Below are 72,089 nucleotides of genomic sequence, written 5' to 3'. Positions count from 1 at the left end.
CTCCCTTGTTCAGGAGCCTATGTATTGGTACCGACTCTTCCGATGCATATGTATATGACTATTCATGGGTATGGCGGGGCCCTGTCCCGTCATATGATTTTGTTATTACTCTTAGAGGGCTGTAGACATATGTGTGGGTTGTGGGTAGTCACTGTTCAGTTATGTCTGTGTGGTTTGTGTTCTAGACATCCCCCCTGTATTATGATAGCCTTACCGGCTTATGTGTGATATTATCTGTTGTGACAGCGATATGTATATATATTTGTGATAGATTTGGGGCGACGTTTCACTTTTCTGTATGCATAAGATACGGTTATGCCGGCTATGACCGATGTCGTCCGACTTTTGTATATGTATAACCATTTGGTATCGCCGATTATGGTTAACGGGTGCGCATGGGTGCCTGGGCCCGGGCACCAGTCACGGCCTACGGGGTTGGGTCGTGACAGAATTTGGGGCGTCTATCCCGTCGGCGCATCGAAGAGGAACGAGCCATCGATCCGTGGGTCGAACCCACCTCTACCATATCTCGAGGACAAGCCACACATCAGGGTGTGGGTCTCGTCCACAACATAACAAGCATCCGTGCTTACCGGCGACATGGCCCCCGAGTGCAATTTTTGATTTGGCCGCATCGGGGAACCGGTGGTCTCCCCCGACCGTAATCTCCCAAACCGAGAACTCCGGGCCCTCGAACTCTGGCCCTATCCTGAACGGAAAGAGCGGTCAAATATCCTGCCTGTAAATCGGGGAGGTGCACTCATCACCGACTGGCCTGAGTGCCTAGAATGTGTCTGCCTTGATCCCCCCTCTACATAATCCTTGCCGTGCCCGCAGATCTGGCCCTTTTGCTTTGCCCTCTATCAACATCACAATCACCCCTTTGCGGAGGTTGTTGTCCTTCTAGATTTTGGGCATGGGCTTGAATGCGGGAAATCTCCATCCCATCTTGCAATGAAGCCGTCAAGTAATCTTTAAACAAGTGTGGCCCTAAGCCACTCACAAATCTGTGCACCCGATCTCCCATATCGGCCACCATAGTCGGAGCATACCTAGCCAAAGAATTAAATTGAAGGCTATACTCCCGGGCGCTCATGTTCCCTTGCTTCAAATTTAAAAATCTAACCACCCTAGCTCGGCGAACCTCAGGTGGCAAGTGATGGTAGATGAAAACGTCTACAAATTCTTGCCAATCGGGCGGAGGCGCATTCTCTTTTCTTGATGCTATCCAATTATTGTACCATAGAACCGCCACATCTCGGAGTCTATATGATGCCAACTCCACGGACTCAGTCTCGGAGGCATGAATAATCTTCAATGTCCTCAACATCTCATCAATAAAACCTTGCGGATCTTCATCCGGCTTTGACCCAAAGAACTCCGGAGGATTTAAACTCATGAAGTCACGGGCTCTAGTACTAGCTGACCGATCACTTGGGCCCGTGATGTGGCGTGATTTTACGCCACAATTAATGCGTTTCGGTTGTAAGTTTTACTTGTTTTTAAGCAAGTCTATGTGATTTTACGTGGTTTTTATTATGTTTTCGAAATACGAGGTCCCTAGAGCCTAAGTGTGGAAAGCAACCGAAAAAGAGGAAAAAAAGTTGATCACTGGAAACAACTAGAGATTCTGGAAATTTTGTTTGAAAATTACTCTGCGCGTTCGCACAGGTAAGTCACGCGTTCGCTGCCACGCGCGTTAGTGACTCTGCGCGTTCGCGCTAGTGTTATATCCCGTATTTCGTACATCGGGACAATCCGAGTTAACCATGATAAGTTAAGGACAAGACTATTCCGGGAGGCGAAGTAGAGACTTTTAACTACGACTTTGTTTTAAGACATAAGTTGCTTATGATTTTAATGGCATGGAATATTAAGGAAAAATTTGGGGTTAAAAGTGAATATTGGAAAGTTAAAATCCATGAAATAAAAATGGCCAAGTGGCCGGCCACATGGGTGTGGGCCATGGGCCACATGGATGTTTTATATATGTGATTAGAAGATGAATAATTAAATCATCTTCATCATTCTCACCCTTAGAAAATTCAAGAAACTTGGAGAGAGAAGAAAGAAGGCCATTCGGCCATGGTGGTCAAAAAATTGAAGCCCAGAAATAGTGATAAAAAAAATATATTTTCTTCTAGTATTCCAGCCAATTGGAAGGTCCTTATTAACGTGCTTAAAAATTGACAATCATGTTGCTGCTTCATAATTTAAACTCACGTTGACAATATTATATTTCGTATTTTTGTACGTCGGATTATTCGCAAGCTGAGGTGGGGCCCACACATTGAGATTTTTTTGGGACATGCGAAAATTTATATGAATCACATATGTGAAGTTAAACATAACTCAAGAAGGACCCTTGAGCCAAATCAAAGTGGAAGTCCTCCAAACAAATATTTTTAAGTAACGTTTTCGGGTGATCTGACTTCGAGGGGCATAAACGGTATTATAAGTTTGGAATTTGGAAAAACACCAAAGATAGAAGTTGTATATAATTTAATTATCTTTCCAACCATAGGTCGTGAGGCCACAGGTGACATCGGAATAAGGAGATATGGACGTTTTAAGACGGAAAGGTCAGTGGGCTAGGCCCAAACCGGGCCCAATCGGGTTAGGCCCATGACCCATGCCTATTTAAGTGAAATTTCAGCCCTTTCATCTCATTTTTCAGACCAAGAACACTAGAAAATTCTGTAAAGAGAGAGAGAAGAGCCTTGGAGAGAAGAAAAACCAATTTTGACCGAATTCTGAGCCCCGAATTTCGAAGCCCATGAAGAGAAAAGTGTTGTACGCTGCGTTGTCTTCAATTTGAGCTAAAAATCAACTAAGGAGAAGAGTGATAATGTGGGGGCTGCATGCTTAAGGTATGAATACGGTTCCTTTTCATTGTTAACGAGTTTATTTAGAATTTTAACGGATTAGCACGGAGGGAATAACCTGATAAATTTGTTTGTTGGTGTTGTGAATTATGGAAGGAGATTTGAAGAGAATTTTGGATGAAAATAAATGTATTTAACTTGTAAAATGTGAAGGCTGTTATTATTGATGTTGTTCATATGAATTCCGACTCCTTTACGGAAATAAAATTATTAAATAGTTATATTGCAAATTTGGTTGGTTGAGAAATTTAGAAAACGATTAATGCGGCTGTTTTATGGCATACGTCGGTATTGGAAATGATTTTAATACTATTGGTATTGTTATTGATATTGTTGGTTACTTGAATTGAGAATTCGGGCTAGGCATATAAACGGGGAAATTGCCCAAATTTCTATAGAATTAATTGCCCGACTCGGGATTGAATTCCTAAGTGCACCGTAGCTAATGTTAGTATTTAATGATGTTGTTGTAGATTTTGGGAAGCCGAGACTTAGTTTGGATTAGCTTAGGGAGCGGACAAGGTATGTAAAGCTTACTCTTTCCTTCTTTTGGCATGTCTTAGACGGGATTAAGGTATGACATGGTTTGTGCCTTTGGGATTAACTTCATTCTTAAGTTCCGAGCATGTTTACGATTGTTATTTGCTTCTTAATGTTGGCATTCTTAATGTAGTAGAATTATGAACCTTACGTCTTTTATATGATTGGATTTCAAATGTTGTAAAAGAGTTTTGCTCCAAAAGGATTTTTATGTTGAAAAATGTCCGTAACTTTCTTAGAGGGAACCGGATTGCTTTGATATGTCCGCAAATGATCCTATAACGTATAATGACCCTAACTTTCATGGGCGGGCTCGGATTGGTTGATGCATATCCGTGGTCCCCGAGATTTTCTTTTGTATAGTCCTAATGACTTTTTTTTGAAAGAACTTAACATGATTACCGTTTTAACTCTCGAGCGTCGACTACTTACGTATCCATTGAGTCTGTGATGATGATTTATGTGCATATGGTTTCTCACTACTCTGCTCGTGCAAAGCTCAATATGTCTTTCACCGAGTCCCGGGCCGGGTACGTATTCGTGCACACTCCACTGCATTGTTCACCGAGTCCCTCACTAGAGGGCCGGGTACGGTATATATATATGATGATATGATGATGTGATGACATGATGATGTGATGATGTGGGGATGGCGGCCAGGATGGCATATGATGATTCTATTCACCGAGTCCCTCACTAGAGGGTCGGGTACGGTATATATATATATATATGATGACATGATGCATATAATGACATGATGCTATGATGATTACTTCACCGAGTTCCTCACTAGAGGGCCGGGTACGGTATATATATATATGTACATGTATATGATGATTTTACTTATCGCGTCCCTCACTAGAGGAGGGCGGGGACGTTATATCTATACATATGTACAAGATGATTTTCTAATTATGTTTCTCAGTTTCATAATGAATTTGATATGATATTGACACGCATGATTTATGTTTCAAGGCAAACCTCATGATTTTCCTATACTTCTTATCTCAGTATGATTCTGTTTATTGTGTTTCATGCTTTACATGCTCAGTACATATTCCGTGCTGACCCCCTTTCTTCGGGGGCTGCGTTTCATACCACGCAGTGTGTATGCGGATGAGTAGGAGATGTTCCAAATTTGATTGGCGAGCCCCATTTCTTCCCGGAGTGCTGCGAGTCGGAGTATCTTTGTTGTGGTATCTTGGGTTATGTTAGAGACTTTGCGACGAGTCGAGTGTATGATATGTCGGTTTGTAAACGGCTATATAAGCGGATGTGTCATTATGCATTTTGTTGCGTATTTCATATGTTTATCGATTTTACCCGATTTGAGAAAGATGAATAGTATGTTGTTCTTGAAAAACTTTCTTTATGCATTCCTTTCATGATATAAGGGCCCAGTAAGATTATGTGTATCACGAGAATCAGCGGGTTCGCTCGGCTCTAAGTAAAGGGCGGGTGCCCATCATGCCCTATCGAAAATTAGGGTGTGATAGCTAGTATGTCACACGTTCGCGCTGAAGTAAGAAGGGTGATGCTGACGTCAGCCACTTGATCGCGCAGAAACATGACGCGTTCGCGTTGAAGGTTTTTCGGCCCTGTCACGACCCAATCCCGTAGGCCGCGACTAGTGCCCGAGCTGGGCACTCGTATACACACCTGTTAGCTATAATCAGCCCATAACTAGTATGACAAGGGACTTATATAAAAAGGCAAGACGTCGTCTCAAAACTGTCACATATATATACATATCACGAACTCCGTTTCCGAGGAGTTACAACTCTCAACGATAACATCGTACATAAGTGGCGAGGCTTTCATAACATGTGGGAACGTCCCAACTATATACATCCAAGCCGACAAGGCCCACTACATACGCCCAAAACATATATATATATATATATATATATATATATATATATATATATATATATATATATATATATATATATATACGCAAGCCGACAAGGCTGCCACTACGAATGGGAACGTCCCAAAACATAAGTCATATATACACAACTAACAACAACTATATACAAACCCACACATATGTCTACAGACCTCTAAGAGTATCAACAACAACATAGGACGGGACAGGGCCCCGCCGTACCCCTGAATGAACACATATATACAACGAAAGGATCTATACCCAAAAGGCTAGAGCTCGGGACAATGGAGCACTCCAAATCACCGAAACAGAATCCCTAAGGCAAGGGATCACCAAAACAAGAATCTGTACTGCGGGCATGAAACGCGGCCCCCCGAAGAAAGGGGGTCGGTACGAAATATGTACGAGTATATAAAGCATGAAATACAGTAAACAGGATTATAACCGAAATAAGAAGTATAGAAAACGAGTACAATAACCAGAATACCAAAATGCTTGCTTTTGAAACACAAATCATGCATGTCAATATCATATATAATATCCGGCCCATTATAGGACTCGGTGAACATGGTCGCCACCCGTCTTTGGCGCCATAACACAAGATACTCCCCGTGAACACGGCATAACTCCATATCACGGCATAACTCCGTATCACGGATAGCTCCGTATCACAAGATAGCACTATAACACAAGATAACACCATAACACGGATAACCCCATAACACGGATAACACCATAATATATATATACGTACCCGGCCCTCTAGTGAGGGACTCGGTGAAAGATGTAATAACAGTATGCACGAGCAGAGTAGTGAGTAACCATATGCATATAAATCATCTTTTGAGACTCAATAGATAAGTAGACTAACCAACGCTCGAGTATCAGGAAGATAGCCATATTAAGTTCTCTCTAAATGTCATTACGAACTATATTAAGGAAAGTCTCAGGGGTCATAGTCATGTATCAAACCAATACGAGACGGCTTAAGAAAGTTAAGGACGTTATTCATTATAGAATCCCTTAAGAATAGGAACTCTTTATGCATCATTTACTATCCAATCATATAAAAGACTCAAGGGCAATAGCTCGACTACATTAAGAATTTTAATATCAAGAAGTGAATAACAATCATAAATCATACTCGGAACTTATGAATAGAGTTACCCCAAAGCTCATATCTTATCTTACTTACATCTAGGACATGCCAAAAGAAAGAAGGGATAGGCTTTACATACCTTTAGCGTTTACTCGCAACACAACACGTATACGCTGCCCAATAGTACCTCAACCTATATTAAGACGTCAAGAACTACGGTTAAGTTATGGGGAGATTCAAAACGTATTCTAACGTTAGTAACTCCTTTCTAGATAATTAGACGACGTTTCCCTTATATTCAAACCAACCACATATAACCAAGTCGCATCACTAATCATACATTCAAGTATCAACCCGCGACTATTCAAACACGACTCGAGAACACTTCGGACAACCCGCACAATATTCCAAACAGCCCAACCAACATACAATACAACATGCAATCTTCCAAGTTCAACAAGAATAACAACACATTCTTTTCTTTCAAATTCATAAACTATACCAACAACCACACGTTAACAACATCATTCACATAAATGCAAGAAACTATATTAACATCATTTTAGCTTCTACAACAGCCCAAAAATAATTACAACTCCAACTTGAACCATTAAACCCTTCATTGTCATCATAAAATCCATAACAACAACAACCAAAATATCAAGTGAAATCAATTCACTATCTTCCCTTAAAACAGCCCCTACACGGCTTGGACAGCTTTCCAACATCAACATACATAATTTTATACATTCAATTCACATATATATATATATATATATATATATATATATATATATATATATATATATATATATATATATATATATATATTCACAACGCATCCAAACTCATCCTAAACCATATAAGAAGTGATCAACTCTTACCTTCGCACTTAACCCTTCAATCGGCTAGAATTTACAAATTAAAAGGACAAGGATCCTTGCTGCCCTTCCATGATTAATCCTTGGTTCCATGACCTTCATTTGATTAGAAACACCAAGATAATTAATTGGATCAAAGCTTGAAAACTCCCTCAAAGCTCAGCCATGGCCGAGAGCCATTTTTTTTCTATCTCTATGTTTTTCTAAGGTGCAAGATGAACAAATGAGTAGATGGTTGATGAATGAGTCATCAACTTACTATATATAGGATGTCCATGGGCTGGACATGTGTCCCACTCATGGCTTGAGCCAATCAAATTTGGCCATGCCATGGGTGGGGCCCACACGACCACTTATGGCTTAATTAGTGACTAATTAAACTTTTAATCCCACTTAATAATCTAATCATGGTTAAATAAATCCCTAATCTCCAATAACATTTCTATACCAAATAAAATTTATAAGCAACTTGTGCATTAAAACAAAATCGGAGGTTAAAAGTCTCTACCTCGTATCCTAAAATAGTCTTGTCTTAAACTTATCGTGATTAGCTTAAAATATTCCGATGTACAAAAATACGGGATATAACATCTTTCCCCCCTTTAGAACATTCGTCCTCGAATGTTAAACTAGTCTCACCAGGTCTTACAGGGACTTCGGGGGAGTCTCTTTTATTGTTATAACATATAGCTTTATTTACCAATCAATATAATCAACGAGGAGTTTAGATTACCTGTAGGCATAGGAAACAAGTGAGGATATTTCTTCTTCATCTCCTCTTCAGCTTCCCAAGTCATCTCCTCCCTGCTATTGTTTCGCCACAATACTTTAACGGAAGCCACGTCTTTAGTACGCAATCTTCTCACTTGACCATCCAGTATAGCTATAGGGTTCTCCTCGTACAATAACTCCTCTATCACTTGGATATCATCCACGGGGAATACCCTGGAAGGGTCACCAATGCATTTGCGAAGCATAGACACATGAAACATTGGGTGTACTGCTTCCAGATCAGACGGTAGGTCTAATTCATAGGCAACCTTGCCTACCTTACGGACAATCTGATAAGGCCCAATATATCTCGGGGCCGAGCTTCCCTTCTTGCCGAATCTCATTACACCCTTCATAGGTGACACCTTCAAGAATACCCGGTCGCGTCCATCGGAACTCTAAGTGTTGACGTCGATTATCTGCACACGACTTTTGTCGACTCGACGGAAATGCTAATAACCTTTCCCGAATAAGTTTTACCTTATCAATGGCTTGTCGAATCATATATCTCGGGCCGATTAGCTTAGTCTCCCCAACATCAAACCAGCCAATAGGTGACACACTTCCCGCCATACGAGCCTCATACGGTGCCATCTGGATGCTAGAATGGTAGCTATTATTATAGGCAAACTCAATAAGTGGCGATGATCATCCCACCGCCTCTCGAAGTCAATGACACATGCCCGCAACATATCTCCTAGCGTACGAATAGTACGCTCGGCTTGTCCGTCGACCGAGGGTGAAATATTGTACTAAGACTCACCCGTGTCCCCAATCCTTCTTGGAATGATCTCCGGGTTAATAGATGTAAACTGAGCACCTCTGTCAGATATAATAGATGTGAGAACTCCGTGAAGTCTTACTATCTCCTTAATATATAACTTTGCATAGTCCTCAGCTGAATAAGTAGTCCTGACTGAGAGAAAATGGGCGGATTTTGTCAGTCTATCTGCAATAATCCGTATAGAGTCATATTTCCGGGGAGTGCGAGGTAAGCTTGTAATGAAGTCCATATTCTGGAATCTTTAGCCTCATACATTACTTCTTGACTTCTTTAAAAGACTCTAACTGTCACTCTGCTTTTTAGCTCTTAACTTTCCTGTCACACATTATGTTGCAATCTTTACAAGAATATGCGAAGTTGCTCAAATTAGCCCAAGAAATACCTTAGCGTCGTTTCACTAATTTTTATGCTTTACCTTGCCTTCTCCTTTCTTGTCTTACGATCAATATTAGGATAAATCTTTGGCTCAACCATGGCCATGTCCTATTTTCCCTCAGTAGCAATTCTATCCCGGTAATTTGGCTTAAACCATCCTTACATCTTTCTGTAATGTACCCAAAATATCACAACTGCATTGCTATTACCGAATCCTTATTCTTCTTATCAAGTACCCACTTGGTCTCATCCTTAGTATACAGTTATTCATAAGTTGCATAACTATTCTTGTACCACTTGTATAAAGTATATTCAATCTTAGTCATCGTTTTTCCATCTCCTGGTTTATTCTATATATATTTTCTTTTTCTTTTTTTTTTCTTTTTTTTTTTTCATATCTCCTTCGTTCTGAATTTCGCTCATAACTTATCTTGTCATAGTCCTTTCTTTTCCTTTACTCACCCTTTGACTTTCTCACTTCCTACTATAGGAGATTCTCTATCCCTTCTCCTTTGCTACTTATAAGTCACAATATCATCAGCGAGCAACTCTATTGCCGATATCTTAGCCTCTAATCCAACATAGCCCTGATGTCATATTATTCAAGATCTTTAAAAAAATTTCTCAACACTGTCTCAAATACCCTCTTGACTTCTGTCCATTTATTGCTGGCTCTCAGATCTTACTAACTTGTCTCAGCAAGGGATCTCACTTGGAGCTCAAGTATCCATATCAAATATATTGCAGTGTCAATTGTCTCCATCTTACACTTGCATTTCTTTCACCCGCTTCCCCCCTTAAGGGTGTACTTATACCATTATCCGTTTATACTTTGCTCTATGTCCTTATTTCCAATCTCAAATTCATCCAATCTCTTTTTCCAATCCACTTGGTACTGTACCATATCCATATCTTTCTTTATAATATATATAACTTTATTGTCCACGTACATAGCCTTGACTAAATCACGAAGCGACGAGAACCTTTCCATATATAGTGCAAAATTTCATCTGATAATCTGTACTTGAGTAATGCGACCAATGTAACAACTCGTCCAAGGCCACATTCCATTCATTCCAATCAATAATTAATTAATACTTGTAGTCGTCCCAATCTCAATTAGGTAGCACTTATATTCCGACGATAACTGTCCAAGGTCCTCTTGAAATATTATCTTTATCCCAACCTATGTCATCTGTTTCCTTTGATGAATTTATAATACACCATTTATTCCTCAAGCCCACCATCTTTTGTCCCTTGAGGATTCTACTATTTCCGAGGTTAAGTCATACATACGCAGCACTCCTTTATGCCTTAAGCCCTTTTTGTGTGCCCGTGTGCCCAGATCCGACTTCTAACTTACTCAAAATCATATCAAATTCATTTTAATGACCGAATCTTATCACCTTGTCGTCGTACTACACTTTTAAGTTCATAACTATATATTCCCCTTTTCGTTCCATACTCGTTCTCAATTAGTTACGTCTATCTTGGGTGTTTCCTTTAGAATTCCCTTACCATTTCTCCCGTCCATGTCTATTTTTTTTTTGTGCACAAGAAATCTTATGCTACCTCAGTATCCTTCGGAAAACATTACTTCCGCATAATCCCTTTCTCACTTTCAGAACGTATTCTGTTCATCCATGTTTATCCTTATCGTACCAGTCATTTCCTAGCACTCATTTTACCTCGTTACTCATCTTTCTATAACTTGGTCTTTCACAGTTCCGTCACTTATAGTACTCGTATCCTCGGCTACACATGTCATGACCTATTGTTACACTGTTATTTCACTTTCTTCTTACTTCCTTCTTGCAATTACCCTTCCTTTTCTTGTGCTCGCTATCATTTCCGTTATCATATAACCTTTATTCTAAACTTTCCCTACAGAAGAACTTTATAAGTCTTTCTTATTTGTTCTATAGCTCGCTTTTCCGTTTCACACTTACCTTTATATTCTAGTCACACGGACCACGTCATATCTTTAGCCACTTTCTCACTAGGCTTTACTTATTTCCATAACAATCCTCATTATATTCACATTATATCCTGTTCGTATTCAATCCCATAGTGTAATACTTCTTTAACCTTATTCACGATTCTTACTATGGGTTAATTACACTCGGTGGAGTAAGCGTCCTTAACCTTTTACCCTTCCTAGTCAATCTTGTCACGACCCAACCCCGTAGGCCGTGACTAGTGCCCGAGCTGGACACTCGTACACACCCATTAACCAGAATCGACATACAAACAACTTATACATATACAAAGGTCAGACGTCATCTCAAACTGTCGCATATACCATATATACCGCACAGAAGCCAGCAAGGCTGTCATAAAACACAACATCTCAAAATATATATATACGCGAGCCGATAAGGCTGCCACGGCGAATGGGACCGCCCAAAACATAAATCACACAGACATAACCGAACAGTAACTATTCACAACCCACACATATGTCTACAGACCTCTAAGAGTAATCACAGAATCATATGACGGGACAGGGCCCCGCCGTACCCCTGAATAGACATATACATACATAACGGAAAAGTCTGTACCAAAATATGGGCTCCGAAACAAGGGAGCGCTCCAAAGTAGCAGAATAGATATCCTAGGCTGGCGGATCACCAAATCGAGCGTACGTTCGTACCTGCGGGCATGAAACGCAGCCCTCGAAGAAAGGGGGTTAGTACGGAATATGTACTGAGTATACAAAGCATGAAATACAGTAGACGGGGTATACCCAAAGTAAGAGGTACAGAAAATGTGTACAATATCCAGAATATCAAAATGCTTACTTTCGAAACACAAATCATGCATGTCAATATCATATGTCATATCCGGCCCATTATGGGACTCGGTGAACAGAACATGGTCGCCACCCCGTCTTTGGCGCCATAACACATCATACTCCAGAATATAGCATAACTCCATAACGCAAAGATAACCCCATAACACATCATAACGCCATAACACATCATAATGCCATAACACATCATAACGTCGTAACACATCATAACGCCAGAATATATATACGGTACCCGGCCCTCTAGCGAGGGACTCGGTGAATCATAACACATCATACTCCAGAAAATAGCATAGTGCGCACGATGACATAACCGGCCCGGGACTCAACAAAAGATGTAACAACAATATGAATGAGCAGAGTAGTGAGTAACCATATGCATATAAATCATCATTTCGGACTCAACCGATAAGTAGACTAACCAACGCTCGAGGGTCGGGATGATAGCTATATTAAGTTCGTTCTAAATGTCACTAGAACTATGTTAAGAAGAATCTTAGGGATCGTAGGCATGTATCAACCCAATCCGAGCCCGCCCCTGAAAGTTACGGACATTATTCGCTTTAGGATCCTCTGCGAACGTATCGAAGCGATCCGAGCCCGTGTATGAAAGTTAGAGACTTTATTCAACATAGAATCCTTTAGGAACAAAAAATTATCTATGCAACATTTATTATCCAATCATACAAAAGACACAAGGACCATAGCTCGACTATATTAGGAATGCTAACATCAAGAAGTGAATAAGAATCGTAGATATGCTCGGATCTTATGAATAGAGTTACCCCGAGGCTCGTATCATATCTCACTTACATCTAAGGCATGCCAAAAGAAAGAAAGGGTAAGCTTTACATACCTCGTCCGCTTCCTAAGCTAATCCGAACTTAAGTCTCGGGCTTCCCAAGATCTACAACAACATCATTTGATACCAAACATTAGCTATAGGTACTTAGGAATTCAATCCCAAGCTATCACTTTATTTACAGAAATTCGGGCAGCATTTCCCCTATAAATTCAACAAATCCCGAGAATTCAACTCGGCCAAATCATCAACAACAATACCAACAACCATATTAACAACATCAACAATTAATTCAAAACGTATGCTTACGTTAGTAACTCCCTTTTACATAATTCGATGGCATTTCATTTACATTCAAGTCAACCACATACAATCAAGACAACACCAATGCTCACACATTCAAGTACTAACCCGAGATCATTCAAACAAGACTCAAGAACACTTCAAACAATCCGCACAATATTCAAAACAACCCAACCAACATACCACTCCACCCGAAACCTCCCCAAACTCAATAAGAACAACAACAACACATTCCTCTCTTCCAAATTCATGAACTATACCAACAATCCACATGTTAACAACATTATTCTCATAAATACAAGAAACTATATTAGAATCACATTAGCTTCTAAAACAGCCCACAATGATTACAACTTCAACTTGAATCATTAAACCTTCATTTTCATCATAGGATCCACAACAACAACAACCAAAAATACTAAGTAAATTTAGTTCATTCCTTGCCATACAAAACAGCCCATATACGGCCACCACCCCAACACACAAAATTTCATGAATTTCATCCATTTCTACACACTACAACATACACAAACCATCCATAACATATGAAAAAGAAGATTAAACCTTACCTTTTCCACTTAACTTCTCAACTTGGCTAGGGTTGTAAATGGCAAAAACGAATGGTTTGTTGACTCCAACAACTACTCCACGTTAATAAGGACCTTCCAATTGGTTGAAATGCTAGAAGAAAATATTTTTTTGATCAATATTCAAGGGCATCAAATTCGGCTACCCATGGCCGAATATGGTTCTCTCTTTTCTCCATGTTTCTCCAAGTTTCTAAGTGTGAAAAAGATGAATAATAGTCTTGCTTGTCTTCATATATCTCTACATATATAATTCATCCAAGTGGACCATGCCTCACACATGGCTTGGATCAATCAAATTTGGCCAAGCCATGGGTGGGAGCCCACTCACTCCACACGGCCACATATGGCTTGGTTTCATGAAATATTAACTTTCCTTAATTAACTTTTAACCCCTAATCTTCCTTAATATTCCATACCAATAAACTTATAAGCAACTTGTGCCTTAAAACAAAATCGGAGGTCAAAAGTCTCTACCTCGTATCCCGAAATAGTCTTGTCCTTAACTTATCACGGTTAGCTCGGAATATCCCAATGTACAAAAATACGGGACATAACATCCTCCTCCTCTTTAGAACATTCGTCCTCGAATGTTAAGCTAGTCTTACAGGGTCTTATAAGCACTTCGGGGGAGAGTTTCTTTTATAGCTATTACATACAGTTCATTCATCAATCAACATAACCAATTAAGGAGTTTAGATTACTTGTAGGCATAGGAAATAAATGAGGATACTTCTTCTTCATCTCCTCTTCAGCTTCCCAGGTCATCTCTTCCCTGTTATTGTTCCGCCACAATACCTTAACGGAAGCCACATCTTTAGTATGCAACCTTGTCACCTGACGATCCATTATGGCTATAGGCTGCTCCTCGTAGGATAGCTCCTCTGTCACCTGGATATCATCTATGGAAAATACTCTGGAAGGGTCACCAATGCATTTGCGAAGCATAGACACGTGGAAGACTGGATGCACTGCTCCCAAATCAGATGGTAGGTCTAATTCATAGGCAACCTTGCCCACCTTACGGACGATCTGATAAGGTCCGATATACCTCGGACTGAGCTTTCCGTTCTTGCCAAATCTCATAACGCCCTTCATGGGTGACACTTTCAGAAATACCCAATCGCCGATCTGGAACTCTAAGTGTCGACGTCGATTATCTGCATATGACTTCTGTCGACTCTGAGCTGCTAATAACCGTTCCCGAATGAGTTTCACTTTATCAACTGCTTGCTGAATCATATCTGGGCCAATTAACTTAGTTTCGCCAACATCGAACCAGCCAATCGGTGACCTGCACTTCTTGCCATACAGAGCCTCATACGGTGCCATCTGGATGCTGGAATGGTAGCTATTATTATAAGCAAACTCAACAAGTGGCAAGTGATCATCCCAGCTACCTCTGAAATCAATAACACAGGCCCGCAACATATCTTCTAGCGTCTGAATAGTACACTCGGCCTGTCCGTCAGTCTGAGGGTGAAATGCTGTGTTAAGACTCACCTGGGTCCCCAATCCTTCCTGAAATGATCTTCAGAAATTAGCTGTAAACGGGGCACCTCTGTCGGTTATAATAGATGTGGGAACTCAGTGAAGTCTTACTATTTCCTTAATATATAACCCTGCATAGTCCTCAGCTGAATAAGTAGTCCTGACTGGAAGAAAATGGGCTGATTTTGTCAGTTTATCTACAATAACCCATATGGAATCATACTTCCGTGGAGTGCGAGGTAAAACTGTAATGAAGTCCATATTAATCACTTCCCACTTCCAAGTCGGAATCTCCATTTCCTGTAACAATCCACCGGGCTTGTCACCCTGTTCGATCTTAACCTCAATCCTTAGAGTTTGGGCACCGAGCAACGAACTTTGCTATGTCTCTCTCATACCATCCCACCAGTACAAGCATCTTCGAGGTCATGATACATCTTTGTTGATCCGGATGAATTTTGGATTAACGGGCATAATGTGCCTCTCCCATAACTAGCTTGTTCCGTCTCGCAAACCATTTCACAATTTCCTTAATCCCCTCGTAGTAGTACTCCATCGGTGTAATCTAACGTGTCTTCTCCTTTTTTAATTCGGTATCCCTATTGCCGGGACTTTCCTCATATTGGCATCGCTTTATCTTTTCCATAATAGAGAATTCAGCAATTCCTCGGAAGTAAACCCAAGGTGCTCAAATTAGCCCGGACTCCAAGACTTAGCGTCGTGGATCTCTCGAACCATTTCTTTCTTTACTGGTTGCACGTCCGTCAAGCTACCCATAGACTTACATAGAGTGCATCCGCTACAACATTGGCTTTCCCGTATGATGTAAAATGTCAACATCATAGTCTTTCTTCTATTCCACCTCTTTGATCTTCTCACTTCCTTCAATAGGGATATATTGGAGGCTTTCCTTTTGTGATCCGTATAAATATCAACATGAACGCCTCTATAGATAGTGTCTCCATATCTTCAAGGCATAATATCTCTTAAGCTACTCCGGATCATGAGTAGGATAATTTCTTTCTTGCTTTAAACACCCGCTTTTTTAAGGCATATCATTGAGCTATAACTGATTTTCAACAACGCATTAATACACAACCTAACTCTACACCGGAAGCATCACAATAAATGACATAACCATCTGTCCCTCGGAAGAGTCTCAATTGGAATTTAGTCAACTTTTCTTATCAAATAATCGGAAGCTTCGTTATTTCCATCTTATCCCTTGGAACTTAGCTGCCTTCTGAGTTATCCTTGTTAAAGGCGCTGAAATCGAAGCAAACTTCTCCACAAATCTCCTGTAATATCCTGCTAATCCCAGAAAACTGCGTACCTTAGTAGGTTTCGTAGGTCTAGGCTAATTCTTTACGGCCTCAATCTTTCTTTCGTGTATCCTTTGATGCCATCAGCTCCAATAATATGCCCCAAGAATGCTACTGAAGTCACCCAAAATTCACATTTAGAGAACTTAGCATACAATTTCTGGTGCTGGAGCACCCCAAGTACCGCCCTCAGATGGTCTGCATGTTCCTCTTCTGATCGTGAATAGACCAGGATATCATCAATAAATTGTCACGACCCAACCCCGTAGGCCGCGACTGGTGCCCGAGCTGGGCACCCATACACACCCATTAACCATAATCGGCGTACAAACCGCCTATACATATACAAAGATCAAACATCATATAGCTAGCATAATCCGTCTTTGTCTTATACATACAGAGAAGTGAAACGTCGCTCCAAATCTGTCACAAATACATATATACATATTGTCACGACCCAGCCCCGTGGTGGACTGGCGCCCTATTTGGACACCCAAACGGATATTCATATCAAATCATCATAATTCATCATAGCTCCGATATTATATTCATTAATTTAAACGGATATAAGATATCATATCAAGATCGGAAGGGCGGAGGAATATACATCGCCGAACGCATATATACACATGAGCAGACATATGGGCCGCTATGGCCCCCAGACCAAATGGGACCGCATAAAGGTACAAATCACAACAAACAAACATACGTAGGACCCTCGACCCACATAGATGACTACGAAAGCCTCTACAGACTCGAACAAAACATATGACGGGACGGCCCCGTCGTACCCAAATAGTCCAAATGTACGTAAGCATATATACATAACGAAGCATATATACCAACAAACGAGGCTCCGGATCAAAAGGAGCAATCCAAGACAGCGAGAATGTGTAGCCTACACAACGGCGGGTCTCCCGACGTATATCAGTACCTGCGGGCATGAAACGCAGCCCCCAAAGAAAGGGGGTCAGTACGAAAGAGGTAATGAGTATGTAAAGCATAGAGTACAGAAATCCAAACTGAAGGTGAAATATGAGTACAAAGAAGAAATATCAAATCACGTATCAAACCTGTGCTGAAACATATACAAATAATGCAAATCAAAATCGTGCATAACGCTCAGGAACGTGGCTACCACCCGACACTGGTGCCACAACACAACATACTCCAGAAGGTTTCAAATCTCCGTACAAACCCCAAATATATCATATCACACACATATCATATCGCGACGTCTCGCGTCAGCAAAACAAATCATATCATTAGCCATATCACAACATAACTCCATATACGGTAACCGGCCCTATGGCGAGGTCTCGGAAACCGAAACACAACATACTGCCGAATTTATCATAAGGCGCACGATTACAAAGCCGGCCCGGGTACCGGCGAACGAAATCATAATCATTAGCACGAGCGGAGTAGTGCAGAAACCATATGCATATCAAAAATAAATTTCAGGACTCGACACTTAATTTCATATTCATATACATATACATTAGTATCGAGTTAATCGGAATTAGTATACGAAAATTTCAAACTTTTAAGTTATCCCTTTTTCGAAAAATACATCGTAGGTCGTTCTCGGAAGATTTAGTATCATACTTAGTAAAAAATGTTCAAATAACATCATAGGATGTTTCAAACGGACCTTAGAGTCATAGTAGTGTTTCCTCTTCATATCATACGAAAATAAGACAAATAAACCAAATAAGGGGATTTCTCGGGACCTGCGGCCCCGCCTCGGGTCAAGCTGAGGCGGCGGACATAAATTACAAACATTAGGCTCACTAAGGTCATTCATAAGAGTTTCGGAGAGAATCATATACGTTTGCGTAGGTTACAAGGGTTTGCGCATTCTTTTAACCAAATATAAGGATTATAGTTCAATTGCGCTGAATGAATAGTACTCAAAATCAAACTTGGATTTCCAAGAGCAGAATTATTCCCGAGGCCCCGATCTTAACCTAGTATGACTAGGACATGCCAAAAGAAGGAAAGGTAAGCTTTACATACCTTACGTGCGTCTTACGCTCGTTTATACTCGATTCCCGTTTCGCGCAGAATCTACAAATGGTCAAGTTTACCAAAGGTAAGTTATAGATTCTAAGTTATTCAACTTAAGGTCATGTTGGTCTACCGAAATTTCGGCAGCACTTCCCCTATACATATAACATCCCCGAGGATCATCTCGGCTCAAAATATCAACAACAACAGCCCAACAACATCAACAACCATCATAAACTACATTATGGCACAAAAAGTCTCCTTTCTACATAGTTCAACAATTTCCATCCAAACTTCACATTATCAAACTAATATCAACATCTTCCATATTCATTAACTAATTCAATATTATTCAAACATATTCCAATAACATTCCAAACAATATTCATAATTTCAAGCATTTTCGCCAACTTCCATATTCTAACCAAAGCTTCTACAAATGTAACAACGCTTCCAAATCACATTGTTTTCCTTCCAAACTCATCAACAACAATCATAATTAACATTTAGAACTTTCACTCCATACTTATATAAAAATCACATAAGTTCACATAATTTTCTCATAACTACATACAAGCAATTCCAATGCCAATTCAAGTCATTAAACCTTTTGTTTGCATTACTAAGATCACAACAACACAACCAGCAAACTAAATGAACTTGAATTCATCTTGCTTCCACATCAACATGGCTCACGGCCAACTATACTTTTCACACACACACACGCCATGCACACACACACCACACTTCCATAATTCTTATCTACTTCTAATCATTATAACATATAAACCTATTCCATAACTTAAAACATGAAATTCATACCTTTTTCTTCAAATTCCAACTTTCCACAAACGTCACTCCTTTGCTAAACTAATTATACCACGTTGAAGAGCGTCTTGAGCTTGTTAAGAATTCAAGAAGAACAAGATTTTTGGATTGAAGTAGAAGGCTTGGAAATTTCTTTTCTCTCTTTCTTTCTATTCGGCCGAATGGCCTTGTTGTTGCTCTCAAGTTTTTTTTTTTTTTTTTGTTTTATGATTTTTCTTGAATGTTCTAAGGATGAGCATGTATATATACATGCTCTCCTAATTCATTAAATGGTCACATGATTTTCATGTGCCATGGGCTTGGGCCAAGCAAGGTTGGCCGGCCACCCCTACATTTGGGCCTCAATTTTTCTCTTTTTTTTTGAGCCCAATTGATTAAAATCTCGTTTTGTAATTTCCGAAACTAATTTCTGAAATTCCAGTTTTGCCCTTGGCCTTCTCCGATGTCTTGCGCCATTAGTTTTTCCATAAAACAACGTGAACATGTTAACTAAAATCAAAATATTGACTTATAACATACAAGTCACAATTATTTCAAAATTTCCGAATAGGCGAAAACACGGGATATAACACATATCGCTGTCACAACTTCCCGCAAATGATATCACATATAAGCCAGCAAGGCTATCAGAATATGGGAGGGGGGGGGGGGGACGTCCAAAAACAAATCACACAAATCACACAGACATGACTGAACAGTGACTACCCATACCCATACCCATACCCATACCCACACACATATGTCTACAGACCTCTAAGAGTAATAACAGAATCATATGACGGGACAGGGCCCCGCCGTACCCATGAATAGACATATACATATGCATCGGAAGAGTCGGTACCAAACATAGGCTCCGGAACAAGGGAGCGCTCCAAGACAGCTGAACAGGAACCCTAAGCTGGTGGATCATCCAAACTAGTATCTGTACCTGCGCGGCATGAAATGCAGCCCCCGAAGAAAGAGGGTCAATACGGAATATGTACTGAGTGTGCAAAGCAGGAAAAACAGTAAATAGGATCATAATCAGAATAAGAGATACAGAAAGTAAATGCAATATCCAAAATACCAAAATTCTTACTCATTAAACACAAATCATGCATGGGGCTCTTAGAATATTGTTATATCCCGTATTTCATACGTCGAGATAATCCGAGCTAACTATGAAAAGTGTAGAACAAGAATATTCCGGGAGGCGGAATGGAGATTTTAACGACGATTTTGTTTTAAGAAATAAATGTGCATGATATGGTGGTATGAATTATTAAGGGAACATTTGGGGTCAAAAGCTACTTTTGGAAAGTATTTTAGTTCATGAAAAACAAAAAAAAAAAAAAAAAAAAAAAAAAAAAGCAAGGACCATGTGGTAGGCCACATGCATGTGGGCCAAGGCCACATGGATGGCTAATATTTGTAATAAAAGGATGACTTAAGGGGAGCATTTTCATCACTTTCATCACTTGGAATTTTCATGAAACTTGGAGAAAAATCACCAAGCTCCATTCGGCCATAGGAGCAAAATTTGAGGTCCAAGAAATTGCTATCAAAAAAATAATTTCTCTTAGCAATTCCAACCATTGAAGGGTCCTCTTTAACGTGGAACAATTGTTGGAGCAAGTAAATCCCTTATTCTTGCAAGAACAAGCCATAGCCAAGTGAAGGAGAGAGTGAAGAAGGTAAGGTTTAATCTTCTCTTTTACGTGTTAAGCATGGTCTATACGTGTTGTTGTATGTTAAAACGAATGAGAATCATGAAAAAAGGGGATGTGGAAGTGTAGCCGTGTGTGTGTGGGTTGGGCCGTGTGGTGTGTGTGTGTGTGCTATGTAGGGGTGGAGAGCTAATTGTATTCATCATGCTTGTGTGTTGTTGTAGTGTAAAGAAATGGATGAAAATCATATATATGTGTGAATGTGTGGAGATGGCCGAACATAGGCCATATGTATGCCAAGGATGAGCAAATATTACTTAAGGCTTTAATTGTTGTCGTCGTGAGTTTTGTATCGTTAATGGACCTTTGGATGATCCACGTTGATGTTGTGAAAGATATGGGCTGTTTTGGAAGCCATTATGCTTGTAATGAAAATTTTGTAATTAAGAGAATGACATTGTTTATGCATGGAGTGAAAGTATAATTTATGGAATTTGAAAGAAAGAAATGTGGGAGTAGTGTTCTCGGGTTTGGAGTAGAATCCGGGTAAGTTGGAACCATGTTTGGGTTATTTGAAATATTGTATGACTTGCTTAAAGCATTCTTGTATATGGTTTGAATGGGTTCGGATTAGCAGTCGAGCGTATGAGCCTTAATGTTAGTTTGATTACATGAGTATAGTTGAATAAATTGGAATATTTCTAAGTATGTAGTAAATGTGTTTAATGTTGGAATGTGTTGAAATTGGATATTTATGTTGGAATGTATTGTGAATTGATTATTGATGTTGTAGTTTGGTTGTTGTTGAAATTGGCCGAGTTGGAATCTCGGGGTTGGTGTAATTATAGGGGAGATGCTGCCCAAATCTTTGTAGCCAAGAATTGGTTAAGATCGAATTCTTAAAACCTTATGATTAATATTTGGTAAATATGACCAAATGTAGATTTTGGACAAAACGGGACTTGAAGTTGGACGAGCGTAAAGGACGAATAACGTATGTAAAGCTCTCCCATTTCTTCTCTTGGCATGTCTTAGATCTACTAGGCTCGAACTTGGACCTTGGGGACAACTCTATTCTTCAGAGTCTACGTCTAGAAACGCTTCTTTTTCATTCAGTAGAATTGAATGGTTTATTGTGTGAATAGTTAGAGAAATTGTTTTAAACCTCTAAAATTTGTGCAAACGAAATCCGATTGTCCTAAGATACTCATGAATGACGTTATGAAGTTTGACATGTGCAATTTACATACGCCACCTCATTTGACCGAGGTGGGCCCACTTTGTCCGGATTTTCCCTATTATTCCGCTTGAACTACTTGAAAATAAAAACTAAGGAAAGTTTAGCTACCTTTCTAATTTCTACAGAATAACTGTTATATTTATCTATTTGAGTCCTATGATCTACTTTGGAATTTGCAATTACTCCAGAAAGATTGTTCTGATATGAAATATTTCGACATCCGAAAGACTTATGCTCTGACTATTATTAAAGGTCCGCTATGAGATCTGTCATCTATGCTACGCCTCCGAGTCTCTGTAAGATTGTTGTATGTTTTATATTGCATATGGTATTCTCACTACTCTGCTCGTGCAAGCTTAATACGTCTTTCACCGAGTCCCGGGCCGGGTATGAAATCGTGCACAGTCTCATTGCATTATTCACCGAGTCCCCCACGAGAGGGCCGGGTACGCTATATATATATATATATATACATATATGATGATCTGATGATGTGATGGTATGGAGATGGCGGCCAGGATGGCATTTGATAATCCTACTCACCGAGTCCCTCACTAGAGGGCCGGGTACGGCATATGCATATGATTACATGATTTCATGATTACTATATATGATGTTTACATGACTTTACTTACCGAGTCCCTCCCTAGAGGGCCGGGTACGCTGTATGTATATAGTGATGTGATGACATGAAATGGATATGCATGAGATATAATTCACAGGCAAGTTTTTGATTCCCTGATTTCTATATTTATTCTGATAAAGTCCAGTTCGGTTGTGGTTCTATCTACTGTATTCTGTGCTTTACATACTCAGTACATATTCCGTACTGACCCCCTTTCTTCGGGGGCTCGCTTTCATGCCGCGTGTGCGCCGCTGCCTTGAGGATCCACCTTCCTAAGTCATCCGATTACTATTTCTGGGAGTGCTCCTTCTTCCGGAGCTCATATATTTTGGTATATATATACTTTCTGTTGCATATGTATGTATTTGTTCAGGGGTACGGCGGGGCCCTGTCCCGTCATGTGATTCTGTCTGTCTGTCTAGAGGTCTGTGGACATGTTTGTGGGTTAGGGTCATACTGTACAGATGCGTATGTATATGTTGTGTCTGGGCGACCCCATTCGCCGCGGCGGCCGGTCCGCATATATATATATTTATATGTTGTGTTGTTGGCCCTGTGTGGCCTTTGTTGGTATTTTCTGCGTGCAGGGTTATTCTGGATAGTCCGTAAAACAAAGGAAGCTCTGCCGAAATTTTTCTGGAAATTATCCAAATTTGGAACATAGCCTTGTCGGCCCCGGTTGGATACCTGGACGTGTTTGATATAACTTGAGATAGCGTTCGATAGATGCGTTTGGGTGCCCAGATCGGGCACCAGTCACGGCCTACGGGGTTGGGTCGTGACAAAAGTGGTATCAGAGCGGTTAGTCCTCGGAATGTCCACAGACCGTGTCTAGTAGAGTCCACATTTTATCGGTGTGTTGTGCACCACATCTATAAGCAGGAGGCTACAGGACATTTAGGATACTGACTTTCTTTCTGATCTTAGATCGTGCGATAGAGCTGTATTATTAGGATGACTTCTGTTCTAATAAACTGTTATGTTTTCAGCGATGCCACCGAGAAAGGCGACCATTGCCCAGAAGGGCAAGACTACAGTTGCAGGAGAGACCAGTCGGGCCCAGAGAGTTACTCGGGCCCATGCCCAGCCCGAGCCGGAGATTGTGCCCCCGGTCGGCCCCTGGTTCGCCACCTCATCGCCGTCCGAGGAACACGAGCCGGCGGCGAGCTCGCGGCACGAGACGGCCCCACCGCCCGCCCGAGGTTCGGGTGCCCGAGCCTCCCGGCTCCTCGGCCGGGGGCGGAGGACGGGCCATGAGGGACGACGCTGGCCGCCGACCGCACTCGGGGCGAGGCCGTAGTGTCCGAGTTTGGACCGGGAGATGATTATGCTGGTGGACGTGACGGCCAGAGGGCTCGATATTTCCTGACCTGTAATCCGCCAGAGTTCTTCGGGTCAAAGCCCGAGGAGGACCCTCAGGAGTTTATTAGAGAGATGCGGCGTACGCTGCGACTTGTCAGGCCTGCGGACCGAGTCCGTCGAGTTCGCGTCGTATCGGGCCGCACGGCAGCAGCGACCAATACTGGTATGAGTCCTGGGAGCTGTCCCGTGGTGAGGGTGCTCCCCCAGCTGTATGGGATGAGTTCGTGGAAGCTTTCCTTGCACATTTTCTACCCCTAGAGATCAGACGAGCCAGGGTACACAGATTTATACACTTGAAGCAGCGTGGTAGGAGCGTCCGAGAGTACAGCCTGGAGTTTGATTCCTTAGCCAGATACGCTCCTCACGTTGTGGCAGATATGGATGACAGGGTACACCAGTATATTATGGGGCTGGATGATTATTTGATTGACAGTTGTATGTCGATGGCAGCTCAGCCCGGCATGGACATCGCACGAGTACAGGCATATGCCCAGGGCATGGAAGAGCGACATAGAGGGCGTCGGCCCGACGGGGATCACGATAGAGGCCAGCCCAAGAGGGCTAGATCGGCAGGATATTCGGGGGAATTTCGAGGCGGGCAGCCTCAGCAGCGTACGGGGTATTCGACCCAGCCCGGCACGGAGTGCGCCCCCACGGTTTTCGGGCGGGGAGATTTGATCGTCTTTGGGTATTCGAGAGGCGGTCGAGCTCCGGAGCTTCGGGGGCCGCAGATGGATAGAGAGTTCGGCCGGACGAGGCCCCGTTACCCCGGTGCTCTCGTTGTGGTAGACCTCGTTTTGGGGAATGCCGTCGCGGCCCGGTGCTGTTTTCTTGCGGCCGTCGGGGGCCATATTATGAGGGAGTGCCCGTATAGGGGTGGTCCGGGGATGTGGTCCGGCCCTCGGGTCGGTGGCCTCGGTTCGTCCTCCTCGGCGCATATATGCGCCCTGCGGGGGGACACCGGCACCGGCGGGCCGTGGTGGAGGCCGCGACGGAGTCCCGAGTTCCGGCGGTCCTCGAACCGCGTATTTGCTTACGACGAGGAGGCCAGGATCAGGAGGCACCACCGGATGCGGCTACAGGTACATGAATCCTCACTAGAAATTATATTCTTATATGTGCGTATCTGTGATATAATTGTTGCGTAATAGCGGTAGGTGGAAAACCTGAGGGTTAGTAAGCTAGTATTGATAAACAACGGTAGTTACGGTGTGTTTATTGTTATTATAGACCCGGGAGTCTAGGATGGAAAGTGGTAATACCCATTAGTGACCGTGAATAGGTAAAAGCGAGAGAGGGGCAAAACGGTAATTGTGCTACGAGGGCGTCGGAAATACACAAGACTTTATTTTACCCCAAAGTGCGTGACGAAGGTCCTGTAGTCAGCTGAACGCGATTATGCTAACGTTAGAGCACTGTATTTCATTGTAGTTCCGAAGTTAAGCGTCTTTGAGTAAGGGAAATTCCGAAAGATGGGTGACCCCCTGGGAAGTTTCTGAAAGTTTCACAACTTTAGTTATGAGCAGCAGTGGAAAGCTAGAGTAGTCTAAAGGGATCTAGAGTATCCTGAATGAGCGAAAATTTTAAGAGGTCGCGTAGGCCGGGGCGGATTGTATCGGGTAAGGAAAGAGAAGGTGCCTCACGGCACTAAAGTTAGGACCAGCTTGAGCGGTGTTTAGGGGATCTTTGTGAGTGAGATGCTGACAGTATACGTGTGTACCGAAAGCGTGTGATGCTCCGTGCATGATTATGCTAGTGGGTGAACGTATTCCGGTGATTAACATGACAGTATACGGACGATATTAATCGGACAGAACAACACAGTTCAAGTGAAGAGCGAAAAATGCAGGCGTAAGGCGAATATGCTCGGATAGTAAGATAAGTACACCCCTAAAGGGGGGGGGGGAGCGAATACGAGGAATGTAAGTGCCGGATAGAGACAATTAATACCACGATGTAGTTGACGCGGATGCTCAGTCTACTGATAAGGGAAACCCCCGAAATCCTTATACGACTTTATAAGACTAGTCGAACATTCGAGGACGAATGTTCTAAAGGGGGGAAGGATGTTATATCCCGTATTTCATACGTCGGGATAATCCGAGCTAACTATGAAAAGTGTAGAACAAGAATATTCCGGGAGGCGGAATGGAGATTTTAACGACGATTTTGTTTTAAGAAATAAATGTGCATGATATGGTGGTATGAATTATTAAGGAAACATTTGGGGTCAAAAGCTACTTTTGGAAAGTATTTTAGTTCATGAAAAACAAAAACAAAAAAAAAAAAAAAAAAAAAAAAGCAAGGACCATGTGGCCGGCCACATGCATGTGGGCCAAGGCCACATGGATGGCTAATATTTGTAATAAAAGGATGACTTAAGGGGAGCATTTTCATCACTTTCATCACTTGGAATTTTCATGAAACTTGGAGAAAAATCACCAAGCTCCATTCGGCCATAGGAGCAAAATTTGAGGTCCAAGAAATTGCTATCAAAAAAATAATTTCTCTTAGCAATTCCAACCATTGAAGGGTCCTCTTTAACGTGGAACAATTGTTGGAGCAAGTAAATCCCTTATTCTTGCAAGAACAAGCCATAGCCAAGTGAAGGAGAGAGTGAAGAAGGTAAGGTTTAATCTTCTCTTTTACGTGTTATGCATGGTCTATACGTGTTGTTGTATGTTAAAACGAATGAAAATCATGAAAAAAGGGATGTGGAAGTGTAGCCGTATGTGTGTGGGTTGGGCCGTGTGGTGTGTGTATGTGCTATGTAGGGGTGGAGAGCTAATTGTATTCATCATGCTTGTGTGTTGTTGTAGTGTAAAGAAATGGATGAAAATCATATACATGTGTGAATGTGTGGAGATGGCCGAACATAGGCCATGTGTATGCCAAGGATGAGCAAATATTACTTAAGGCTTTAATTGTTGTCGTCGTGAGTTTTGTATCGTTAATGGACCTTTGGATGATCCACGTTGATGTTGTGAAAGATATGGGCTGTTTTGGAAGCCATTATGCTTGTAATGAAAATTTTGTAATTAAGAGAATGACATTGTTTATGCATGGAGTGAAAGTATAATTTATGGAATTTGAAAGAAAGAAATGTGGGAGTAGTGTTCTCGGGTTTGGAGTAGAATCCGGGTAAGTTGGAACCATGTTTGGGTTATTTGAAATATTGTATGACTTGCTTAAAGCATTCTTGTATATGGTTTGAATGGGTTCGATTAGCGGTCGAGCGTATGAGCCTTAATGTTAGTTTGATTACATGAGTATAGTTGAATAAATTGGAATATTTCTAAGTATGTAGTAAATGTGTTTAATGTTGGAATGTGTTGAAATTGGATATTTATGTTGGAATGTATTGTGAATTGATTATTGATGTTGTAGTTTGGTTGTTGTTGAAATTGGTGAGTTGGAATCTCGGGGTTGGTGTAATTATAGGGGAGATGCTTTCTAAATCTTTGTAGCCAAGAATTGGTTAAGATCGAATTCTTAAAACCTTATGATTAATATTTGGTAAATATGACCAAATGTAGATTTTGGACAAAACGGGACTTGAAGTTGGACGAGCGTAAAGGACGAATAAGGTATGTAAAGCTCTCCCATTTCTTCTCTTGGCATGTCTTAGATCTACTAGGCTCGAACTTGGACCTTGGGGACAACTTTATTCTTCAGAGTCTACGTCTAGAAACGCTTCTTTTTCATTCAGTAGAATTGAATGGTTTATTGTGTGAATAGTTAGAGAAATTGTTTTAAACCTCTAAAATTTGTGCAAATGAAATCCGATTGTCCTAAGATACTCATGAATGACGTTATGAAGTTTGACATGTGCAATTTACATACGCCACCTCATTTGACCGAGGTGGGCCCACTTTGTCCGGATTTTTCCCTATTATTCCGCTTGAACTACTTGAAAATAAAAACTAAGGAAAGTTTAGCTACCTTTCTAATTTCTACAGATAACAATATTTATCTATTTGAGTCCTATGATCTACTTTGGAATTTGCAATTACTCCAGAAAGATTGTTCTGATATGAAATATTTCGACATCCGAAAGACTTATGCTCTGACTATTATTAAAGGTCCGCTATGAGATCTGTCATCTATGCTACGCCTCCGAGTCTCTGTAAGATTGTTATATGTTTTATATTGCATATGGTATTCTCACTACTCTGCTCGTGCAAGCTTAATACGTCTTTCACCGAGTCCCGAGCCGGGTATGAAATCGTGCACAGTCTCATTGCATTATTCACCGAGTCCCCCACGAGAGGGCCGGGTACGTATATATATATATATATATATATATACAGTATATGATGATCCGATGATGTGATGGTATGGAGATGGCGGCCGGATGGCATTTGATAATCCTACTCACCGAGTCCTCACTAGAGGCCGGGTACGGCATATGCATATGATTACATGATTTCATGATTACTATATATGATGTTTACATGACTTTACTTACCGAGTCCCTCCCTAGAGGGCCGGTACGCTGTATGTATATAATGATGTGATGACATGAAATGGATATGCATGAGATATAATTCACAGGCAAGTTTTTGATTCCCTGATTTCTATATTTATTCTCATAAAGTCCAGTTCGGTTGTGGTTCTATCTCATCGTATTCTCGTGCTTTACATACTCGGACATATTCCGTCATGACCCCCTTCTTCGGGGCTCGTTTCATGCCCGCAGTATCGCCGCTCGCGCCTTTGAGGATCCACCGCTAGGTCATCTCATTCCGTTTCGGGAGTGCTCCTTCTTCCGGAGCTCATATATTTTGGTATATATATACTTTCTGTTGCATATGTATGTATTTGTTCGTGGGGTACGGCGGGGCCCCGTCCCGTCATGTGATTCTCGTCGTCGTCTGTGAGGTCCGTGGACATGTTTTGTGGGTTAGGGTCATACTGTACAGATGCGTATGTATATGTTGTGTCTGGGCGACACCATTCGCCGCCGCGGCCGGTCCACATATATATATATTTATATGTTGTGTTGTTGGCCCTGTGTGGCCTTTATTGGTATTTTCTGCGTGCAGGGTTATTCTGGATAGTCCGTAAAACAAAGGAAGCTCTGCCGAAATTTTTCTGGAAATTATCCAAATTTGGAACATAGCCTTGTCGGCCCCGGTTGGATACACTGGACGTGTTTGATATAACTTGAGATAGCGTTCGATAGATGCGTTTGGGTGCCCGTGGATCGGCACCGGCCACGGCCTACGGGGTCGTGACAAATATGGTCGCCCGCCCGTCATTGGCGCCATAACACAGCATAACACCGTGGTTTCATATCTCCGTATCCCCGTCACACATCATAACACACAGCGTAGCACCATAACACAAGATAACACCGAATATAAACGGAACCCCGCCTCTAGCGAGGAGCTACGATGAACAGTAACACGGATAACACCGGAATATAACATAGTGCGCACGATGACAAAATCGGCCGGGACTCGGCGAAAGAGGTAATAATGGGAATGCACGAGTGCGCAGTCGTGAGTAAGCATATGAAATTTAAAACATTTTCAAAAACTCATAGAATAGTCAAAACGAACTATCATTTAACCCAAGAGAGTAGTCAAATCAAGTTTTCCCCGAATGTCACTCGGGAACATATCAAATATAACTTTAGAAATCATAGATACGTTTCAAAATCATATGAAGTAGCTTATGGAAACCGAGAACATAATCGTCATTACGTACTCGGTAGGTAAGTAAGTGATCGACGCCGAGGGTTAAGACGACAACATGCAAAGTCCTTTCAAAAGTCGTTAGAACCGTACAAAGAAAAGTCGCGGGACCCACGGACGAGCGTCAACCCAACCGAGCCCGCCTATGGAAGGTATGGTCATAATATGCTACGAGAATCTCCTACGAGCATATCGAGGCGATCCGGTTCGTCTACGAAAGTTATGACCCTTTTTCGACGTAGCTTTTTAAGAACAAAACTTTTTATGCAACATTTGAAAACCAATTGTTCCAAAGACATAAGGGCAATCATTCAATTACCTTACGAATGTCAAAGTTAAAAGTAAACAAGAATCGTAGACATACTCAGATCGCAAGAATAGAGTTATCCCGAAGCTCGTAAAGACACGACCTACTTACAACTACGGCATGCCAAAAGAAAGAAAGGTTAACTTTACATACCTTGTCCGCTTCCTAAGTTAATCCAAACTCAAGTCTCGGCTTCTCAAATCTACAACAATGTCATTAGATATCAAACATTAGCCATAGGCACTTAGGAATCTGATTCTAAGCTATCACTTGATCTATAGAAATTTGGGGCGGCATTTCCCATGCTGAAACTCAACAACCCCAGAAGATTCAACTCGGCCTAAATCTTCAACAACAATACCAACAACAATATTTGACAACATCGCTAATCAATTCAAAATACATTCTAACCTCAACAACTACTTTACATAATTCGACGACATTCCATTTACATTCGAATTAACCACATACAATCAAGGCGACCCCAATGCACATACATTCAAATACTAATCGAGACCATTCAAACAAGATCAAAGAACACTTCAAACAATCCACAAAATGTTCAAACGGCCCAACCAATATACTACGTAACCGAAGTCTTCCAAATTCAATAGGAACAACCACCAACACATTCTTTCTTCCAAATTCATAAACTACATCGATAATCCGCATGTTAACAACCTTATTCTCATAAAATTCAAGAAACTATAATAAAATCACACTAACTTCTACAACAACCTACAAACGATTATAACTTTAATTTAAATCATTAAACCATCATTCTGGATCATAAAATCCATGCAACAACAACCAAAAATATTAAATAAGAATTAACTCATCACTCTAACACCACCAACACCTACACGGCCCAACTTCAATACACCATATTTCATGAATTTCATTCATTTTCACACACCCCAACACCCATAACCATTCATAACATATGAAAAGAGGATTAAAACTACTTCTTCACTTAGTTCTTCAACATGGCTTTGGTTGAGAATTGCAAGAATGAATGGTTTCCTTGCTCTAATAATTACTCCATGTTGTTTAGGACCTTCCAATTAGTTGAAAACCTAGAAGAAATAATTTTTTTTGATGAAGATTTTTTATCTTCATTTTTCTCCTTCTTGGCCGAATGGCCCTTCTCCTTTTTCTCCAAGTTTCTTGAAATTTCTAGGAGATGAAAAATGATGAAGATGACTTAATTTGTCATCTTTTATGTCCATATAAAATTTATACATGTGGCCCTATGGCCCATACCTCTTAGTGGCCACCTAGACCCCCTCAAGAATTATTTTTTTCACTTCTAGCCTTACAATTGTAAAGTAATCATATGCACCCTTCATAGCTTAAACTAGTCAAATTTGGCCAACCAAGGGTGGGACCCACACCACCTCCCATGACCCACATGGCCATTTCATGAAAAATTAATAACTTTTCATAATTCACTTTTAACCCCAAATTTTCCTTAATATTCCATACCAACAAAATCATAAGCAACTTATGCCTTAAAACAAAATCGGATATCAAAAGTCTCTGTTATACTGCGTTTCTCTTAGGCTACCCTAGCTTCCCTTTTATCTCTCCTATGTCCGATTCCATAAGACTTTTAGTAAACTTCCCGGAAGGGGTCACCCATCCGGAAATTGCTCCCACTCCCGGACGCTTAACTTTGGGACTGCGATGAAATGCGACGTTCTAATGCTAATATGATCGCATCAACCTCGTCGCAGATGACCTTTCAAAGACATAATGGGTAAGTTGAAGTCTTGACAGCTTCAAAGCGTTCTCATAACCCATCTCCCGTCGAATTCGAAAGGGTCTCGTACTTCACTCAATACCCTTAATACTTGTAGGCATTCCAAATTCTCGGTTAGGTAGCACCTATTTTCCAACGATACGTGTCTAAGGTTCTCTTCAAGTAGCACCTTTATCGCAATCTATATCACCCGTTTCTTTCCGTGAAATTATATTGCACAATCTGTTCCTTAAGCCTACCGTCTTCGCCGCCTAAAGATTCCATTATTTTTTTGAGGTGGAATCGTGTACACTAAAGTATCTCTTATGCTTTTATACCTTACCCTTACTTTGTGCCCAACACAGGCTTCTAATTTACTCGAAAACATGCTTAGTTCGCCTCAATAATGATCTCATCTTATCACTATATCGTCGCACTACCCTTTTGACTTCATAACTATGTACCCCCCTTTTTTTTGTTCCACATTCGCACTCATTTAATTACGTCTATCTTGGGTGCTTCCTTTGGTATCCCCTTACCATATCTCTTGCAAATATGTCCATCCCTCTTTCCTGCACACGAGGAATTTTTATACTACCTCCATGTCCTTCGGGAAATACTATTCCTACATAATCCCCTCTCATTTTCAAATCATATTCTATTCATCCCTATTTGTTTTTATCATACCAGTCATTTCCTAGCACTCAGTCTACCTCGTTGCTCATCTTTCTACGGCTTGGTCTTTCACAGTTCCGTCACTGATATCACTCGTGTCCTTGGCTATACATGTTATAATCTATTACTGCACTGTTATCTCGCCCGCTTTTCCTTTTTCTCTCTTTGTTTTTTCGATCAGTGGCCCACCTTTATACTTTAGTCACATAGATCACGTCATATCTTTTAGTCACTTCCTTGCTAGGCTTTGCTCATTTCCATAACATTCCTTATTATATTCACATAATATCCTGTTCGTAATCAATCTCATAGTGTAACACTTCTTAGCTTTTTGCCCTTTCTGGTCAATCTTATCCTTAATATTTCACAAAATTTGTCTTATCAATACATTCATATCCGTCACAATTCTTTTTCCTCTATACTCTTGTCTCAATCATATTATTATTCCTTTTAACTATAAACTCGTCATAATTTATCCCTGCTTATCAATTCAGTTGGTACCTTAATATGATGCTCTGTCAAGATTTACCAACCTCTTCTAAGTCATCTCTTAATATCGCAAGCCCTTTCCAAATTTCTTTTCATCATATCAATATCGACCTCCTAATTACTATTATCATCAATTCAACGGTTTTATTTCTCGTGGTTAAGTCAGACTTGTAACTTAGTCAAATCCTATCCTTACTATTGACACGACCTTTCAAGGCATGTCACAAACCCATATTTCATTCTCTTTTTATTTCTGGAAAAATTTCGACAGAGTTTCCTCTGTATTTCTTACTATCTCAAAACCTGTACGCAGGAAATACCAACGATGCCTCACAAGGCCAACATATATATAGATATCATATCACATCATAGCCACACAGGGCTCCCAGTATCAATAACAGTATGAAGATGATGGACTTACCTCGTATGTCCTGTTATACCCCGTATTTTGTACGTTGGAATATTCTAAGTTACGTTACAAGTTATGGACAAGACTTTTAATTTTCGATTTTGTTGATTTTGTTTTAATGCACAAGTACATTCATCTTTTCATTGGTATGGAGTGTTAAGGATAAATTTGGAATAAGGAAAATTTGGGGTTAAAAGTGAATTATGGAAAGTTAAGCATTTTATGAGAATTTGGGGCTAGAAGTGAAATTTTGGAAATTTGATATTTCATGAAAATGGACATATGTGGCCATGTGTAGGTGTGGGCCATAGGGCCACATGTGTGAATTATATAGGTAGTAAAAGATGACAATTAAGTCATCTTCATCATTCTCCACCCCTTAGAATTTTGTAGAACCTTGGAGAAAAAAAGGGGGGGGGGGGGGTTCGGCCATGACCAAGGAAAATTGGTGTCCAAGAATTGACCAAGAAAAATTATTTTCTCCTATCTTTTCTACTAAGTGGAAGGTCCTTATCAACAGGGGATAGTTGTTGGAGCAAGCAAACTCTTCTTTCTTGCCAAACACACCTCTAGCCGAATGAAGAAGTGAAGTGGAGAAGGGTAAGATTCAATCTTCTTTCATGTGTTGTGAGTGATTTGTACATGTTGTGATATGTGGAAAAGAATGAAATTCATGAAATTATGCATGTGGAAGTGTAGCCGTGTGTGTGTGTGTGTGGCCGTGTACAAGTGTGTGTTGTGTAAGAGTGGTGAAGTAATTGTAGTTAGCATGTTTGTGTGTTGTTGTAATGTGTAAAAATGGATGAAAGTCATGAAACTTATGTATGTGATGTGTGGCCGAAAATGGGCTGATTTGGCATAGACATGTTGAACTAAGTTTGTGTAGTATTTTGGTTGTTGTTGTTATGGATTATTTGGTGAGAATGAAGGTATTGAATGATTCAAGTTGAAGTTGTAATTGTTGTGGATTTGGCCGTGTATATGTGGTGTTGTGTAGGAGTGAAGAACTAGTTTTATTTAGTATGTTTGGGATGTTGTGTTGTGGATTCTATAATGCAAATGAGAGTTTAATGGTTCAATTGAAGCTATAGTCGTTTGAGGTTTGTTATGGAAGCTAATGTGAATTAAATATGGTTTCTTGTATTTATGATAATAATGTTGCTAATGTGTAGATTGTTGGTGTAGTTCATGAGTTTGGAAGAAAGAAATGTATTGTTGTTTGTCTTATTGAATTTGGAGAGGTTTCGGGTGGCATAGTGTTTTGGTTGGGTTGTTTGAACACTGTGCGGATTGTTAGAATGTGTTGGAATTGATTATTGATAATTTTTATATGGTTGTTGGTATTGTTGTTGAAGATTTGGCCGAGTTAAATTCACGGGGTTGTGGAAATTATAGGGGAAGTGCTGCCCAAATTTCTGTAGGTCAAGTGCTAACTTGGAATTGGATTCCTACGTGCTTATGACTAATGTTTGGTGCCAAATGATGTTATTGTAGATTTTGAGAAGTCGAGACTTGAATTTGGATTAGCTTAGGAAGCGGACGAGGTATGTAAAGTTTATCCTTCTTTTCTTTTGGCATGTCTTAGATGTGGTTAAGCTATGATACGTTATGAGCTTCGCGGGAAATTCTATTCGTAAAATCCGAGCATGCTTACGATGCTTATTTGCTTCTTGATGTTGGCATCCTTATATGGTCAAGCTATGGTTTATATGTCTTTGTATGATTGGTTTTCAAATGTTGTACAAAAAGTTACGTTTTCAAAGAGTTTTGTAACTACGAACGTCCGTAACTTTCATAGACAGAACCGGATTGCTTCGATATGCTCGTAAATGATTCTATGATGTATAATGACTATGATTTCCATAGGCGGGCCCGGATTGGGTTGACGCTCGTCCGTGAGTCCCGCGACTTTTCTTTGTATAGTGCTAACGACTTGTTGAAAAGAACTTAATATGACTACCTTTCCGACCTCCGAGTATGATTATATATTTATCGGTTGAGTCTGAAATAAGGATTTTTATGTATGTGATTTTGATACGTAACTATGATTTCTAAAGTTCGGTTTGATATGTTCCCGAGTGATATTCGGAGGAAAACCCGATTTGACTTTTGTCTTGGTTTGTAAATGATGGTTCGTTTTGACTATCGTATTGAGTCTTCGAAAATGTTTTAAAAGCGTATTTGGGTACTCACGATTCTGCTCGTGCATTCTGTTGTTACATTTTTTGCCAAGTCCCGAGTCGGTTGTGTTATCGTGCGCACTATGTGTATTCTGAAGTACGATGTGTATTCCGCATTATGATGTGTCCGGTTCGCCGAGCCCTTTTTGGCCGGGAACCGTGTATATATTATGGTGTTGTGATGTGTCCGGTACTCCGAGCCCCTTTCGGTCGGGTACTGTGTATGCATGCTACGTTATATGTTATATGTATGGATTCTGGAATATGATCAGTTGGTTCGCATCCGATATGATATAAGATGATATGATATGAAATATGATGATATGATATGATATATGATGATATGATCAGTTGGTATCAGATCCGGTGGTGGGGCCAATCCCACATTGGTTTAGGCCAATCCCACACTGGTTTAGGCCAATCCCACATTGGTTTAGGCCAATCCCACATTGATTTAGGCCAATCCCACATCGGTTAATGGCATCTCATATGATCAGTTATGATGTTATGATGTGTTGCGGCATGTATATGATGATTAATCGCTTATGTCACTCAGTCCTATTGTGGGCCGGATATGATACCTGACGTTGATATGTATGATTTGTATTTCAGGAGTAAGTATTTTGGCATTCTGATTATTATATTTGTCTTCTGCACCTTCGTTGTACGCTTTGCGTTTCAGATACAAGCACTTTGGTATTCGTGTTGTGCTACGGTACACGTGATTATGACTTCGTTTTATTTCGTATTTCCTGCTTTGCATACTCGGTACATATTCTCACCCGCTCTTCGAATACATGGCCGCGTGCCGCGCGGTGTATCCCATGAATGAGTATTTAGGGAGAAGATGTTCCGATTTTGGCATCCATTTCCTCCGGAGTGTTGCCGAGTCGGAAGCACTTCGTATGGTATACGAAGTTATGTTAGAGACTTTGCGACCGGTGTCGTGTGTGCAAGATGTCGGTTTGTAGCGAGCATTAATGCGATGTATTAGTACGCCTTATGTTACGGTTTGTTATGATTACGAGATTTTTATGTGATTTGATAATTTGTGAGGCATGTTTGTTTTTCGGAAAATTTTCATTATGTACTTATGTCATGTTTTGCGGGCTTATGATTATGAGTATTACGAAAGTCGGCGGGTTCGCTCGGCCACTAGGTAAGGGTCGGGTGCCCGTCATGCCCTATCGGAAATTAGGGTGTGACAAATTGGTATCGGAGCGAGTTTGTCCTGGGGTTGTCGCAAAGTCGTGTCAAGTAGAGTCTTGTTTATGGTGTGTTGCGCGCCATACATTTATAAATAGGAGGCTACGGGGCATCTAGGTGGTTACTCTTCTTTCACATCGAGATCGTAGAATTGGCGAAATGAGATTTCTTGCGCTAATCTTTGATTTCGACGGAAGTAATGGGCTAGAAGAAAGGATTGATGATGTTGGAAGTTACTAAGCACACAGGTAAGCAAAGTTATGAAAGATATATGAAAGATATTGAAGTCGCGATTGAAATACAAGTTGAAGATTAAAGGGGGAAAGTAAACAGAAAGTGTAACGGGTGCCGTTTGAGTTGGGCATACGAGGTATGTTTATCATTTGTGCGATTGATGATATTGGGAGCCTCAGTACGATATTGATATGATATGTATATATATGGGGGTATTGAGGCATTGTTGGTATTTTCTGTGTATAGGTTTTGAGATAGTAAGAAATATAGAGGAAACTGCGAAATTTTCCGATAAAAGAAATGAGATATTGATATGTTTTGAAAGGTTGTGAATAGTAAGGGTAAGATTTGGCCAAGTTGCAAGTACGGCTAATTTTGAAAAATAAGTTAATAGCTGAATTGATGGTAATGGTAATCGTTTTGTCGGGCCCGGATATGGTAAAAAGATTTGGAAAGAGGTTTGTGATATTAAGAGATGATTTAGAAAGGTTGGCTAGCCCTAAGTTTGGAAAGGGTCGGGTGCATAATGATAATTGGGAAAAAAAGAAAGTTAAATGAAAAGGTGTGACAAATGTCGGAATAAAAGTGCCGCCTAAGTGAGGCTGAAATACGGGAATAAGGGCAAAATATGTCGGGTGATAGTTGAAAGCCCCTAAAGGGGGGAAGTCGTGTCAAGATAAAGAAATGACACGAGATAATGTGCCTAGAATGTTACAAGTCGAGTAAAAGTATAAATCGAGATCCTTACGGGGAACATTCGAGGACGAATGTTCTAAAGAGAAAATAATGTTATACCCCACATTTCCATTGGAATATTCTAAGTTGGTTGCGACAAGTTATGGACAAGACTTTTTAATTTTCGGTTGATTTTTTTGTTTTAATGCACAAGTTGCACATTAATCTTTTCATTGGTATAGTGTTAAGGGTAAATTTGGAATAAGAAAAATTTAGGGTTAAAAGTGAATTATGGAAAGTGCATTTTATGAGAGAAGTGAAATTTTGAAAATTTGATATTTCATGAAAATGGCCATACGTGGCCATGTGTGGGTGTGGGCCATGTTATATGTAGTAAAAGATGACAATTAAGTATATGTTTGGAGAAGATTTGGCCAAGTTGAAGTCCGATTGAAAGAAAAATTATTTTCTCCTAGCTTTTCTACAAGTTGAAGATTAAACGGGATAAAATAATTTGTACAATATGTGGAAAAGAGAATGAAATTCATGAAATTAAGTGTAACGGTGTGTTTGTGGCCGTGTACAAGTGTGTGTGTGTGTAAGAGTACGGGTATGTTTATGTTTGTGTGTTGTTGTAATGTGTAAAAATGGATGAAAGTCAAGGAACTTATGTATGTGATGTGTGGCCGAAATGATATGATATTTGTTAGGTATGTATTTATGTGGTGAGAATGAGGCATTGTTGGTATTATGACACAAATATACATAACAAAAGTTTATCGAAGATAATATGCTTTTGAAATCAAATAAAATCTTGCGACATAGGAAACTTATAACACAACGCATAATAATATACGGAAGCTACATAGCCATTTACATATCCGACATCTATTACCCACAAAATGTACGAGAATTCGAAATGAATCCATATCACAAGCTCGACTCGGCAAAGAGAGAAATAAATCCCGAACATTTATTGGTTTTGAAAGGTTGTGAAACAATAGAAAGGGGGTCGGTACGGAATATGTCGAGTATGTAAAGCATAAAATATAATAAGCGGGATCAAATAAGGAGTACGGGAAAATCATAAGACTTGCCTTTTGGAAAACATTTGTTACACATATACACAATAAAATCGTATCACATCGATGGTATTACACATATATGCTTTGTACATACCCGGCCCTCCGGTAGGGACTCGGTGAGTAAATCATAACATAATCATGTATGCGTGCGAGATATACATATATATATATACCGTAGGCCCTTGGAGGGACTCGGTGAATAAAGCAAGGGACTTGTGATATGCCATCCACGGCCGCCATCTCCATCATCGATCATCATATATATATATACATGTATAAGCGTACCCGGCCCTCTAGTGAGGGACTCGGTGAACAATGCAAAAGTTGCACGAATGCGTACCGGAAAGGGTCCGGACTCGGTGAAAGATGATTAGGCTTGGACGTAAGTGAGAAACCATGTGCAATACAAAACATACAACATTTTACGAGACCCGAAGGCGAAGGATCAAAATCTCATGGCGGACTTTTAAAAATAATCGAGCATAAGTCTTTCGGATGTCAAATATTTCATATCGCAAGCATTTGCAAATTCCCAAAGTAGATCATCGATCAAATAAATATATATATATAACGGGTGATAGTAGAAATTAGAAAGGTAGCTAAAACTTCCCTTAGTTTTTATTAAGAAAAGCGAGTGGAATAATAGGGAAAATCCGATTGGAAGATCGGTCAAATGAGGTGGCGTATGTAAATAATGTCAAACTTCATATCGTCATTTATGAGCATTCTAAGGTAATCGGATCTCATTTGCACAAGTTTTAGAGGTTAAAACAATTTTTCTAACTATTCGACCATAAACCATTCAATTTATTGGAAAACGGGCATTTTTAGACGTTTTGAAGATTTGTCCCCAAGGTTCAAATTTAGTACATCTAAGACATGCCAAAAGAAGAAATGGAGAGCTTTACATACCTTTTATGCTCCTTACGCCTTTCCAAATTCACTTCCGTTTCGCCAAAAAATGCAAATGTGTGACCGTTGGAACTATTTAGTATTTTCCTACCGAGATTTCGGTTGCCCTATAAATATGACAAGCATTTAACTGGATAACAATTAATCAAACAACAACAATAGGCAATTAGAATGCATTCTAACATAAGAAATCTTCATTTTATATAAGGCAACAACTTCCATTTGCACAATTCCAAACTATATCCACATTTCCATATTCATTTACTAATTAAAATCATTCTAACATAATCCGGAGGTACTCCATATCATTATACAAGCTATTTGCAAAGCATACAAAAAAAAATCTCACCAAAACCATAATTATCCAAGCCTCATCTTTCGACATAAATATTCGTAGCACATTTTTGTCTCCCAAACTCATCAACAACATTAACTCACTCCTTTCTACTACCATGATTGCATAAAAAACATTAATACACATAATTTCCCATAACGACATACAACCAATTTCCATGCCGACTTTATTCGTTAAACCTTTATTTACATTGTAAAGATCATAACAACGCATCTAACATGTCAAACAAAATAAATTCTTCATTACTTCATCCCTCCATATCTCACGGCCAACTTGCAAGTTTGCAACTTCATCCCATTTTCATTCAACTTTCATTTCCAATACAATTTCCATAATAACCACAACTATAATACAACATAAAATTCAACTCATCCCTTCATCATTCACGGCCACATGCACAAATTCATACCCACTTTGCAAACTTCCATATTTCTATATATTGGAGACTCAAAAAAAAAGGGTACGTACACTACAACACAAACAAACCTTCATAACATAAATAGAAGAGAAAATTCTTACCTTTTTCTTCCAACTGTCTTCACTTCACCAAATTGTCCAAACGACGAAACGAAAATTTATCTTCCGAAATAATTATACTTGTAGGAAGGGACCTTGAATTAGTAGGAATTCAACAAGAAAATAATTTTTGGGACAATATTTTCAAAAGAGAAATTTCCAAGTGAATGCCCCCTTGTTCTTGATGTTCTTCTTCTTGTTTTGAATTTGTCTTGGAAAGTTCCATGTATTAAATAACTAATTCATCACATGTGTTTGTGGCTTGGACCCTTTTGCAAAGCCATGGCCGGCCAACCCTTGTGGTTTTGGGCCTTCCATGTTTTATTTATTTTTTTCAAATTTTCCAAATTGCCCATATTTATGGTAATTCATGAAACCATTTTTCCAAGTTTTTGTGTGTTGTTTCATAATGTGTAAAAATGGATGACAATTATCTCAAAGTGTCCAAATATTCCAAATGTATGTGATGTGTGGTACATCCAAATGGGTGCAAAGTACGATTTGGCATAGACATGTTGAACTAAGTTTGTGTAGTATTTTGGTTGTTGTTGTTATGGATTATGTGGTGAGAATGAAGGTATTGAATGATTCAAGTTGAAGTTGTAATTGTTGTGGATTTGGCCGTGTATATGTGGTGTTGTGTAGGAGTGAAGAACTAGTTTTATTTAGTATGTTTGGGATATTGTGTTGTGGATTCTATAATGCAAATGAGAGTTTAATGGTTCAATTGAAGCTATAGTCGTTTGAGGTTTGTTATGGAAGCTAATGTGAATTAAATATGGTTTCTTGTATTTATGATAATAATGTTGCTAATGTGTAGATTGTTGGTGTAGTTCATGAGTTTGGAAGAAAGAAATGTATTGTTGTTTGTCTTATTGAATTTGGAGAGGTTTCGGGTGGCATAGTGTATTGGTTGGGTTGTTTGAACATTGTGCGGATTGTTAGAATGTGTTGGAATTGATTATTGATATTGTTTATATGGTTGTTGGTATTGTTGTTGAAGATTTGGCCAAGTTAAATTCTCGGGGTTGTGGAAATTATAGGGGAAGTGCTGCCCAAATTTATGTAGGTCAAGTGCTAACTTGGAATTGGATTCCTACGTGCTTATGACTAATGTTTGGTGCCAAATGATGTTATTGTAGATTTTGAGAAGTCGAGACTTGAATTTGGATTAGCTTAGGAAGCGGACGAGGTATGTAAAGTTTATCCTTCTTTTCTTTTGGCATGTCTTAGATGTGGTTAAGCTATGATACGTTATGAGCTTCGCGGGAAATTCTATTCGTAAAATCCGAGCATGCTTACGATGCTTATTTGCTTCTTGATGTTGGCATCCTTATATGGTCAAGCTATGGTTTATATGTCTTTGTATGATTGGTTTTCAAATATTGCATAAAAAGTTTGGTTTTCAAAAGAGTTTTGTAACTACGAACGTCCGTAACTTTCATAGACAGAACCGGATGGCTTTGATATGCTCGTAAATGATTCTATGATGTATAATGACTATGATTTCCATAGGCGGGCCCGGATTGGGTTGACGCTCGTCCGTGAGTCCCGCGACTTTTCTTTGTATAGTGCTAACGACTTGTTGAAAAGAACTTAATATGACTACCTTTCCGACCTCCGAGTATGATTATATATTTATCGGTTGAAAGAAATAAGGATTTTTATGTATGTGATTTTGATACGTAACTATGATTTCTAAAGTTCGGTTTGATATGTTCCCGAGTGATATTCGGAGGAAAACCCGATTTGACTTTTGTCTTGGTTTGTAAATGATGGTTCGTTTTGACTATCGTATTGAGTCTTCGAAAATGTTTTAAAAATCGTATTTGGGTACTCACGATTCAACAACGTGCATTACCAACATTTACATTTTTTGCCAAGTCCAAAATCGGTTGTGTTATCGTGCGCACTATGTGTGTATTATATTTCGAAACGATGTGTATTCCTCATTATGATGTGTCCGGTTCGCCGAGCCATTTTTGGCCGGGAACCGTGTATATATTATGGTGTTGTGATGTGTCCCGATACTATCCGAGCCACTTTCGTTCGGGTTAAACTTGTATGTATGCTACGTTATATGTTATATGTATGGATTCTGGAATATGATCAGTTGGTTCGCATCCGATATGATATATGATGATATGATATGAAATATGATGATATGATATGATATATGATGATATGATCAGTTGGTATCAGATCCGGTGGTGGGGCAAACCCAGTGGTGGGGAAAACCCAATGATGGGGCAAACCCAATGATGAGGCAAAATTCCACATTGGTTTAGGCCAATCCCACATTGGTTTAGGCCAATCCCACATTGGTTTAGGCCAATCCACACTGGTTTAGGCCAATCCCACATTGGTTTAGGCCAATCCCACATCGGTTAATGGCATCTCATATGATCAGTTATGATGTTATGATGTGTTGCGGTATGTATATGATGATTAATCGCTTATGTCACTCAGTCCCATTGTGGGCCGGATATGATACCTGGCGTTGATATGTATGATTTGTATTTCAGGAGTAAGTATTTTGGCCTTCTGATTATTATATTTGTCTTCTGCACCTTCATTGTACGCTTTGCGTTTCAGATACAAGCACTTTGGTATTCTGGCTATTGTGCTCGCTTTTGTACACCTTACTTCGGTTATGACTTCGTTTTCTGTATTTCCTGCTTTGCATACTCAGTACATATTCGTCCAACCCGCTTTCTTCGGGGAATTTCCACGTTTCGTGCCGCGCGGTATCCACGGATGAGTAGGCGATGTTAGCGAAGACGTTCCGGCTGGATTGGCGAGCTTCATTCCTCCGGAGTAATGCCGAGTCAGAGTACTTCTGTATGGTATCTGAAGTTATGTTAGAGACTTTGCATATAGTGTCGTGTGTTTAAGATGTCAGTTTTGTATATAGCGGTTATATATATATATATATATATATTATATATATATATATATATATATATATATATGTGATTTGATAAGCTGAAAGGCATGTTTGTTTTCGGAAAATTTTCATTATGTACTTATGTCATGTTTTGCGGGCCCAGTATGATTATGAGTATTACGAAAGTCATAGGTTCGCTCGACCAAGGTGGGGTCGGGTGCCTCATGCCCTATCGCAAATTAGGGTGTGACATGTCCAACTCGAGCACACGTTACACTTTCCTGTTTACTTTCCCCTTTCGATTTTCAACTTTACATTTTGATCATACTTCAATACCTTATCCGACATATACCTTTCGTACCTTAGCCTCTCCTGCATGCTTTGTAACTTCCAATATCGTCAATGTTATATCCCGTATTTTGCACGTTGGAATATTTTAAGTTGGATTGCGACAAGTTGTGGATAAGACTTTTAATTTCCGATTTTGTTTTTGTTTTAATGCACAAGTTTCATATTCATCTTTTCATTGGTATGGAGTGTTAAAGGTAAATTTGGAATAAGGAAAAGTTTGGGATGTTGAATAAGTTATACGGTGTATGGAGTTTTGGACATATCCAGGTATGCAAATAAAGAGATCGGTGTATAAAAGTTTTAGGTCCCGAAATAATTTTCGCGGATGAACGGATGTTACAAGATGGGTCGGTTTGCTACAAGATGCGCTACGGTATCGCTACGGTGACTTCAGCAGCTATATAAAGGGGCTTAACCCCTCATTTTCAGCCAAAAAAATCAGACCAAAAACATTCCATATATTCTAGAAAATTCCCCAACCTTCCACCACTAACTTTTATCCCGAAACCAGGTATAATTCTCAAATTTCGGTCCAGACAGCGTATAGTTGCGGCTTCAAAACTGCGTATTGAGGCTTTGTGGCTGAAGTTCAAGGTGGAGGAGTAAATATATAGCTTTATTATCGAGGGAAAGGTATGAATCTCTTTCTATTTGTGTTAATATTAGTTAGTATGTTTTGATTGTTGTAGTGTGAAGAAAAGAATGAAAATCATCTTTAGGGGTGTGTTGGGTGTTGGCGAATGGCCCCTTTGTGTGGGTTGAGAATGAACGAATTGTCGCTAGTATTTTTGTTGTCGTCGTCATGGATTTTATGAAGAAAGAATGCAAGTTTAATGACTCAAAATAATGTTATGTTGGTTACGGGATGATTTGGAAGTTTATGCGAATTTTATGTAATTTTTATACTTATGAGAATTGCCTTGTTAATGTGCGGATTAATGGTGTAAATTATGAATTTGGAAGGGAAGAATGTGTTTGGTGTTGTTCTCGGGTTTGGGGACAATTTCGGGTGAGTTGGGATATGGTTTTGGTTGTTTGGAAAATTGTGTGAATTGTTTAAAGCGTTCTTGAATATTGTCCGTATGGTTGTGGATTAGTAATCGAACGTATAAATGTTGATATTGGTTTGAATGTAAGTGATGGAAGTAAGTATGTCGGAATATTATGAATGTTGTGAAGTTATGTAAAAAGAGCTACTAATGTTAGAAATGCATTTTGAATTGATTGTTGATGTTGTAGTTTGGTTGTTGGTGTTGTTGTTGTTGAAATTGGCCGAGTTGAAATCTCGGAGTTGGTGTATTTACAGGGGAAATGCTGCCCAATTTTCTGCAGAATTTGGTATTCGTTTGGAATCGGGTTCCTAAATGCTCTTAGCTAATAGTTGATTCTTAATGGCATATTGTAGAGCTTGGGAAGTTCGCGACGTAAGATTGGATTAGCTTCGAGAATAGACGAGGTATGTGAAGCTTACCCTTCTTTTCTTTTGGCATGTCCTAGACGGGATTAAGGTATGACACGATTTGTGCCTCGGGGTAACTCCATTCTTAAGTTTCGAGTATGTTTGTGATTCGTATTTGTTTTTGATGTTGGTATCCTTAGCATGGTCGGGCTATGGTTCGTATGTTTTTGATATGATTGAGTTTGAAATGTTGTGTAAACGATTCTTATTTGTTTCTTGATATTCGTATCCTTAATGCGGTCGAGTTATGATCCTTATGACTTTTGTATGATTAAATTTTCAAGGTTGCAAAAGAGTTTTGTTTTCAAAAGAGATTTGTTCTTAAACGATTTCGAAACTACGAACGCCCGTAACTTTCAAGGAAGGGCTCGGATCGCTTTGATACTTTCGCAAATGACTTTATGACGAGTAATGACTTAAATTTTCATAGGCGGGCCCGGATTGGGTTGACGCTCGTCCGTGGGTCCCGCGACCTTCTATGTTGGTTCTAATGACCTATTTTCGAAAGAATCCGATCTGACTATCTCTCGACCCCCGAGTATGATTACTTATTTATCTGTTGAGTTTGAAATAAGGATTTTTATGCTTATGACTTTGATACGTGAATATGGTTTCGGAAGTTCGGTTTGATATATTCCCGAGTGATATTCGGAAGGAAATCTGATTTGACTACTTGTTTTGGCTTACAAATGATGGTTCGTTTGATTAACCTATTAAGTCTTTGAAAATATTTTAAACCGTATTTGGTTACTTGTGATTCTCCGCTCGTGCATTTTGTTGTTACATTTTTATCGCCGAGTCCCGGTGTCGGTATGTGTGATATTGTCCGCCGGATACTTGACCGCATGGGCTGTGACACCGAGTGACCGCCGGGATTCTTGGCCGCGGCATGTGTATGTGTGATATTGTCCGCCGGATACTTGACCGCTGACCGCGTATGTGTGACATGACCGCGTGCGCGGATTCTTGGCCGCGGTATGTGTGTATGTGTGTATGTGTGACGTGACCGCTGGATTCTTGGCCGCGGTATGTGTGTATGTGTGTATTGACCGCTGGATATTTGACCGCGGTATATGTGTATATGTGGTATGTGATATGTGATGATTTGATGATATAATATGTGATGATCGATGATGCAATATGACATGTGATATGATGGGTGATAATTTGACGGTATGACGTTTACGATTATTATGTTATATAGGGATTGGGGGTTCCGTACATTCCTCGGCAATTGGTTAATGTCGGCTCATGTGGTATGTTTGAGTTTCCGCATATACGAAGCGTAAATGTTTTTTTACAGAAAAAAAGCAAAGCATTTTGACATTCCATGTCCCATGATTTTCCTATTTGTCTTATCTTTACGCTTATGTATGATTTGGAGGAGGCGAATGTATACCTTGGTATTCGGCTTATTATGCTCGCGTTCGGTGCACTTTACTTTGATTATGACTCCGTTTTATGTTCGTACTTGCTGCTTTGCATACTCGGTACATATTAAAATCCGACCCCTTTCTTCGGGGGACCGGATCATTTCATTCATGCCGCGGCAGTGCCCGCGCATGAGTAGATGATGTTAGCGGGAGATGTTCCGGTTCGGATTGGCGAGCTCCATTTCTTCCCAGAGTCTTTGCCGAGTCGAGTGCGTTTGTGTGGTATACGAGATGTTGGTAGGGGCTTTGCGTCAACATTAGCTTATGTCGTGTGCGTGATATGTCGGTTTGTAATCGGCTATGTAGGGTTTCGTAGACCGATATATTATTATGCATTATGTTACGGTTCATTTGTTGTGACTACGGATTTTGTTTGATTTAAAAAGTTTGGCGTGACTTTGTATGCGGTAAGGTACGAGGGTTCGCTCGACCCTAAGTAAGGGTCGGGTGCCCATCACACCAACAATAAGGTTAGGGTGTGACGGGAATAATCGCTTTTAACGCCGATGTCGTCCTTCTGTGAAATCAAAAGTTAGTACCGAGAATCTCATTTCCTATGACTTGGCTCTTATCGCACGATCTAAGACGAAAAAAGGGTCACCGATTCTAAATGCCCCGCGTGAGCCCTCCACCATTTTATGAGTGTGGCCGGCTTCACACCATAAACAAGACTTCGCTTTTCTCTCTAGACACGGTCTGTAGACAATCCGAGGACGAACCGCTTCGATACTACTTTTGTCACGACTTTTGATCCGGCCGTAGGTAACTAAGCGCGTTATTGTCGGTGCATCGTGCTGGGCACCCGTACACACCCATTAACCATAATCGGCGTACAAACCACCTATACATATACAAAGATCAAACGGCAGACTATAGCTAGCATAATCAGATCTTATACATACAGAGAAGTGAAACGTCGCCCCAAATCTGTCACAAATACATATGTACATATCGTCTACAACCCCGTAGGCTTCCCGCAAATGATATCACATATAAGCCGGCCGCGCTATCGAATACGCGGGGGGGGGGGGGGGGGGGGGGAGGGACGTCCAAACACAAATCACACAGACATGACTGAATAGTGACTACCCATACCCACACATATATGTCCACAGACCTCTAAGAGTAATAACAGAATCATATGACGGGACAGGGCCCCGCCGTACCCATGAATAGACATATACATATGCATCGGAAGAGTCGGTACCAAACATAGGCTCCGAAACAAGGGAGCGCTCCAAGACGGTGAACGAACAGGGCCCTAAGGCGGTGGATCATCCAAACTAGTATCTGTACCTGCGCGGCATGAAACGCAGCCCCCGAAGAAAGGGGGTCAGTACGGAATATGTACTGAGTGTGCAAAGCAGGAAAAACAATAAATAGGATCATAATCAGAACAAGAGATATAGAAAGTAAATGCAATATCCAAAATACCAAAATGCTTACTCATTAAACACAAATCATGCATGGGGCTCTTAGAATATGGTCGCCCGCCCGTCATTGGCGCCATAACACAGCATAACACCAGAAGGTTTTATATCTCCGTATTCCCGTCACACATCATAACATAGCGTAGCGCCATAACACAGCATAACACCAAATAGAAACGGAACCCGGCCCTCTAGCGAGGAGCTCGGTGAACCGTAACACAGCATAACACCGGAATATAACATAGTGCGCACGATGACAAAATCGGCCCGGGACTCGGCGAAAGAGGTAATAACAGAATGCACGAGCAGAGTCGTGAGTAAGCATATGAAATTTAAAACATTTTCAAAAACTCATAGAATAGTCAAAACGAACTATCATTTAACCCAAGAGAGTAGTCAAATCAAGTTTTCCCCGAATGTCACTCGGGAACATATCAAATATAACTTTAGAAATCATAGATACGTTTCAAAATCATATGAAGTAGCTTATGGAAACCGAGAACATAATCGTCATTACAGACTCAGTAGGTAAGTAAGTGATCGACGCCCGAGGGTTAAGACGATGGTCATGCAAAGTCCTTTCAAAAGTCGTTAGAACTGTACAAAGAAAAGTCGCGGGACCCACGGACGAGCGTCAACCCAATCCGAGCCCGCCTATGGAAGGTATGGTCATAATATGCTACAGAATCTCCTACGAGCATATCGAGGCGATCCGGTTCTGTCTACGAAAGTTATGACCCTTTTTCGACGTAGAACTTTTTAAGAACAAAACTTTTTATGCAACATTTGAAAACCAATTGTTCCAAAGACATAAGGGCCATTATTCAATTACCTTACGAATGTCAAAGTTAAAAAGTAAACAAGAATCGTAGACATTCTCGGATCGCAAGAATAGAGTTATCCCGAAGCTCGTAGCACAGCCTACTTACAACTACGGCATGCCAAAAGAAAGAAAGGTTAACTTTACATACCTTGTCCGCTTCCTAAGCTAATCCAAACTCAAGTCCCGGCTTCTCAAATCTACAACAATGTCATTAGATATCAAACATTAGCCATAGGCACTTAGGAATCCGATTCTAAGCTATCACTTGATCTACAGAAATTTGGGCAGCATTTCCCCTGTAAACTCAACAACCCCGAGAATTCAACTCGGCCAAATCTTCAACAACAATACCAACAACAATATTTAACAACATCACTAATCAATTCAAAATACATTCTAACGTCAACAAATCTTTTCTACATAATTCGACAACATGCCATTTACATTCGAATTAACCACATACAATCAAGCCGACCCCAATGCACATACATTCAAATACTAATCCGAGACCATTCAAACAAGATCCAAGAACACTTCAAACAATCCACAAAATGTTCAAACGGCCCAACCAATATACTACATAACCCGAAGTCTTCCAATTCCAATAGGAACAACACCAACACATTTCTTTCTTCCAAATTCATAAACTACATCGATAATCCGCATGTTAACAACCTTATTCTCATAAATTCAAGAAACTATATTAAAATCACACTAACTTCTACAACAACCTACAAATGATTATAACTTTAATTTAAATCATTAAACCATCATTCTCATCATAAAATCATGCAACAACAACCAAAAATATTAAATAATAATTAACTCATCACTCTAACACCACCAACACCTACACGGCCCAACTTCAATACACCATATTTCATGAATTTCATTCATTTCCACACACCCCAACACCCATAAACCATTCATAACATATGAAAAGAGGATTAAAACTCACTTTCTTCACTTAGTTCTTCAACATGGCTTGGGTTGAGAATTGCAAGAATGAATGGTTTGCTTGCTCTAACAATTACTCCATGTTGTTTAGGACCTTCCAATTAGTTGAAAACCTAGAAGAAATAATTTTTTTGATGAAGATTTTTTATCTTCATTTTTCTCCTTCGTGGCCGAATGGCCCTTCTCCTTTTTCCTCCAAGTTTCTTGAAATTTCTAGGAGATGAAAAATGATGAAGATGACTTAATTTGTCATCTTTTATGTCCATATAAAATTTACACATGTGGCCCTATGGCCCACACCTCTTGGCCGGCCACCTAGACCCCCTCAAGAATTATTTTTTTCACTTCTAGCCCTTACAATTGTAAAGTAATCACATGCACCCTTTATAGCTTAAACTAGTCAAATTTGGCCAACCAAGGGTGGGACCCACACCACCTCCCACGGCCCACATGGCCATTTCATGAAAAATTAATAACTTTGCATAATTCACTTTTAACCCCAAATTTTTCTTAATATTCCATACCAACAAAATCATAAGCAACTTATGCCTTAAAACAAAATCGGATATCAAAAGTCTCAACCTCGTATCCCGGAATAGCCTTGTCCTTAACTTTTCATGGTTAGCTCGGAATGTCCCGTCGTACAAAATACGGGATATAACATAAATACAATCACGAATATATCTAGGAACGGCTTGAATACTCGGTTCATCAGATCCATAAACACTGCTGGAGCATTGGTCAGCCCAAAGGACATCACCCTAAACTCATAAAGGTCGTACGGGTCCCGAATGCGATCTTTGGAATATCCGCCTCTCTCACCCGCACTGGTGATAGCCGAACGCAAGTCTATCTTCGAAAACACTTAGCACCACGCAACGGTCAAACAAATCATCAATCTGGGGAGGATAGTTATTCTTTATGGTTACCTTATTCAAATGCCTATAATCAATACACATCTCATAGCCGACCCATCTTTCTTTCTCACGAATATCTGGCGCTTCCCAAGGTGATGTGCTTGGCCTAATGAAGCCCTTCTAACAAATCCCTCACTGCCCCTTTTCCTTTCAATTACCGCAGTGCCATTCTCGTACGGAGGATAGCTATAGGCCGAGTGTCCGGCGAAAAGACATCTATAGTGAACTCTATCTCCCGCTCGGGGGAGGAAGACCTGGAAGTTTATCCGGAAATACATCCGGGAATTCATTAACCACCGGGATCGATCAAGAGTCGGTGCCTCTGCTTTCAAGTCATGTACACGAACCAGATGATAAATATAACCCTTTCTAACCATCTTTCTCGCCTTGAGGTATGAAATAAACTTACCCCTCGGCGATGTTGTATTTCCCGTCCACTCTATAATCGGTTCTCCGGGAAATTGGAAGCGAACTACCTTCTTCTGACAGTCAACGTTGGCATAACAAGAAGCTAGCCAATCCATACCCATAATAACATCGAATTCAGTCATATCCAGCTCTATCAGGTCTACTTTAGTGCAACGGCCACATATAATTACAAAACAATCTCTATATACCTGCCTTGCGATAACAGAATCTCCTATTGGTGTAGCTACCTCGAACGGCTCTATCATTTCAGGTCTTATCCCAATTCTACTAGCAACAAGGGGAGAAATATACGATAAAGTGGAGCCTGGGTCTATCAATGCATATACATCTCGGGAAAGATCAATAATATACCGTAACCACATTTGGTGACGCCTCCCGATCTCGTCGGCTAGCCAAGGCATATATGCGGTTCGAAGGACCGCTAGAACTGGAAGCTCCGCCACGACCTCTACCGCGGCCTGCTGGTGTCGGCATACCCCGCCCCATAGGGCGTATAGCTACAGAAGAGGAAGATGAACCAGCAACTAACCCAGTAGGCTGAGCTGCACCACCTGGACTACCCCCAAACGGACACTCTCTCATAATATGGCCTGGACGGCCATAAGAAAAACAAGCACCCATAGCACGATAACACTCTCCAGGGTGATATCTCCCACAGTGAGAACACCGAGGTATGGGTGGCCTCGATCGACCGAACCTCCGTCCACCCGCGAACCCGAAGCCCCGGGAGCTCGACCTCGCTCCGAGTACCCCGTACTATCGGGTCTCCTACCGTGAACCGTGGAGGTGTACTCCGTCGGCCGGGGAAGGATATCGCTATACTGCTCGCCGAGGCCGCCGCCGAGACACCCCGGAAAATAACCGCCGATCTAGCCCTCTTGGGCTGGCTCCTGTCATGATCTCTGTCGGGCTGACGCCCACGATGTCGATCCTCCATCCCCTGAGCATATGCCTGTACCCGAGCAATATCCATCCCTGGCTGGGAGGCCATCACCATACAGGTATCCACCAAATAACGATCCAACCCCATCACATATCGATGCATCCTATCGGTCATATCAGCTACAATAGTGTGCATATATCCAATGAATCAAACTCGAGACTATAATCTCGAACACTCTCGCCCTCTCGTCTCAACCGGAGGAATTATCAACCCTAGCTCGCCGCATCTCCGGAGGCAAAAGGCCAAGAAAGGCCTCTCGTAAACTCATCCCACACCGCCGGACGAGCATCCTCCGCCCCTAGATAACTCTCCCAAGACTCATACCACCAACACTACATCACGCAACCGATATGAAGCCGGCCTCGGCCGGACCGGGCCTCGTGCTTCGATCATCCTCAGTGTGCGCTGCATCTGTCGAATAAACTCCTGGGGATCCTCTCCGGGCTTTGACCCGTAGAACTCTGGGGGATTACAAGTCAAGAAATCACGAGCCCTCAAACTATCATGTCTGTCTGCATAATCACCCCCTAATCCGTGCCTGCGAGTCTGCCCCGCCACTAATCTGGTCAACAACTGGACTGCATCTCTCATAGCCCTATCCTCCGCCCCTGGCTGAGGAGCCGAGGCTCGAGCGCCGGAACCTCGGAGCCGGCGCGGAGCCGCTCTCCGACTCGCAGCCGCCGTCGCTCCGAGCTCGGTAGTGGCGGCGTGGCGCAGCCGGGTCGGGACGGGGGCACAACCTCGAGCACGGGCCGAGCACGGCCCTAGTAACTCTCCGGCCTCGACTAGTCTCCCCCGGTACCGACTTGCCCTTCTCGGGGGCAGCTGTCGCTTTTGGAGGCATCACCGTAAACATAACAATTCGTTAGGGAGGATCATCCCGATAATGTACGCTTATCGCACGATCTAGAATAAGAAGGAAAGATAACATCCTAAATGTCCCGTAGCTTCCGTTTATAGACGTGCACAACACACCGATAAACAAGACTCTACTAGACGCGGTCTGTAGACACTTCGAGGACGAACCGCTCTGATACCACTTTTGTCACGACCCAAACCCGTAGGCCGTGACTAGTGCCCGAGCTAGACACTCATACACACCCATTAACCAGAATCGGCATACAAACAACTTATACATATACAAAGGTCAGACGTCGTCTCAACCGTCGCATATACCATATATACCGCACATAAGCGAACGCGCAAGGCTATCATAAAACACAACATCTCAAAATATATATATACGCGAGCGATAAGGCCGCCACGGCGAACGGGACCGCCCAAAACACAAATCACTACGTACATAACTGAATAGTAACTGTTCACAACCCACACATATGTCTACAGACCTCTAAGAGTAATCACAGAATCATATGACGGGACAGGGCCCCGCCGTACCCCTGAATAGACATATACATATATATACGAAAAAGTCTGTACCAAAATGTGGGCTCCGGAACAAGGGAGCGCTCCAAAGTAGTAGAATAGATATCCTAGGCTGGCGGATCACCAAAGCGAGCGTCTGTACCTGCGGGCATGAAACGCAGCCCCGAAGAAAGGGGGTTAGTACGGAATATGTACTGAGTATACAAAGCATGAAATACAGTAGACGGGGTATATCCAAAGTAAGAGGTACAGAAAATATGTACAATATCCAGAATATCAAAATGCTTACTTTCGAAACACAAATCATGCATGTCAATATCATATGTCATATCCGGCCCATTATGGGACTCGGTATGAATGTTAAACATGGTCGCCACCCCGTCTTTGGCGCCATAACACATCATACTCCAGAATATAGCATAACTCCGTAACGCAAAGATAACCCCATAACACATCATAACGCCATAACACATCATAACGTCGTAACACATCATAACGCCAGAATATATATACGGTACCCGGCCCTCTAGTGAGGGACTCGGTGAATCATAACACATCATACTCCAGAATATAGCATAGTGCGCACGATGACATAACCGGCCCGGGACTCGGCAAAAGATGTAACAACAATATGCACGAGCAGAGTAGTGAGTAACCATATGCATATAAATCATCATTTCGGACTCAACCGATAAGTAGACTAACCAACGCTCGAGGTTCGGGATGATAGCTATATTAAGTTCGTTCTAAATGTCACTAGAACTATGTTAAGAAGAATCTTAGGGATCGTAGACATGTATCAACCCAATCCGAGCCCGCCCCTGAAAGTTACGGACATTATTCGCTTTAGGACCCTCTACGAACGTATCGAAGCGATCCGAGCCCGTGTATGAAAGTTAGAGACTTTATTCAACATAGAATCCTTTAGGAACAAAAAATTCTCTATGCAACATTTATTATCCAATCATACAAAAGACACAAGGATCATAGCTCGACTATATTAGGAATGCTAACATCAAGAAGTGAATAAGAATCGTAGACATGCTCGGATCTTATGAATAGAGTTACCCCAAGGCTCGTATCATATCTCACTTACATCTAAGGCATGCCAAAAGAAAGAAAGGGTAAGCTTTACATACCTCGTCCGCTTCCTAAGCTAATCCGAACTTAAGTCTCGGGCTTCCCAAGATCTACAACAACATCATTTGATACCAAACATTAGCTATAGGTACTTAGGAATTCAATCCCAAGCTATCACTTTATTTACGTAAATTCGGAAAAGATTTCCCTATAAATTCAACAAATCCCGAGAATTCAACCTCGCCAAATCATCAACAACAATACCAACAACCATATTAACAACATCAACAATTAATTCAAAATGTATGCTTACGTTAGTAACTCCCTTTTACATAATTCGATGGCATTTCATTTACATTCAAGTCAACCACATACAATCAAGCCAACACCAATGCTCACACGTTCAAGTACTAACCCGAGATCATTCAAACAAGACTCAAGAACACTTCAAACAATCCGCACAATATTCAAAACAACCCAACCAACATACCACTCCACCCGAAACCTCCCCAAACTCAATAAGAACAACAGCAACACATTCCTCTCTTCCAAATTCATGAACTGCACCAACAATCCACACGTTAACAACATTATTCTCATAAATACAAGAAACTATATTAGAATCACATTAGCTTCTAAAACAGCCCACAACGATTACAACTTCAACTTGAATCATTAAACCTTCATTTTCATCATAGGATCCACAACAACAACAACCAAAAAATACGAAGTAAATTTAGTTCATTCCTTGCTATACAAAATAACCCATATAATGCCACCACCCCAACACACAAAATTTCATGAATTTCATCCATTTCTACACACTACAACATACACAAACCATCCGTAACATATGAAAAAGAAGATTAAACCTTACCTTTTCCACTTAACTTCTCAACTTGGCTAAGGTTGTAAATGGCAAAAACGAATGGTTTGTTGACTCCAACAACTACTCCACGTTAATAAGGACCTTCCAATTGGTTGAAATGCTAGAAGAAAATATTTTTTTGATCAATATTCAAGGGCATCAAATTCGGCCAGCCATGGCCGAATATGGTTCTCTCTTTTTCTCCATGTTTCTCCAAGTTTCTAAGTGTGAAAAAGATGAATAATAGTCTTGCTTGTCTTCAACTCTCTACATATATAATTCATCCAAGTGGACCATGCCCCACACATGGCTTGGATCAATCAAATTTGGCCAAGCCATGGGTGGGAGCCCACTCACTCTACACGGCCACATATGGCTTGGTTTCATGAAATATTAACTTTTCTTAATTAACTTTTAACCTTTAATCTTCCTTAATATTCCATACCAATAAACTTATAAGCAACTTGTGCCTTAAAACAAAATCGGAGGTCAAAAGTCTCTACCTCGTATCCCGAAATAGTCTTGTCCTTAACTTATCATGGTTAGCTCGGAATATCCCAATGTAAAAAAATACGGGATATAACAAATCTTATCCTTAATATCTCACAAGTTGTCTTATTAATACATTCATATCCGTCACAATTCCTTTTTTCTTTGTACTCTTTGTCTTAATCACACCATTACTTCTTTTAACTATGAACTCGTTACAATTTATCCCTCGTTTATCAATTCGGTTGCCTTAATATATCACTCTATCAAGATCTACACTTTTTTCTAAATCATTTCTTAGTATCACAAGTCCTTTCCAAATTCATTTTTACCATATCAATATCGACCTCCTAAGTACTATTACCATCAATTCAAAGAATTAACTTATTTCTCGAGGTCACCGTACTCGCAATTTAGTCAAATCATATCATTATGATTGCACGACCTTTCAAGACATATTACAAACCTATATCTCATTCTCTTATTTCTAGAAAATTTTGCAGTAGTTTCCTCCGTATTTCTTACTATCTCAAACTCGCACAGTGAAATACCAACAATGCCTCAGCAGCCAACATATTTATATATCATATCATATCACAGCCACACAGGCTCCCAATATCAATAACAATATGAAAATGACGAACTTACCTCGTATGTCCAACTTTCACCTGTATGTATGACTACTTTCCATCCTGGATTTCAAAATTCCCATGAGTGACGAGAACACTCTGGTCGCCGTTACTTATAAATACTTGGTTGGCCTTTGATTTCCGTTCGCCGCTATTAGGTAATAATTTATAGCGAATGCACATACATGGAAAATTTCAATAAAGTCTCATATACCCGTAGTCGATCGGTCTCTACTCGATCCGTGATCTATAAGGTGAAGTATGCTCCTCGTCATCGTCTACCCGTAATCCGCTTGTTTGGCCTCCATCATCTCGCTCATCCGAGTTCGAGAAGTTCGTAGATAACCGGCAACTCCCGGTTTATCGGCTTCGGCCAAGATAGGGCCGGAGCAATCCGTAACACTTACCGAGGTAGCTGGCCTAACGTAGTGCTCTGCCATAGGAGCAACTGGTACGGCCTCGGGGATGTCACACCCTTAATCCGATAGGGTGTGATGGGCACCCGACCCTTACCTAGGGCCGAGCGAACCCGCAGACTTTCGTAATACTCATACTGGGCCCGCAAAACATAACATAAGCACGTAACGAATTTTTTTTTTTTTTTTTTGAAAACAAACATGCCTTTCATTTTTTTTCAAATCAAATAAAGCTAGCATCGTATGAAATCTGTAAACATATGAAGTTCGTAACATAATGCATAATAATACATCGGCTTACATAGCCGCTTACAAACCGACATATCACATACACGACACCTGTTCGCAAAGTCTCTACCAACATCTCGTATACCACACAAAAGCACTCGTACCTCGGGAAAGACCTGAGGAAATGGAGCTCGCCAATTCCGCCGGAACACCTCCCGCTAACATCATCTACTCATCGTCAGGTAATCACATGGCATGAAACGCAGCCCCCGAAGAAAGAGGGTCGGATTTTAATACGGCACCGAGCATGTAAAGCATGAAACACAAAAGACACAGGATCATATTAAAGTACGGAGGACAGAAAAGTAGTACAATAATCGCACCCACAAGACTTGCCTTTAAAACATAATTCGTGCATATCCATATCATATCCGAATCGTCATGGGACTTAGAAACATGAGTAAGTAATCATCATATCATCATGTTATCATATATCATATCATACTTCGTGTCATATCATACTTCGTGTCACATCATATTTCGGAATACATATCATACTTCAGAATACACACATATAACATATAACGTGTCCCGCCCTCCGCCGAGGGACCCGTGAACGTAATCATCATATCATCATCATATATATACATATAGCGTGTCCCGCCCTCTGTGAGGGACTCGGTGTATAGCGTGTCCCGGCCCCTCTAGCGAGGGACTCGGTGTATAAAATCACGTCATCATCATATCATCATATATATAGCGTGTCCTGGCCCTCTATCGAGGGACTCGGTGTAAGAGGCAATAATCCTACGCATAAGCAGAGTAGTGAGAAGCCACACATACATAATCATCATTACCAATTCAACAGACTAATCAAATCGAACCTTCATGTAAAGCTAACCATTAGTCGAACTCTCACTTAAAAGCCAAACAATACTCAAATCAAGTTTCCTCCGAAGATCGCTCGGGAACATATCAACTAGAGCTTTAGAAATCATATGCATAAAATCCTCATTTCACACTCGACAGATAAATAAGTAATCATACCGGGGGTTGAAATCATAGCCACATGAAGTTCTTTAAAAAAATAGGTCGTTAGAATCAAACATAGAAAGTCATGGGACCCACTGGACGAGCGTCAACCCAATCCGGCCCACCTATGAAAGTTAAAGTCATTACTCGTCATGAATTCATTTGCGAAGATATCAAAGCGATCCGAGCCCTTTCTTGAAAGTTACGAGCGTTCGTAGTTTCGGATTCGTTTAGGAACAAAATTCTTTTGAAAACCAACCTCTTTGCAACTTTAAAAATTTAGTCATACAAAAGACATAAGGATCATAATTCGACTACAATAAGAAATAGTGTAAACGGACTGTCATTTGAAAGTCGGGACAAAAGTTATATCAAACATCTTCCGGACATCACCGGAAACATATCAAACGTCATAAATATATCCAAGGACCATAGTATACGTCAAACCAATCCGAGTCCGCCTCGGAGAGTTACGAACGTTACTCACTTTTAGGACTTTCTTCGAACAAATCAAAGCCATCCGGTTCTGTCTATGAAAGTTACAGACATTTTTAAACATAAGATCCCTTCGGAACAAACCGTATACATAGCATTTCAAATCCGATCGCATCAAAGACATACGGTCCATAGCTTGACCACATTAAGGATGCCAACATCAAGAAGCAAATACGAATCATAAACATGTTCGAACTTTTCGAATAGAATTACCCCCGAAGCTCATAACATATCATAGCTTAGCCATATCTAAGACATGCCAAAAGAAGGAAAGGTAAGCTTTACATACCTTAGCCGCTTCCTAAGCTAATCCGAACTCAAGTCTCGGCTCTCCAAGGTCTACATAATGTCAATAGATATCGGACATTAGTCATAAGCACATAGAAATTCAATTCCAAGCCATCACTTCGTCTACAGAAATTTGGGCAGCATTTCCCCTATAAATTCAACACCCCGAGAATTCAACTCGGCCAATATCACCAACAACAATACCAACAACCATTCCAACAACATCAATAAGTAATCCAAAACACATTCTAACATTAGTAACTCTTTTCCATACAATTCGACGATATTTCATTTTTGTTCAAATTAACCGCATACGATCAAACCAACATCAATATTCATACGTTCAAGTGCTAATCCAAACCATTCAAACAAGGTTCAAGAACACTTCGGACAATCCACAAAATGTTCAAATTGGCCCATCAAATACACAAGGCAACCCGAAACCTTCCAAGTCCATGGAAACAATCAACAATACATTTCTTCCTTCCAAATTTATCAACTACAAAAAAAAGCCATACTTTAACAACATTATTATTCTAAATACAAGAAACCATACTAGAATCACATTAGTTCTAAAACAGCCCAACAAGAACCACACTTCAATTTGGACCATTAAACTTTCATTTTCTTCACATAATCCACAACACAACAACCAAATTGCACTAAATAAAATTAAGTCTTCACTTCTACACTACACTACACATACACGGCCACCACACAACAATTACATATTCAACTTGAATCATTCAATACCTTCATTCTCATCACATAATCCATGACAACAACGACCAAAATACTAAGTAAAATCAATTCGCTATAAGCTACCAAAAAAATTCCCTATTCGGCCAACACCAACATGCACCAATTTCATGGTTTTCATTCATTTCTACATGCCAAAACATACACAAGCCATCCATAATAACATCAACCAAACACTAAATGAAATTTATTCATCATACCTACATCAACCAACATATACACGGCCACACTTCACACACCATACTTTCATGATTTTCATTCCTTTTCACACACTACAACATGCACAAATCCTCCATAACACATAAAAGAAGATTGAATCTTACCTTTCTCCACTTCACTTCTTCATTCGGCTAGAGGTTGCAAACGACAAAACGAACGGTTCAACGACTCCAATAACTATCCCACGTTATAGAGGACCTTCCAATTAGTAGGAAAACTAGAAGAAAATAATTTTCTTCATCAATTTCTCATGGCCAAATTTGGCCATGTAGGGCCGAACAGCCCCTTGTTTCTCTCTTCATGTTTCTTGAATTTTCTCTAAGCTTCTAAATGTTGGAAGATGACTAATTAGTCATCCTTATACACATATATATACTTAACCCCAACAAATATAATATGCACACATGGCCCCCTCATAATTTGCACTAATTAAATTTGGCCAACCAAGAGGGGGAGAGGGCCCCACACCCACACATGGCCACATATGGCCATTTTCATGAAATAATAAGTTTCTAAAATTTCACTTCTAGCCCCATATTCTCATAAAATGCTCAACTTTTCATAATTCACTTTTAACCCCAAATTTTCCTTATTCCAAATTTACCCTTAACACTCCATACCAATGCAAAGATGAATATGCAACTTGTGCATTGAAACAAAAATCAACAAAAACTGAAAATTAAAAGTCTTGTCCATAACTTGTCGCAACCAACTTAGAATATTCCAACGTACAAAGTACAGGGTATAACAGGGGATCTCCTCCCCTAGTATCCCAGACGAATACTCAGATGGATCTGTGTCATAACTGTCCCTTGGGGGGTCCTCCTCCCTGGATGTCAAAAACTCTGGAGGAATCGTCGCTGGGTCCTCTGAGGGATCAGTCTCCATGGAATAACTGAGGCTCCTCCTGCTCGGTCCTGGAGCCTGGGGTCCTGAATCTACTCTAGGGGCCTTCTTAGCACCCCCACTATCTGAAGTTGATCTCTTCATCTCTCACCAGTCTGCACCTACCTACAGGAAAAGAGGTCAGAAGCGATATTTCCTAGACTCTGGCTCTATCGCACGATCTAAGACAGAAGAAAATATAACTTCCTAAATGTCCTGTAGCTCCCTGTTTATAGATGTGGTGCACAACACACCGATAAACAAGACTCTACTAGACACGGCCTGTAGACACTCCGAGGATGAACTGTTCTGATACCACTTTTGTCACGACCCAATCCCGTAGGTCGCAACTAGTGCCCGAGCTGGGCACTCGTATACACACCTGTTAGCTATAATCAGCCCATAACTAGTATGATAAGGGACTTATATAAAAAGGCAAGACATCGTCTCAAAACTGTCACATATATATATGTTATATCCCGTGTTTTGCACATTCGGAAAATTTGGACATAATGGTGATTTGTAAGAATAAGGACATATTTTGATTTCATTAGGTGGGTATGTTGTTACTTATGGAAAATATTGACACGAGAACATCGGAGACGGCCTAAGGGTAAAATTGGAATTTTGGAAATTTGCTCCGTGAATTATAAAATAAGATCCTTAAGTAATTGGGCTAGAAAAAAAATAGGGAATTGAGGCCCAAAATTTGGAGGGTGGCCGGCCATGGGTTGGCCCAAGCCCATAATAATTAGTCATGTGATTAGTCACATGACTAATTAATATAAGAGGATGATTATGAGTGATCATCCATAGAAGTTTCAAGAGACCAAAAGAAGAACAAAAAAAAAAAAAAGAACAAGAGAGCAACGGCCAAGAGAAAGAGAGAAGAGAAAAAAAAAATTCCAAGCTCTTCAATCTTGATCCAAAGATTTGTTTCTTCATGAATTACTACTAAGTTCAAGATTCTCTACAAGGTGGTATAATTATTTTGGCAAGGAAGTGACTTTGGTGGCAAGTGGAAGAATTGAGAAAAGGTAAGAATTTCATGTTTTCTTTTATGTTATGGAAGAATTATAAATGTTGTGATAAGTGGAATTGAATGAACATCATGGAATTGGGGTGTGTGTAGTGTGAGCCGTGTATATGTGTGTGTGTATGTGTGGCCGTGTGGTGCCTCATGTGTAGGAGAATTGATTGAATTTGTTTAGTATGTTAATTGTGTTGTTATGGCCTTGTGAAGTAAATGGAAGGTTAATGGTTCTTGTTGTTATGGAAAATATATTGTAAGGTTGACGTAGGAAAATATGTAACCTTGTGGTAGTTTATGTAATTATAAGAAATGAAGTGGTAAGATGCAAATGGTGATTGTTGTAAGTGAAATTGAAAGATAAACATGTGTTGTGAATATTTATGTTGAAGATTGGAAGTTTAGGTGAATTATGGCTTTGGTGGAAAGTTTGTATATTTTGTATATTTTGTGAATATTTTGTAGAAATGATATTAAATGTCTCCGAATTGTATTTGAATGGTTTTGGATTAGTAAATAAATATGAGAACGTTGACATGAAGTTGGAAGTGTGAAGTTGGAATGGGAGTTATTGCATAATGTAGAAAAGAAGAACCTTTATGTTAGAATGTATTTTGTTGTGATTCTTGATGTTGTTGGTGTTGCTTTGGGTATTGTGTTGATGAATTTGGCCGAGTTAAATCTCGGGGATGTTGTATGGATAGGGAGATGCTTTGCCCAAATTTTTGTAGAAAAGTATAAGTTAAGATTCAAGTTCTAAAGGCTTGAAATTGCTAATTGGTAAACATGACCATTTGTAGATTTTGGAGCAAACAGGATTTGAGTTTAAGCGAGCATAAGGCGCCCATAATGTCACACCCCAATCTTGATCAGGGTGTGATGGGCACCCGACCCCGTAACCGGAGCCGAGCGAACCCGCTGACTCCTACTACGTACTCAATTTTTTTTCAAAACCTCTAAGACAAGTAAGCATAAATAGTTTATTGAAATATCCTTTCGTTGTTCTTAAATCAAATAAAACATGTAACTGTATATAATTCGTATCATAATACAAACTGACTCCCGAAACCCATGACTCGTCGCAAAGTCTCTCTATCCGTACTCGAAAATCCCGCACATGTACGCCGACTCGGCGACACCCCGAACAAGTGGAGCTTGCCAACCCTCGGGCAAGCATCTTCTCGTCCCCGGCGCTATTCATCCGGGAGTACCGCGCGGCACGAACGCAGTCTCGAAGAAGAGGGGTCGGTACGAGCATTGTACCGAGTATGTAAGACATGAATAGTAACATGATAAAGACATATGCGGTATGAATAATAACGCACAAACATACGGGGCTTATCCGGGTTAGATGTAACTTGTACACGTGAGTGCCTTTCAGGCGGATGCCACGCATGCTTAGTTTCTTTCCAGAAAACGGTACTTCTTATTTACATATACAGAAAACAGAACATTTCGGAGAACGGTGTCCTTTATTTACATTCACAGACGCCGAGTACATCGGCTCTCCCACCCCTTCCCCAACAAAGGTCCCAACATATTATACATATCACATATACGGAGAGAATGAGCATTTCGTAAAACGGTATACGGTGTTCTTTACTTACGTTCACGACGCCGAGTACGTCGCCCCACCCCTCCCCAACGTTGTCCCAACATATAATATATATCACATATACGTACGCCCGCTTCCCGCTCTCCCATATCCCACGTCCCGGCATCCCGCGTCCGGATGATAAGCCACCGAATCGGTGGACACGATTCGGTTCTCCCCATTCTCCTCTATATACATACACATTCATCAATATCATGTGTCATATAAACAAAGATGCACATATACGTGTATCATAAGGCAAAGTTACCCATAAAAAGCGTCATTTATGAGAAAACATCAAATAGGGTCATAAGGTATAGTTTCATCTTCTTAGAACCTTTATGGCATAAATATTCCCTATAATAGAGTCGAGATATCAAGAAATTGTTTAACATTTCCATATTTTCGTTTTTATAGAAGAACTTAGTATCAACATAACTATCGTAGGCATTTTCTCATTTTCGATTCTATCGTTATCATTATAAGATCATATTCTTCACCTTAGTCAAGGAATCATCTTTGTCGTACTTATCATGGACGTATATTCTTTCTTAGCATTATGGTTATCACGGTCATCATAGACATTTTTACATTAGGATAGCGTTGTACCTATCGTTTGATAATCGGGACAAGGATCAGAGGTTTCCTTAGGATTCCACTCCAAAACAAGCCAAACGAGCAATAGGAAAGTCCGGGAACAATGGGCCCACCTCGGGTCAAATGAGGGCGCACACAATTTACGTGTAATACGTCTCATGACATTACTTATGAGAGTTTTAAAGTAATCGGGTCTCATTTATGCAAGTTCTGTGAGGTCTAAGAAGTTTTCCAACATTTCGCACCATTTCTAGTTCAATTCACCGAATGAATAGTAGCGAATTTCAATCTTGGATTTCGAGAAAATGAATGGTCCCCGAGGCCCGTATCCAACTTAGTACGTCTAAGACATGCCATAGAAAGAACGGTGAAGTCTTACATACCTCTTTCCGCTCCTTATGCTGTTCCAATTTCAAGCTCCAAATTCGTCAAAATCTACAATTTGGTCATGTTTACCAAAACTTGATTAGTGCATTTAGAACTCGGATCCTTCAAATGACACTTGGCTACCGAAATTTCCAAGCAAAGATTTCCCCCGTAAATATACCATGCCACCAAGTTTAACTTGGCCGATTTCAATCAACAACATTCGGAATTCAACCCGGCCAAACTATCAACAATACCAAGAATTTGATCAACAACATTAACATTCCATTCAACATACATTCCAACATTAGTAACTCTTTTTACATAATCCAACGACGTTTCCTTTCTTCCATATTCATGAAATATAACCACCACACATTTACAATATTATTCATGCAATTATAAGGAACCACACCAAAGTCACACTAACTCCTTCCATAATCCACAAACAAACACAACTTTATTTTTAACCCCATAAGTTCTCATTTTTCATCATGAAATCCACAACACAACAATTAAATTACTAAATAAAAATTAACTCATCACCTCCACACAACACTATGCCATTCGGCCACCACACCACACACATAGCTACAACTTTAACATGCATGATCTCATGTTCCTCATCCATTTTACATTATAGAATTCACAACCCAACCATCAAACTAGTAAATAAAATCATTTCATCTTTTCTACATAACAACACATCCTTCCGCCAACACAACACATAACACTTCCATACTTTTCATTCATTTCTATACATCACAACATGCATAACCATCCATAATACATATAAGAAGATTGGATTCTTACCTTTTTCCTTCAACTTCTTCACTTGGCTAGAATGCGGAAACGACGAAACGGATGGCCTATCTCCCGAAACAATTATACCACGTTGTAGAGGACCTTCCATTTAGTAGGAAAACTAGGAGAAAATAATTTTTCTCCTTCACTCTTCCTAGGCCATGTTTGGCCGAACCCCTTCTCTCTTCTTCTTCTTTTTTTTTTTTTTTTTTTGTTTTGCTTGCTCTTTCTTTCTCTTCCACTCTCTTCAATTAAAAGATGACCACATATATTTATATATATTCCACCACCCTTTCCATATTTACATCTTAGTCCCTCAAGTATGGACTCATGTTTCTTTTTTTCTTCCTCTAGAATTTTCTTCTTTTTTCTTGACTTTTCTTTTCTTTTCTTGAATTTTTCTTCAAATTTACCAAAAGATGACTTCCTATATATATACTTGTCTTCCACCCATTTTCCTTATTTTTAATTTGGCCCCTCAAGATAAGAACATGGCCACATAATCCCTCTCTAGAGAATTCTTGAATTTTCTTAAAATTAAAGGAAGACTAATGTCTTATTAAACAAGCCTTGGTCCACAACTTTCATACTTCACAATTAGCCCCCTTTAATTAAAAATAAGGGCATGTAGTGCACGGCCAACATGGCCCCCTTCATGAACTTTCTTGAACTTTGCAAAATTCCCATTTTACCCTTAGTCCTCCGCAATATTTTCCATGAACCCTTTTTCGAATTTTCCTTTTTACCCTTAACCTTTCTCATTATTTCCATACTACCACCGTCCGTAAATAATGCTCATAACCTACTAATGCATTAAGATAATTTTCGAACATAGTCTTGTCCTTAACTTCTCGTCATTAACTCGGGATATTCAAATGTACAAAACGCGAGGTGTAACACATAAGGTATGTAAAGCCTACCCTTTCTCCATTTGGCATGTCCTAGTCATACTAGGTTAAGATAGGAACCCTGGGATAATTTCGCTCTGGAAATCCGAGTTTGATTTTGAGTACTATTCATTCAAAGCGCATTTGAACTATAATCTTTACATTTGGTCGAAAGAATGCTTAAACCTCCATAACTTCTGCGAATGTATCCGAATCGCTCCGAAACTTTCATAGATGACTTTATGGATCCTAATGTTTGCAATTCATGTCCGCCGCCTCGACTTGACCTGAGGTGGACCCGCAAGTCCCGATGATTCCCTTATTTGGTTTGTTTGTCTCATTTTCGTATGATATGAAAAGGAAACGTTTGCCTATGACTCCAAGGTCCGTTTAAAATGCCCTATAATGTTATTTGAACGTTCTTCATTATGAATGATACTAAATTTTCCGAGGATAACATACGATGTATTTTTCAAAAAATTGATAACTTAAAAGTCCGCGACTTTTGTATATTAATTCCGATTAACTCGATACTCATTTTGAGCCTTCTGATACTAATGTATATGTATATGAAATTATGTGTCGAGTCCCGAATTTACTTTAATATGCATACGGTTTCGCACTACTCCGTTCGTGCCAATGATTAAGATTGTTCGCCGGTACCGGCCGGTTTTGTGATCGTGCGCATTATGACATATTCGGCGAAGATGATGTGTTACGGTTTCCGAGACCTCGCCATGGGGCCGGTTACCGTTTATGGTGTTATGATGTGATATGGCATCCGATATTCTTCGATGATATGTATGATGTTATGATGTGTTCGGAGATGTACGAGATTTGAAAACTTCGGAGTATGATGTGTCAGGCACCAACGTCGGGGACGGTGACCACGTTCCCGAGCCCTATGCATAATTTTTTGTTTTACTTGCATTTTGTATATTGATTTTCCGCTCGTGTTTGATTTACTACTTCCGTATTTGCTTCGATATTCCGATTTCGGTACCATGGTTTGGACTCATCAGTACTTTCCGCTTTACATACTCGGTACTTTTTTTCCGTACCGACCCCTTTCTTCGGGCCGCGTTTCATGCCCGCAGTACGTACGCTCGGTTGGGCGATCCTCGAGCTTAGGCTCCGAATCTTCGAGTGCTCCCTTGATCCCGAGCCCGTATTTGGTATATGTCTTCCGTCATGCATACTGGTATATTTGCTACTATTCGGCATGCGGGGGCCCCGTCCCGTCATATGTTTGTATGCTCGTTATGTTTGTAGAGGCCTCGTAGTCATATTTGTGGGTCATGGGTCCGGTTTGTTCGTACGTGGTTTTGATTTGCGTTCTTAAGCGCCCCGTATGTTATTATGGCAATCCGGCCCCCTATGTTTGTATATGTGTGTACATATCGGGGGCGTACGTGTATTCCGCCACTCTTCCGATTTTGATATGACCGTTCGCACGGCGACCGCTTAAGACAATGTTCGTTTCGGTAATTGTACGACGTCCGTTATCGCCGATCCGAATAACGTATGCTAAATCTAAATAAGCCTTAATATGACGATATGGTTCGTAAGTCCGTGTGGTGCCTGTAGCACCCGCCACGGCCCACGGGCCGGGTCGTGATGTATATGGTATCGAGCAGCTTGTCCTCGGAATGTCTACAAGCCGTGTCTCGTAGAGTCTTGTTTATCGGTGTGTTGTGCACCACATCTATAAACAGGAGGTTACAGGACATCTAGGGTGTTACTTTTCTTTGGATCTTAGATCGCGCGATGAGCCGTGCTATTAGAATGACTCTTTTCGACCGATTGCTACATTTTTTCGGATGCCTCCGAAGAAGGCAACCGCCGCCCGGGGCAAGGCGGTGGCGGTGGGGAGAGAGAGACTGAGTCGGGCGCGGGAGTTACACGGCTCGTGCTCGGACTGCGCCCTGTATTGTACTTCGGTCAAAGGGTTCAGCCACTCCACCACCCGGGGAGGCTGGAGCAGGTCCCTCAGCGCCCCCAGCTCCCCAGCCCGGGGCGGAGGATAGGACGTTGAGGGAGGCGGCGATTGCCGAAGACTTTGCAATGTAGACGAGCTCGTGGACGCGGGGCCAAGGGGTGATGATGATGACGGACGTGAGCGCTCCGAGGTCCGCGATTTTGCGACATGCGGTCCCCACGAGGCTTTTCGGGTCCCGAGGCACGAGTGAGGGACCCCCGAGGACTTTATTCGGCGGATGCGGCGCTCGTTGAGGGCGGCCAGGGCTTCGGAGACCGAGGTACGGTTGAGCTAGCCTGCACAGTTGCGAGATATCGCACACTGAGGGCATGAGTCCGAGCTATCCGGGGGTGAGGGTGCTCCCCACGGCCACTTGGGACGAGTTCTACGGCCGCCTTTCTCCGTCACTTCCCTTCTGCCCTCGGAGTTGCGGAGGGCGAGGGTTGATAGATTTTGCAGGGATACGACGAGAGGGGGTCGGAGTGTTCGTGAGTATAATTTGGAGTTCGATTCTCGGCCGATATGCATATGCTATAGTAAATGATATGGCCGACCGGATGCATCGATATGTGATAGGGTTGGACGGCTAACTTGATTGATAGGCATTGCGTAGCGATGAGCGTCGCAGAGGCCCCGATATAAGACTGTCGCCGGTTTTTAGGCTTACGCCCGAGGGATGGAGGACCGGCCGCCGACCGGATGGGTCCGGTAGAGATCGTGATAGGAGGCCGCCTAAGAGGGCTAGATCGGTCGGGGTATTTAGGAGATTCCGGCGGGCGACCTCGGCGTCGGTCCAGGTGGGTATTTTCCCGCCGCCGGGCGGGGATACACGGTCTGTTAGTAGGCGACTTGATGGCGTAGGACCGTCGGGGCGGACCGGAGTTCCGGGGGCCTCGCGGGTCTCAAGGCGCAAGCGGAGGGTCCCGGTCGGACTAGACCTATGCCCCGGTGTTCCATGCGCGCCCGGAGATCGCGACCCCGAGGGAGTGCTCTTTGGGAGCTGCAGGGGCCTGTTTTTCTTGCGGCCGCCGAGGGCTCGTATGCGAGATTGTCCGTCGGGTGGCAGGCGGTTCGGTGGTGCGGCACGACCCGACGGATCGGGCCGGTTCGTCGTGCACTCCTTCCCGGGGCCGGGCGCCTGCGCGGGCGGGTATGCCGACACCGCGCGGGCCGCGGCAGAGGACGTGGCGGGGGTTCTGATTTTAGCGGTCCTTCGAACCGCATATACGCTCTGACTAGTCGGCAGGACCCAGAGGCACCATCGAACGTGGACCCAGGTATATTATTAATCTTTTCTTGATGAATATATGTATTGATAGACTTATATTCCATTATATTACGTGATCTTCTTCTTCTGCGTGTTGGTAAAAGTAAGGTAAAAATCCGAATCAGTAGAATCATTTGAGACAAATTATATATACAAAGAAAGTCGAATATAGGGAATTTGATGATAAGACTACAGACCATATAGACAGGGGGGCAAACGACCCCTTTAGATCGGAGTGGGACCCGCTATGAAAATTTTTTGAAAAATTTGTTAAGACCCCGATTTGCCCTAGAATTATGTGACAAAGGTCGTGTGGGGGAAGCGGACGTGACTATCCCAAAGATTAAGATACTTAAATGCCTAAAAGTTCGAGGTTAAGCGTGCTGGGGCCAGAGCAATTCTGGGATGGGTGACCCCCCTGGGAAGTGTGCTAAGGTGATAAATGAAAGACGCATATCTATGGTATCATAAATGAATTGGGGTAAGATGTAAGGTAAATTGAGATGATATGTTGAGATAGGACTAGCTACGAAAAGATGATTGAGGTAGGCTAAACAGAGCGTGGCAAACTAAACGCGAAAGGAGGTGGAAGGTTGAGAGAGGGAAACGCCCTTATCTTAAGAAAAGGATATGGTTAAGTAAGATTTTATTCGATGTCCCCAGCCTATAAATTATTTTGTGATGATCAGTAGATTGTGTAGGGAGGAATTGGGAGAGGGATCTAAATGAGAATTCGGAAACCTCGCGAATAGATATGCTGCAACTGCACTTTTATGATAAGACGACAATAAGAAGAAAAGGTTATGTGCATAGGTATAAGAAAATAAGAAAGGGGCCTAAAGGCTGTTGTACAGGGTAAACAGAGTTCCGTAAGGATACAGACTTATTTGCTATAGCCGATTGGATGCTTTGATGAAATGATTCAAGGTACAAAGATTAGAGTGAGTAATGAAACGTTGACGGAATTTTCGTAAGTCACGGAAACATTAGTGAAAGTGGTCCGACTCGATCATGATTCGTATGTCATACTTTTGCGCTCCTAATTTTGATGAGGCTCGTCTATTATGCCTCCCGTACTTCCGAATATGATTACGTTTCGTCCGATATACCGTACGTCCGACTCGGTTATGGGCCCGACTGATATACTTCCGTACGTTAGGCTCTGATTATGAATTTGCTTGATATAACGTCGGAGTATGACTCTGTCTACTGTACTACTGTACTTCTGATTCCGGATGTGACTCCGTCTGACATATTTCTGATCCTCTGATGAAGATTCTGTTCGCCATATATTTTATTTAAGATTGTACGAGCCGCTAGACTAATAAGGATTCCGAACCACCCTAATATGGTAACATCGGACAAGGATAAAAGGAGTTAGAAAACGAATGCCCTTACAAGTGCTCTGATCAAATACGAGTACATAGTTGGCAAGAGGACCTCCCCGACTTATCATGTTTCCCTACGCGGTAGATTCAACATTCGAGGACGAATGTTCTAAAGGGGGGGAGGATGTTATATCCCGTGTTTTGCACATTCGGGAAATTTGGACATAATGGTGATTTGTAAGAATAAGGACATATTTTGATTTCATTTGGTGGGTATGTTGTTACTTATGGAAAATATTGACACGAGAACATCGGAGACGGCCTAAGGGTAAAATTGGAATTTTGGAAATTTGCTCCGTGAATTATAAAATAAGATCCTTAAGTAATTGGGCTAGAAAAAAAAATAGGGAATTGAGGCCCAAAATTTGGAGGGTGGCCGGCCATGGGTTGGCCCAAGCCCATAATAATTAGTCATGTGATTAGTCACATGACTAATTAATATAAGAGGATGATTATGAGTGATCATCCATAGAAGTTTCAAGAGACCAAAAGAAGAACAAAAAAAAAGAAGAACAAGAGAGCAACGGCCAAGAGAAAGAGAGAAGAGAAAAAAAAAATTCCAAGCTCTTCAATCTTGATCCAAAGATTTGTTTCTTCATGAATTACTACTAAGTTCAAGATTCTCTACAAGTGGTATAATTATTTTGGCAAGGAAGTGACTTTGGTGGCAAGTGGAAGAATTGAGAAAAGGTAAGAATTTCATGTTTTCTTTTATGTTATGGAAGAATTATAAATGTTGTGATAAGTGGAATTGAATGAACATCATGGAATTGGGGTGTGTGTAGTGTGAGCCGTGTATATGTGTGTGTGTGTATGTGTGGCCGTGTGGTGCCTCATGTGTAGGAGAATTGATTGAATTTGTTTAGTATGTTAATTGTGTTGTTATGGCCTTGTGAAGTAAATGGAAGGTTAATGGTTCTTGTTGTTATGGAAAATATATTGTAAGGTTGACGTAGGAAAATATGTAACCTTGTGGTAGTTTATGTAATTATAAGAAATGAAGTGGTAAGATGCAAATGGTGATTGTTGTAAGTGAAATTGAAA

This window comes from Lycium ferocissimum, chromosome 3, assembly GCF_029784015.1.
Source record: "Lycium ferocissimum isolate CSIRO_LF1 chromosome 3, AGI_CSIRO_Lferr_CH_V1, whole genome shotgun sequence".
Lineage (NCBI taxonomy): Eukaryota > Viridiplantae > Streptophyta > Magnoliopsida > Solanales > Solanaceae > Lycium > Lycium ferocissimum.
The sequence above is the reverse complement of the archived record's forward strand: the minus strand, read 5'-3'. Positions refer to the sequence as shown.